General features: G+C 41.6%; 1 protein-coding gene across 8 annotated transcripts; it reads left to right on the top strand.

Annotated features, from left to right (window-relative positions):
- The first annotated feature begins 15,884 nt into the window (after positions 1-15,884).
- Positions 15,885-52,102, top strand: ZNF831 (zinc finger protein 831). Of its 8 annotated transcripts, none has more exons than XM_043526730.1 (7): positions 15,885-16,317; positions 28,144-28,192; positions 30,197-34,551; positions 35,613-35,758; positions 41,158-41,330; positions 44,699-44,868; positions 45,862-52,102. In XM_043526730.1, exons 3-7 carry the CDS (start codon positions 30,229-30,231, stop codon positions 46,711-46,713), a joined length of 5,664 nt encoding a protein of 1,887 aa, XP_043382665.1. In that variant the 5' UTR covers positions 15,885-16,317; positions 28,144-28,192; positions 30,197-30,228; the 3' UTR covers positions 46,714-52,102. The 8 variants fall into 8 exon arrangements, with proteins under 8 accessions (XP_043382665.1, XP_043382667.1, XP_037771732.1 ...); XM_043526732.1 differs by lacking the exon at positions 28,144-28,192 and adding an exon at positions 17,612-17,740; XM_037915804.2 differs by lacking the exon at positions 28,144-28,192.
- The last annotated feature ends 19,987 nt before the right edge of the window (positions 52,103-72,089 follow it).

The raw sequence follows: 72,089 nt of genomic DNA, 5'->3' as shown, positions 1-72,089 counted from the left end.
AGGTGAGACCTTAGCAGGTGTGGATGCTGGAGAGCAAACTTGCTCCACAGCCGCAGCTCCTGTCCTACTGAGCTGGACTCCCCCTTCTAGGTGTTGTGACCTGGCGCACAGGGTTGCACCACCACTTAGATTTGGCCCATCCACCCATCTATGGGTAAACGGGCCAATTCTGAGTGACACTCTGATCCCATGTGCCCGCTCACAACACCACTTGGTTTGGGGGCCTAATCAAATGTATTCTGATAGCCATTTCCAAGATTTCACAGACTTTATTCAAATTCACAATTTCCATGATATAATCACAGCCCTAATTATAACAGAGCTTGTACTCTCTGTGCTTCAGCTGCCTGTAAAATGGAGCTAATGATTTTACCCAGCTTTGTAAGGCACTTTGAGATCTACAGTTGAAAAGTGCTATATAAAGGCAAAATATTATGATGTAGTGCACAACTGGGGATTACTGTGCAGCATGTGGCATTATTAATTGTGTGCTAGATGCTTCTCAATAGAGATAAAAAAAATCCCTGTTACAGGAGAGCTGGCAGACTGATTTCAGATAGGACAAAATGAGGGAGGTAGTAGGATAGTATTGTGGGATGCAGACATAGGAGAGGGGCAATATCAATAAGATCACAGAGTTATTCATCAAAGATTAGTTCACAGCATGATGGAACAATGATTTAAAAAAAAACCTGACGAATGAATAAGTAGAAGACTTAACTGACACATTTCTTGTATGCAGTATTGCAGCTATGTTGGTCCCAGGGTAGTAGAGACAAGGTGGGTGAGGTAATACCTTTTATTGGACCAATTTCTGTTGGTGAGAGAGACAAGCTTTCAAGCTACACAGAGCTCTTCAGGTCTGGGAAATGTACTCAGTGTCACAGCTAAATACAGCATGGAACAGATTGTTTACCATAAGTAGTTAACACATATTTCAAGGGACCATATTTCTTGTAGGCCCCACAAAAGAAGCGTCTTCAAAAAGTGTCATTCCTTGAGGCAAACCTGGGTCATAGTACTGAGGGCACCAAATCAGACTGTTGGGGAAGTAGATCAATTACCTTTAAATCCTAAATCGTCTTTGTGGCAGTATAGAGCTAAACATTAAATTGCAAGGGGAGAAGTTAAGTGTTTCCCTAACAACTGAGAAAAAAAACAATGCATGAAAGTGAAGTGTAAAAGTAAAAGATGTAGCTCAGCTGGCTGGTGAGGGGTGGGAACCATGGATTGGCAGATTTATATAGGGTGGCTTGCACCACGAAGTCCTTGCCCTTAGGGAGAGCACAGTGACTATAAATCCTTGGTTCTTGCATGTGGGACACAACAAGAGGGAAATGCACCTCTCTGTGCAAGGTCCAGGCAAAATCTGTCCCTTTAATAAGTTTCAGTTATACATTTTTGTGTTTAAAAACAAAAAAACCCAACAACAACTAAAAATGAGCTTAAATCAAAACCCTGGATCTGAACATTGTGATTTTTGAATTCTAGATCTGGACTTTTCAACTTGGCCTCACCTATGTTAAAAATGGTTCAGGAAATAGTATTGTCTATGTATTGAACCTTTGTGTTTTTTAACACAACAAGAAAAGAACTTCTCGGTAGTAGAGAAAATGAAACGAGGGAAAGTTTTAAGATCAGCCTGCTAGTGCCAAGTGACAGCAGCTCAAAAGCTTTAACAGAACGTGACAACCCTTTGTTCTATAAATTACTACAAGATGAAGGAATAAAGCAAGTAGTAGTGATTTACATACATGATAAAAGCAATCAGACAGAAGGATTTAGTGACTGTGGGCTGTAGGACAGGTAGTTACCATAACAATGAACTTATGCACAAGAAAACCATCTTAAAATACCATAAGCAGCTGAGTCATGATAGTTACAGTTAGCTGCTCTGCTAATCTTTTATTATGAAGATGCCTCTGACACCATGAATCAGGTTCTGTACTTAGGGCTTGTGTATTCAGGTAAATTATTCCAGAGTAAAGTAGGATGTGAATTTAAAGCGCTATAGCAATTCTGGAAAAACTCCCTGTGTGGACACTTTTATTCTGGAATAAGAGTTTCCACATGGAGAGTTATTATGCACTAGCTATTCCAATCAGTTTCCCCATGTAGACAAACCCTTACGAAGTTTTAAATCGGTGTACTTGAGTTAAATGGAGTTTCACTTGATTTATCTGAGGCACATTACTCATGTAGATTATTTAATATTATTTACACAATGCCATAGGTGTGAATGTGTGTTTGACTAAAAAAGACATAAAGATAAGGAGAATCCACCACATCTTTGAGTATCTGTATATGCGGATCCCATTCTTGGAGTCCATGGACCCCATGTGCAAGACTGGAATCTTTTGACCAGCATAGTTGTTTGGAGCTGCATATTGTGTCTTTACAGGCCTGCATGGGACCCCATGGTCTTAGTATCCAGGCCAATTTCAGGTTTCTCCATTAAGAACTGGGGACAAATCTTACTCCAGACAGAATTCTGCGCCCATTTGGGAGCGGAGAATTCATATGGCCTGCATATTTCTGTGCCCCCCATGCAGAAAAACGCAAAATAAATCTGGGGGGACACACGCCTTTCTTCCCCGGCAGCCTTGGCAGCACATCTGTTCCAGCGTACCTGGAGCAGGTTCAGAGATGCAAGTGACTGCCATGGGAGGGGGGGAGACACTGATCACCGTCAGGGGGCAGGGCTGTCCAACAAGGGAGAGAAACTCTGTCCCGCTCTCTTGATACTGCGGCTCAAGGGGCGTGGAGGAGGGTAGATCTTTTTGTTATGCAGGAGGAAGGCTCTGTCCCCAAGGCAGAAGTATAGCAGCCTACCTGCCTAGCAAAATGTAACTTCTTGAGAACTGAAAAAACACTTAATAAAATATTAGTATCATGTTACTGAAAATTGTATGTTTTTAAGTTAAAGAAAATAGCTTATTTAAAAAAACCCACATTATGTGTTGCTGTTGATGGTTAATTGATCACATTCTCTGAGGCAGAATTTTAGCAACCTGTCTGCATAGTAACATTCGCAAAAAGAAAAGGAGTACTTGTGGCACCTTAGAGACTAACCAATTTATTTGAGCATGAGCTTTCATGAGCTACGAAAGCTCATGCTCAAATAAATTGGTTAGTCTCTAAGGTGCCACAAGTACTCCTTTTCTTTTTGCGAATACAGACTAACACGGCTGTTACTCTGAAACCTGTCATAGTAACATTGTTAATTATTCTATTGTTACTTAACTGTTCCCATTCTCAGTCAGTTCCCCCAGAAGCATAAAAACCTGTAAACGTTTTAAGGCCCCTACATTGCCAGAGTGATGTAAAGCCTTATAAATGACAGTAAGGGAATCAGCTCGGAAGATCTATGTACTTTCTCACTTTTTTCTTGTGCCAAAGTGGCACAATGGGGTTAGATTTTTACTTACCCATTAAAAAAAAGGACTTTTGAGGGCAAATAAAACATTTACCAAGCAGTCAATAAAATGTCCGGACAATCAGAACCAAGCATTTCCCAAAGTACCCAGCTAAGTCCAGGACAATGACTAGCAAAACTGTATGACTTTCATGTGTGAAAGTCTGAGAAATTTAAAATGACATTCTAGTTTTTTTTTTCCCTGTTTGGTGTTCTGCAATGTAATTTAAATGAAAATCCAGGATTATAACTGGAATGCAGGGTACCAGTTACCAAGTAGTTGTAACTTAACTTTCATGTGTTTAGGAAATGCTGAATAGTTATTGTGCCTTTTTTTTCTGTATTGTAGTTTAAATAACTTATCAAAGCAATTGAAACTGGTAAGATTGTATTGCATTATTTTGACAACTAAAATTTGCAGAATTTTTAATTTTTTGGCACATAATCTCTCCAGGAGTAAAATCTCCAGCAGCTGAGCACTACAGGGTTTCAGGACATTACTCCAGAGGAGCATGAATAACTAACTAATGGGTGAAAGTGATTTCACAGAGCATCAGGGGGACACCATAGTAGCTGTAGTATTTTCATCTTCTTTGAATGAAGCAATGGTGATATCAGTCCCTGTTATGATTGATGACTTTAACGCAGTTCAGGACCTCATCAAAAGGATGACATAGACCCTTGAGATTCCTTTAGAACTCATTCAAGAGATGACATACAAATTATTTGATATTCTCTATCTGGTCTTTCAAGGTCAAGTTGCTATGCCTATAAACAAGGGAATTTTGGACCCAAAGATTTATGGGCTACCCCAGTTTTAACCTCTGCCACATCAAAGTGTGCAAACCACAGGTATCGAGTTCTGTTGAGGGAATGCAAGTATTTTTATATTCATCCTACTCCAGGCACCTTAGTTATGACAGCTGCTAATGAGAGGATGAGAAAATCTGACCCATCTAAATCTACCCTAAAGGATATACTGTCACAAAGACTGTAGCTTTCTGGTAGAAAAATCTACACTTTGGCCGGTTTGCCGTTAGGAGAGCCAACTCCCAATCTCTCCTACCTAAATATGACTACTTTCAATGAGATAGAGTAGCTAAGTTTATGGACAAGATCAACCTCAGCAAGTCAAATCTACTTCCAGCCCAACTAGTAGAATTCATAGGGGCAATTCTCAACTCAAAGACAGTGAAAGACTTCTTGCCTCAAGAAAGGTTTTGTGCCATCCTTTGAATTAGAACCGATTTTCAAGATCACCCATTAACATCAATGAGAACATGCCTCAAGCTGGTTGGAGACATTTCAGGGATGGCTGAGGTCGGTCTGTCAACCAAATAGGCAAAGCGTGAAGTTGCCAGTATTTGTTCCAGGATTCTTACTTGCATTTTTTCATTGGTGGACAAATCAGAAAGATGTCTGTCAGGGAATGCCATTGCTACCCCAGTGCCAGTAAGACGCTGATAACAGATGCTTCCAGGAAGTGTTGGGAGTCCCCAAGTACATTGATACCTCCAGCAAGCCAATCTGCCTAAAGGCCAGCACCTGTGCTTTCCTTTATCTCTGAAGGCTCTGAACAGTGTACTGCAGTTGTTACCACACAGCTCTCTCTAAGCAAGCAAATTTATTCCTAAAATAAAAGGATTATGGAGAAAACATTAAAAAAACCCAATAAATATCTTTATACACTCTCTAAATCGGGTGGGCAAACTACGGCCCGGGGGCTGCATTTGGCCCTCCAGAAGTTTTAATCCAACCCTCAAGCTCCTGCCGGACAGCGGGGTCTGGGGCTTGCCCTGCTCTGGTGCTCCAGCTGGGGAGCGGGGTAGGGGGCTTGCCCCACTTCGTGCAGCTCCCAGAAGCAGTGACATGTCCCCCCTCTGGCTCCTACACGTAGGGGCAGCCAGGGGGCTCTGCATGCTGCCCCTGCCCCAAGCCCTGCCGCCACAGCTCCCATTGGCCGGGAACTGCGGCCAATGGGAGCTGCAGGGGCGGCGCCTGCGGACAGGGCAGCCCACAGAGCCACCTGGCCGCGTCTCCACATAGGAGCCAGAGTGGGGACATGCCGCTGCTTCTGGGAGCTGCTTGAGGTAAGCGCCACCCAGTGCCTGCACCCCGATACCCTGTGCCCCAACCCCCCGCCTGCCCTCCGAACCCCTCGGTCCCAGCCTGGAGCACCCTCCTGCACCCCAAACCAGAGCCCACACCCCTGCTGGAGCCCTCACACTCCCCTGCCCCAGCCCTGATCCCCCTTCTGCCCTCCAAACCCCTTGGTCCCAGCCCAGAGCACCCTCCTGCACCCCAAACCGCTCATCCCCAGCCCCACCCCAGAGCCTGCACTCCCAGCCGGAGCCCTCCCTCCTGCACCCCAACCCCCTCCTGCACCCTGAACTCTTCATTTCTGGTGCCACCCCAGAGCCTGCACCCCAGAGCTGGAGCCGACAGCCCCTCCCGCACCCCAATCCCCAATTTTGTGAGCATTCATGGCCTGCCATACAATTTTCATACCCTGATGTGGCCCTCGGGCCAAAAAGTTTGCCCATCCCTGCTCCAAATATACCAGGAGTCACCAAGGACTCTTATGGGCCCTAGTAGGCCAAAGACTTTCCAACCCTTCCACAAAGGTTGGTGTACCCCTTGGACATTTGCTGGATCGGAAAGAAAGCTCTGCGTCAGTTTAAATACAGCATTTCTATATTAAAAGCCCTTTCCCTGCTGGTCTCTGGAAAACACAGTTTGAACCAGTATATAAAAGTCTTCCCATGGGATGGCACATTTCGGGAGCTGTTTACAACCTATGTGATTCACCTTAATCACCCCTCCACTGGTTTAGGTTCCGGGAGGAGTGGTGGTAACCTTTCCCTCTGGAGTTGCATACAAAGCCCTGCTCTCAGCCCCAGTTCAGCCAACAGCGGGAGCCCCCCGTCAGCCCAGTGTTCCCGCTGTCAGTCCAGGGCCCCCGCTGTCAGCTGTGGGCCCCCCTCTCAGGCGGGCCTATGGCGATTGAGAGCGGGAGCCCCCGCTCTTAGCCTTGGGCAGCTGACAGTGGAAAATCACAGAAAACTAATAATGGATTTCATTACCACAAATAATAAGGTCCATTATTACTTTTCCACAATTTTCCATGGTTTGTCTGCAACTCAGATGCAATTATTTGACAATCATCCTGCAATTAAAGTAGGGACTTTTTTTATAATTTTTCAAAATGTAATTGACTGCATAAAGTTAGTCGAGTAACCATTTTTTTTTTTTAAATCAGTGTTGTCGTCATCCTTCTTGTCCCATTTTCTTTGTTTGTTGCACTTGTTGTGTCATCTCAGACTTGCTTGTAAACTTTTGGGGGAAACAACTATCTTTTACAATGTCTTTGTATAACAACGTCTTACAAAATGGGGCCCTCAATTCTGGGCACTATCAAAAGACAATCTTGAGAAATGGGAGTGAGTGCTTTTTTGGAATATGTTTTTGATTATCTATAATTCCCGGTTGATAACAGTTCTTAAAAGCAGGTTAAAGTGCTATGTTCTGGTTGTTGTGTTTAATTGCCTTAATCTCTGATTTTATATATTGCTATATTGTAAAGTGCTCTGAACATTTTTGTTACACTATCCATCATTTTGTATTTCCTTCCAAGTGATAATAAGGATACATAGTTTGTAAGTGATAGCACAGTTTGTTTTTTAGCTTCTTTATTTACAACACTCATATATGGACGTTTTGTATTCACTCTGATTATTTGTCTAATGGTCAGTGATCTAAGAAGTGAAAGAAAGGAAATTCTTCTAACATTGGTCTCCGTGACCCTTGCTTTGCTTTCTTACTCCAAGTGACATATTGACCTTGAGCATCAGAATCAAAGAATGTTCTTAGTCTTCAGAGATTGACTTACTTTTTTTTTTTTGGTAAACTGATAATCCTTCCTCAACACTATTTATTTGGATTATTTTCTCTTTGAGCAGTATCTGTCAAACTAAAAGTAGCCTTGGTGATTCCCAGACACAGTGGTATAAAATGGACTCTGCTTTTGAGTTACCCAGATCCAGAGCTCACTTTTTCATTACATGAGTGAGAAAGGCAAAATAAATTTGCTTTGGATATTCCATTTCTGAGGTCCCAGCCACAAATTTTATTTTAGAACTAAGCTTTTTTAAAAAAGAGTTAACACAATCTTTATGTTAGAACCTGATGCTGCATTTTTTGCTAATCCAAAACTTAATTGGGCCTTTTTTTACACAATTTTACCTATATTTAGAGGGGTAATGTTCAGTGAAAATCAGATACTTGGTATCGAATTCTCTCTTTTGCACACTCCTTTCCCCCCATGATACTTCAGAACAGAAAAATCAAAACTTATTAGGGTACGTACCCTGGAGTATTAACCTTTGTAGTGGATACAGCTCAGATTACTCAGTTTTGTAAAAGCATACATGCTCAAGAGAGGGAAATAGGATACAGAAATATAATTAGTAATACCAGTCCTATGTCCCCTTGGATTTTCATACCTTGCTAAATGGGTGATGATTCAGATAGGCCCAAATTTTCAGTGTCTCAAAATCAATTGTATCTGAGCCCTAATATTTCCCACTTTACAAGCTACTGTTAATCACCTCCTTTTTATCTTGTACCAATATCACCTCCTAACTTTAGAACTACCGTCTTCTCTTTTGACAAACAACCTCCTTCTCATTTATATCCCTTCTTTTAAAATATACTTCTGTCACAAAGGCCTTCAGTTCTGATCTCTCCATGAGATCTGCATTGCTTCTAGTCTAACCCGTCATCCAGTATTTTTGTGTCTGTACTGAATTGTCTATATCTGAATTAGACTGTAGGACATGAACCGCAATTTCTGATATAGCAAAAAGAAAAGGAGGACTTGTGGTACCTTAGAGACTAACAAATTTATTTGAGCATAAGCTTTCGTGAGCTACAGCTTTTCTTTTTGTGGATACAGACTAACACGGCTGCTACTCTGAAACCTGAATTTCTGATATGTTTGTAAACCCCAGACATGTGGAAGATACTCAATACATGACAAACGATGCTCCAGTGAGTCTCCAAATACATACCACTAAGTTTCTGTAGCAGCAGTTTTCTAGCACAAGAGTACTTCAGAGTTAGTATGTGTCCCCAGTGCCTCCCCCCTTCACAGTTTCAGTGTAGGGGTGGTTTGTGCAGAAAGGGGAGTTCTTCATTATAACCCACATCCTCTCTGCTCTACCACTGAAGCCAGCCTCAGCTCTCTGCTTCTTCCACTTATCTGCAGTTTTCCTCCATGTTGCCCTTTAGCCATGAAATATTGATTTAGTCCATAAAGGTGTCCTTCTCCAGACCCTCTTGTACTGTGAGGTCTAAAGGAAAATGCAGCTAACAGTAGTTAAATTGGGAATTACAGATATGCATTTAATTATATATTTAATGATTCAGAACCATTAAGTTATGCATATAGGGCCTCATCTAAGGCCTACTGAAGTCAATTTAAAAACACCCATTGACTGTAATGGGAGTTGGATCAAGTCCACAGCTAGCCGATAGAAACACGTCCTTCTTACTCTTCCCCTCCTCCTCCTTTCTTGTTTCACTCCTATTGTTTGTTACATACTTTTTTGTGTCTTGTTTTAAATTAGATTATAGACTCTTAACATTAGGGACTTTGTCTTCCTATATGTTCTCACAGTGCTTAACACAAGGTGGCTTCAATTCTGATTGGGATGTTCAAACTCTACCTAAATACAAATAAGTCAGTAAATAATAGTAATTAATAATAATAAATTATTCAATGAAGAAAAATTACATTTTAATATTAAGGTTCTGACAAACCTAGAAAAGCAAGAACACGAGTGGTTAAGAATTAAACATCTAGTATGTAGGCAGTACAGACCTCAGCTAGGGATTTTAACAAGAGATTTGAATTTTGATCCTTAGAGCCTGCGGATGAAAACTTGGCCCCACTGAAGCAAAGAGAAGGTGTTCCAGTTACTTCAAAGTAGTAAGGATTTTAGCCTAAATTTTCAGGTTGGCCTCAACTGGGCCTTTACTTTTTAACCTGCAGTTATTGCAGGTGTGATTAGGATCACTTTGACATCCAAGCATCTCATTACACTGCAATGTGAACCCAGGTCTGTGGGACCCAGGCTTGTGGACTCAGTGTTTCTAAGGCTGCACTTCAGCATTCATACTGCATTGTAAACCTGTGTTTACAATTGCTGGATCTGGGTCTCACAGCTGTACTAACACATCCATATAGCACTATGCAGATCTTCTGACTTGGGCCTGTGGCTTGAGCTCCTTCCACACTGCAAAATGATAGGGTTTGGACCCAAGTCACAGCAGGACTGGGGCTCTGACCCATCCCCCTTAGCAGGGTCCTAGGACCTGCATCCTAGGAGCTTGCTGAGCTGAGTCAGACTGATTTTTGTGTGGACAGAGCAGGAGTCTGGGCTTAAATCTGAGGCAGAGTCTGGGCTTAGAGTGCAGTGTAGACATACCCTAAGTGACCTTAATTGTGCCTGCAAATAATTTCTGGTGCAAAACTGTGTCTGCAGTTATTTGTGCAGGCACAAAAATGGAGGTTATTGTTGAAAAATGTGGCTCTGAGTGTGAATTTACTTTAGTTTTGGTACATATAAGTGTAAACTTTTATATTATCTAAATATATATAATTTTCTTTTAAAATGATGAATGTACTGAATTGTTTAAAAATTTACATATTTTTCATAAAACAGGAGGGCTTTTCCATTAAGCCCAAAGATTTATGGCTAGCCTCGTACATATTAGTTATTATTATTTACTCTTACAGGTCCCAAGATGAGGGCCTCTTTCAGAATAGCTTGAAAAAATCATGACTTTAGTATCCTTTTAGCAATGACAAATGAAAAATTAGTTTAGTAGAAATAATGAACTTTGAAACCCTTGTAGTTCCAATAAAATAATGTTAAAATAATAAGTAACTATAGCAGAAAAAATTTGTGAAAAGTGGTTTTGGCACAGTGAATATTCTAACAGAGAAGGGAATTGGAAATCAGGACTCCTGGTTTCTGGTCCCAGCATTGCCCCTGCCTCGTGATTTTGGTTAAATCACATACTCTTTCTTCCAGTTAACTCAGTTTACACAGCTGTAAATTGGTATAATAGAACAAAGATGTGAGACATCCTTAATTTTTCTCTGTAAAGTGCTTTGAGAATCTTACAGGAATGCATTAGAAGTGCAAAGAATTATGGTATTAATGGAAAAAATGAAAACAATCAGGATTAAAGTGTAATAGAATAGCATTTGGTTTTGTAGTGTGCTCTTCCTATTCTCCCTCATCAGGTTACTTTGTTACCTAGTAGGATCCTAGAATAGTTTGAGTGAAATTAAATGTCAATGGTTAGAATAAGTTACCAAGTGGGGGAAAAAAAGAAGAAAACAACTTATTGCTATTCATATCTCTATGAGTTTTTGAATTCTAATCAGGAATAACTGAATCTAATCTCCAAATTTTTTACCTTTAAATTGTAGTACTACTCAACATTTTTTTTGTCATAAGCAATTAAAGTGCTAATTTACTAATTTTTTATATGTGGACAAAATATTAACAGCTTGGAAGTTTGTGCAAATGGAGGAGTTGTATTTAGTTCTTATTAAAGTTTAATATTAGTCTTTATTTGTTGCTATTATGTATTAGTAATATGAGGGTACAGATAGCTGTCAGTTTACTGGGGTATGTTCATTTCTCCTGCTTTGAATATCTATGACCTATTCAAATACCTCCGTCTTCTTAATCCTTCCTTTAAAGGTTTTCAGTCAACTTACAAATGAGGCAGGGGCCATTTAGAAAAAATAATACATAATCATGTAATATAAGACTGTATCATACTGTATATGCACAAGGAGGCTGAATTAAGGTTGCATGGGCATTTCCTAAGTTTTGAGTACCTGATTTTGCAACCATAATATTTTTTTAAATATGGTTTAACATCCATTTTAGTAGCATAATTTACCTAGCATTTTGAAACAGCAAACTGAAAAACAGAAATTACATCATATGGACTTATACTCAGTCCTATACAGTTCATTAGCAGGGTTGGATTCTTTAGATCAGGGATCGGAAACCTTTGGCACACAGCCCCTCAGGGAAATCCGCTGGTGGGCTGGGACAGTTTGTTTAGCTGCAGCGTCTGCAGGTTTGGCCGATCGCAGCTCCCACTGGCCACAGTTTGCCGTTCCAGGCCAACTGGGGCTGCGGGAAGCAGCAGCCAGCACGTCCCTCAGCACATGCTTTTTCCCACAGCCTCCATTGGCCTGGAATGGCGAACCGTGGCCAGTGGGAGCTGTGATCAGCCGAAGCTGCGGACGCTGCATGTAAACAAACCGTCCCGGCCCCACCAGTGGATTTCCCTGACAGGTCACGTGCCAAAGTTTGCCAATCCCTGTTTTAGATCCACAACACAGATCTCTGCCACTTGAGCTAACAGAGTAACTGACAGAAGTAATAGGTTAGAGAGTCAAGGTGGATGAGGTAATGTCTTTTATTGGACCAACTTCTGTCACCATGTCAAGGTTCCTCCCCCACTCTGAACTCTAGGGTACAGATGTGGGGACCTGCATGAAAAACCTCCTAAGCTTATCTTTACCAGCTTAGGTCAAAACTTCCCCAAGGTACAAAATATTCCACCCTTTGTCCTTGGATTGGCCGCTACCACCACCAAACAAATACTGGTTACTGGGGAAGAGCTGTTTGGACACGTCTTTCCCCCCAAAATTGCAGGATCCCAGAGCTAACATCTACATAGCAATTAAACTGTCACCTAGCCTGAGCCCCATGAACCTGAGACAGCTGGCACTGGCCAGCAGTGGGTTTTTAATTATAGTGTAGAGATAACCTTACAGGTTCTGTAGGAGAATGTGCTGTTGTGGGCACGAACACTTCTGCCGCTGTTCTCCAAGCCTGACCTCTTTTGCCTGTGTCCCCTCCAGCCTGTCCTTGTGCTAGTTCTGTCTCTCCACACCACCCAGGTCCCCATCCTAGTCCCCTCCCCGACTCCTTGTCCCAGTCCCCTCACCCAGCCAGTACTTTTCTCCCCCCAAGTCCCAGTTTTGCTCCCATCTCAGTACTGTACCTGATGCAAGATTCCCTACTTGGGTTCCGCACACCAGTGTTCTTTCTTAACCAGTCTCTATTTCCCCTCAGAGCCATGTCCTAGCTCCTTCTCCCCAATCCCTCTGGCTCCGGCTCCCTTTCCCAATTTTTCCCCCCTCCAGGAGCTGCAGCACAGATTTTAACCTCAGAAATCCAAGTGGTTTTGTCATGTGAAATGTCATTAGAAGATGAGGATTTTTAGGACATGTCTTGAGGGCTGCAAGATCTCAAGGACCATGACACAAAAACTGCTTAATTGGTCAGGAGTTTCTGTGTTGAGCAGTCTGAGGCAGTCCCTTTATCTACACAAAGATTACATTAATGTTGAAAGGAACAGATAATTTAAGAGATAAGAGTCTGACTCGTTGGTTCTGCAACACACATGGAGTTAGAGCGCTAGGAAATCTACAATCTTAAGTGAATTGACTTAAGCAGTTTCAGTTCAGAGTCCATATTATACTGTATTATCACACACAAACTTGTCAGAGTCTACATGAATGTAACACTCTGCTGGGAACTCTGTATCTTTCACCTCTACACAGGGAACTTTTTTATTGTCAGTACTGACACCACTGACATCTTTGTCTGGAACTGGCAGATTCATAACTATAAAGATTCATCAGCTATTCTGTCTGGAAAAGTTTCATTAGAGTTGGCTATAACCTGCTATCATCTGTCATTAAAAGAGTCTGAGTATCCATTGCTGCCAGACCCTACACCATCACAAGCACACTCAAGCTGGTTCTTTTATCAGCACTAGATATTTTAAGGTATGTTCTACCAGGAAGATATGGAAATGAAAGTATTTTTAATACATCATAATGTAATTCATTTTTAATAAATGTATCTCATTCTGGCTTTCTATTTTAGAGGGGTAGGTTAGTAATCTGAGCACCATAGGCCTAAACTTGCAATTTTTACTCATGCATTTACTTCTGTTGACTCAATAAGATTACTTGCAGGGGCAAGGAATAATCTTGCAGTATCAGATTATGAGGATATGTGTATTATTACGTTAAACCTGTAGCAAAAAGCCAGGCATGAAGAGTCTGAGAAGCATCCTAGACAGAATCTCAACTACGAAGCAGAGAGACAGAGTAGCTTTAGGGATAATGATTTTGCCTTACTCCAACAAAGTCCCATGTTCTGTGTTAGAAGAAAACAACTCTTTCGGTGAGGCTTCACAATGGTCACATGAGTGAGGTTCTTGGTTTTCTTAGTGCCTGCTCTCAAGAGCTTACACCTTATCTTCCTGTGCGTGGACATTGCTTAGCATGTGATGGGTGCTACTAAAATACAAATAATAAATAACAATAAGGTGTGAAAACACTGACTCCTTGGAACTATAGATTCCAACTCCAGTAGCAGTGAGTGAACTCCTTTGGAGGCAAATAAACTGAACTCCATAAGGTTTATTTTTTGCCTGGGTCTTTTGATGAGACTTAAATCACCAGCATTTTGTCTGTTATGTGAACTTGAATGTTCCCACAGTTCTTAAGAGTAGGGGTCTTTGGTATCATTGGCCAAAATGTCCCCTCTCCACTACTGTTATGCAGTGTCAGGTAGCTGCATTTCTGTGGGGCTATATGAATATAATTTGTAAAGCACTTGGGGATCCTGTGATGGGGTGCCCCACTCATGGCTAGTGTAGCGCTTCTTCCTGGCTGGTCTGGGGATTAACTCCGTGAGGTCAACACCCCCTCTCGCCGTTGCCCATTGTTACTCTCTCTCTCTCTCTCTCTCTAGTCTGGAGCTCCTCTCTCACTCCAGGAACTGCAGTGTTCTCTTCATGACTCACCCTTCTCGCCAGGTCACTCAGTTTCTCCCCATTTTGGGGTATATTCAATTCTTTCCTTCAGCAGTCCTAGGCAGTCTTCCCATTCACTGACTCAAGTAGGAGGTTGGCAGGGGAACTTGGGCCTGCTCTCTACTCTGTATTCAAGTCCAGGGACACACAACCCAGTAGTTCTGGGCTTTACTCTCCCAGCTCTCACTGCTCCTTCCCTGGACTGCTGGTTCCCCCTTCCCTGGGAGTACCAGTTCCAAACCCTCCTCCCTCTTCCCAGAGAGTGTCTGCTCTTTCCCAGTAGCAACCCGTCTGTTGCCAACTTCTTGGTTTTATAGGCCCCGCCTATTCCTGCACAGCTGAACCTTATAGCAATCAATTCTCTCCTCCTTGGCTTTTTTTCTGGTGCAGCCTGTGGAGTTAATAGGCCTACCTGGCCACCTTAACCCCTTCCCGTCTTGTGTGGGGTGGACACCCCAACACAGATTCTTTGGGATAAAAGCTACAGCACAGTATAGAGGGTGACAGGGTGATATAGTGGATAGGGCACTGGACTGGGAGTGAATAGATGTGGATTCTTAATTCAGTTCTGCCACTAATCTGCCATGTGATCGTGTACAAGTCACTTCGCCTCTATTTCCCCCCCCCCCCCCCCCCCCGACCTTTGTCTATCCACTTAGATTGCAAGTTCTTTGGGGGGAAAGAGACTGTATGTGCGTTTGTACAGAGCCTAGCACAATAGGCTCCATTCATGGTGGCAGTCTCTAGGTGCTGCTGTAATACAAGCAATAAATAATAACAGTACGAAATCATGTTAACAGCACATGAAAATTGGGCTCACTGCATTGCATTTTTGTGTGCCAAATGCTTACATATTTTTCTAAAAATCTGGGTGTCATACTCACACATGTGATAGTGATGTGAAGTGATAAATTGCACTTTTGACTATCGGAATTAATCACTCTTTCTTGGAATATAGAGTAGTTCCAGTGGCTAGTGCACTCCCTCTCCTTGCAGAAGAATAGCTGATGAATCTTTATAGTTATGAATCTGCCAGTTCCACCCCTTCCATAGGGCACCTCTAAATCCCCCCTTCATGTTGAAGCGCAGGAAGCCTCAGATAAAGCAGAGCTCTATGTGTGAAGGCAGTTTGGATTTCCTGCACAGTGCTTAAATTCTGCCACCTATTTTCTACTTGTCTGACTGAATCAGGGGCCTCTGTGTCCCCAGAAGAGGGGGCAAAATTTGGCCCTTCAGAGTCCTGTTCAATCAAATCTCAAAGGGTTGCTTTTATATTGAATAAAGCTCTGTATAATTTAAAACTCTGTATGATTAAGTCACTGAAGTGTTTTACAAGGCATATGTAAATGATGCTACAGAAAATAAAAATTATTCTGATAAGGAGTTTTAAAAAGACTAACTTCTTGTAATCCCTTGAAGAGTGGAAATAAAGATGATAGTGAAACATTTATTGCAAAACACAACCAAGAATCTTCCTAAATATTTCAGCTACATTCTTTATTTTATAGGCCCAGAAGGAGAACTGGATGGAATGAAAGGGCATTAGATCTATTAAGTCTTTAAGGTTAAAAAAGAAGGCTCCTTTAAAAACCAAGAGAGAATATAAGAAAGAAAAAAATAATTTTTCATTTGTACCCGATGGTTGTTTTTTTTTTTTTTTAAATCTGTTTGCAAATGTTCACTGTAATGGTTTGAAACCCAGTCGTGTCATTTCTTTACGCCCACACAGAGCTGCAGTAGTGCAGACACTGTAACAGGCAAACCATATTACCAGCAACAGCCATTAAAACTCTTCCCACGCCAAGCATGGGCTGAAATCACCCCCACCTCCACACACCCCACTGCAAAACCTTCAATGATCAGTTTAAAAAAAAAAAGAAAATTGAAAAAGGAAACAGGATGCTTCTTTTGTTTCAACGCTATTCCAGAGAGACCTGTACCACTCCACCTGCCTATGGACTGACCGCCTAAAGGTTAGCAAGTGCTTTGTTGTTACTTTATGTGGATAGAAATTCTATGCAGAATGAGATAAATCATTAAGTTGTGCTTGTTTTAATGCAGTAATTATTTAAATTCGAGATGAGGGAAGCTTTTCTCCAAAACATAGAGCATTTTAGTACCAGTCCCACGTCTGTCTGAGACAGCTTTATAATCAGTATTTTTACATCTGTTAGTCCAGCCTCCAAAACTTTAAAAGCTGGATTAAGGTTATTATTTTACTCTTAGTGCAACCTGTTGATTGCAGACTCTTGGCTGAAGGTTGTTAACTCTTTCCTAGCATAGAAAATGCACAGTGAATTTGATGATGCGACAAAATAAAAATACAAACTCCCTTAATTTTTTTTGTTGTGCAACTAGAAACGTCCTATTTTTCTGGTCACTATAGAGCTGCCAACAATGTGCAGGAATAACAGATGTATTAAATGTGTTTCCCTTTTGAGAGAAATAAGCTAAGTTTAAAATAGAAGTACAGACGTAGAATAATCCAGAGAGTACTGTGTGATTCAGCTGAGATGAGAAGTGGTATAGGAATGAGAGTGGAAAATATTTTGATGTACAAATTATACTGATTGAGAAAACTATAAGTCAAAAATAATGTTTTATGTACATATTAAAATATATTTGTAGCTTACAGAGTGTTTATACTGAGGTCAAACCTTTTGGAGGTTTCAAACTTAAAAATATCCAAGAGGAGAAAAAATGAAGAGCACAAATTGATGTACTTCTATTAACCATCAAGATAAATCCTAAATTCTTTGCTGTCATAGGTGGTGTATATTTTTCAGTTGTTATAGAAACTTCAGTCAGCTGCTACATTTTATCTGGAATATTTTGATCTTACAGGTTTAATTTTCTCTCTTTCGTATACTCTGAAAGGATTATAATATTCTGGTGCAATATCCACAAAAAGAAACCACTTATGTAAAACTAAGAAATGGTAGGAGCATATTGTGGAATTAGTAAGGGTAAATTTCTCCCAAATATTCATACACAGTACCTGAAGAGAGACTCTTGCGGTCCCATGACTTCAAAATTAGATAAAGCACGTTTTGTAGCTGCTTTGTATATTACACAACAACTGAGGTAAGGTGTGTGATTTTCAGGGACTGTTGATATCACAATGAGCAGGCAGATGTCTCAGGGTCAGACTATGGTTAAAACTGATTCTCCTGGGAAAGATTATCAATATTCCCAAAGATGAGGAGGTTCTAAACCTGGATCCTGATCCTGCAACAGGCTGAGCACCCTCAACTCTATTAACTTTAGCAGAAGTGCGCAGTCAGCACCCTGGTGCAGGTACTCAGAACTTCACAGGATCAGATCTCTTGAAGAACAACTGAAGAGCTGAAGTCAAATACGAGGCATTGGGGGATGATTTCAGCTTCAGGCAATGAGGTAAGAATGAGAATAAATGCCAGACACAGAAACTGTTTACAGTGAAAAAAGGTATCTTGGGGGAGACTAGCAGTCACTTCTGGGCCAGTAAGAAAATTCATCAACACCACTGTTACTAATTAGAATTGAAGTGTAGAAGTATATGGAACTTCTGCACTCTAAAAACAATACAGAACCCCCTCCCAAAAAACACCCTTCTATTCTACCAAACAAAATGATATTTGTTGCACCATTAGTAATTAATGTATTACTAATGGTACAATTACTTTTTCATACTGTGTATGAAAATGTAATTGAATACAAGTGTGATCTATTCTCCAGGAAGTCCTTCCAATAAACATTGTCTGGCTATACCGAAAGAAGGATATGAGGCACTCGATATGGATTTAATTAGGCCACAACTTTATTATATAGATGTGTGGGACTATCCGGCAGACAAAGTGAACAGTGCAAGCAAATCCATGTTTATTCAGATAACTATTCAGGGCTTCCTCCAGCTGCCCTTCATTTTCCACCCAGGTCCCCTAGCCAACCTGCCCCAAGAACTTAAGGTGCTGGTTGTTGTAAATATAGGTATCATGTTTCACATATGGGACTGACTATGCTAAATACCTGTCTGAAGTATCTGAACATGGCTAGTGGGAACTAGATGATGCCAGAGACTGAAACATTTCTGACTGAACTGGCTAAATGTGCAGTTAATAAAAGCTACCTTCCTCATAGGTGCTTACTAAATATGACAGTGCCAACTTTCAACTTATAAATCTATTGATGATTCGGTTTTATGTTTGTACAGTCTCTAGCACAATGGAGTGCCACTGCTGAATGGTTTCCTGCAGAGATGGGTTGGCCCTAACATTTCATAAGAGTACAGCTTGTCAGTGCCACTCAAGCAGTTGACATGGCATTTCCTTGTGAGAGACGCTGTCATTTATCTCTTATGTGGCCAGAAGTATCTGTGCTGGCAAGGACGAAAGTATAAATGTGCTTGTTGAACTGTGTCAGCATTTTGTTTTGTAAATAAATGTGCATTCTTTTAAAACTCAGAAGAGGAAATGTATGAGTTCTCAGAAGACAGATGTACTTTGTCAGTACTAATGTAGAATTTAGCTTTTAAATCAACTCTCTTTGTTCCAAAGACCAGCGCTTTTTTTCCATTTGAAACATCTTGCAACCAGTTTAACTTTTCAAGAGGATTATACAAGGAGTAAAAACCAAAAACAAATAATCCCTTCCTGCCACTAAGTATAGCTGACCTGCAGTTATATGTTAGCCTGGTAAAAGGGTCTTTCATTCAGAACACCGAGGGATGGATTAAGGCCATAAGCAGCATAAAATGGCCTTTAAACAGCCAGAGATTGCAATTGTTTTTTGCAACAGTCAGAAGGCCACATCCTCAGCTGGTGTAAAATTGGTGTAGCTCTACTGAAGACAGGGCATGAGAATCCTTGGCCAGGAGTATCCCAAATGATTTGTTTTCTGATTTTAGATTAAGGTACATCTTGGGGATGAGCTTTTACATGTTCTTATTGCTCTGGAAGAAGCCAAGATAGTTGGGCGCCATACTTTCAAAACACTATAAATGCAAGGTTTTTTCTGGTGTCTTCCAAGAAACCAGGTAAATTAGTCTTGGTCACAACAAACTGTATATTTCACTAATTAAATTTGAGGTAGCAGAACAAGCCACATGGTGGCTAAGAAATTAGATGAACTTTTTGTTTCAGTTTGTATATAGGTGGTGCCATTCAGTTGAAAAAAATAAATATGAAAAAAGTAAATCACAGGGAATAATGGACTGAAGCATGATATGTAACCCTCAGTCCAAGATTTTTCTTTTGTCTGATGTATAGTTTTTCAAGTTTGAAATTAAAAGTGTATACAGACCACTGGTTTATATTTACAAACACTAAAATATGGGCCACAGTGAAGTACCAGGAATTGCCCTGGTGTATTAGAGAACAGGATTTGGCCCCATCACTTCTAGTGTACATGTAAAAATGTCCATGGATAATAAATGATGAACAAAAATCATAGAAAGCTAATTATGCATCTGAAAATAACTAAAAGTACAGTTTTTCCTATTCAACTCATTTTGTCTAAACAATTATATGAATAATTTAAAAACCCCTCTTTCTTACTTATTTTTTATATTAACAAGATCTAATGCTTTGTTATGTGCAGGCTTCTTGTATTTGAGAACAGTGACTCAGTGGAATAATTTGGATAGGCATACTGAAAATGACAAATATGAAGTCGGTGTAGTCAGAGGCATTTTCAGGATGGATTTTCTGCTTCTGCAGGTTAGAATGAATATTCAGAATTCCATAGTCTTACTCACATGAAGTGAGTTTGGTAGCACCAGATATTCCTTGGTGGATAACACATTATTTTTATTATTATTTCTATTATGCTATGTTCATCATTATGAATTATTATAAAAATCATGCTGCCAAACCGTGGACCAGTTAGTGGGAGCTTTGCCACTGACTTCAGTGGGACCAGGATTTGGTCTGAAATGCACATAACTGATCTTGGCTAAAGATTTCTATACAGGCAGTGGAGGGTTGGTGACATCTAAAAATAGATTGGCTTTTAAAACAAACCAACCAGTCTCTTGCATTTCAAACAGAAAACTAGTGCACTATGCTACGGTGTTCTGGAGGGTGGAATGGGTCAACATGTACATAGGTGTAATGTGCATTGTACCCTTGCTAGCACACTCAGCCATACAGATGGGATAGAATCATAACATTGCAGGAACGGAAGGGACCTCAAGAGGTCATCTAGTCCAGTCTTCTGCACTCATGGCAGGCCTAAAGTATTATCTAGACCATCACTGACAGATGTTTGTCTAACCTGCTCTTAAAAATCTCCAATACTGATGATTCCACAACCTCCATGTGCAATTTATTCCAGAGCTTAACCACCCTGATAGTTAGGAAGTTTTTCCTAATGTCCAACCTAATGCCGTTGCTGCAATTGAAGCCCATTGCTTCTTGTCCTATCCTCAGAGGTTAAGGAGAACAATTTTTCGCCCTGCTCGTACTAAATTCTGCACTATGAGCCTGATCCACAGCACAGGGAAGACAGTGGGAGCCTGTCCCTTGATTTTGATCAGATCTTTGCTGAAGCTTCAGAGTGCTCTGCATGCCTGGGCATGAAGCCTGTATATTTTAATCTTACCCTCAAACACACATTAACAAACATAAGAAGTACCATACAAAATGTGTAGCTAATGATACGTGCTAAACAACTGGTCATTCCATTGCTTTTACTTGTACCCCATCCCCAATCTGGACAATGTTAATTTAAATTGTAAGCTCCTCAGGGATGGCACCTTGCATTTATGTTTAAAGGATCTAGCATAATGCTAGCACTATATAAAACTACAAACTATAGACTATCATAAATAATGATGGTTTTAGAGATATTTCCAGTTCCAGCAGTATTTTCCATTTTAAAGAAAGGGAATATTGCTGGAGTTGGTAATATTTCTAAAACTGGAATATTCATTAAATGTACTCAGTGAGAGTAATAATAATAATCACAGTCCCAAGCAGAAGCTTAAATCATCTTAGAGACAGTTTTTGCCTTTTAAGAGAAACCATTTGTAATTGCTTGTGAGATGCCCATAACTGTGCATGTGGCTCATTTAAGTTAAGGGCAGAACCCCTGTTTTAAAATTAATATCTTCTTTTACATCAGTTTGTTGGCCTTAGCACATGATAGTCCTTCAGAAGTTCTCACTTACACGTATGGAATTGGGATAGATTCAGTAAGGAGAGTATCCTCAGTGGAACTGGAACTCATTGCTGCATTGTAGTTATTCTTACACATATGCATAAAGCAAATGTGTGAACCCAAAACAAGAATCATTGCTGGCACAAAGCATGTTTTTTTGTAGTTTCACTGATCTTATTTTAACTGCATGCATTAATTTAATGTTTAACTATTGCTAAGAATATTCCTGTATACCACAGGAGTGGACGGCTCCCATACTTTATACTGGGTATTAGTAAGAGCTTTTTTCTTCATAAATAAAAGCAGGAAAAAAATAAAGGAAAGAATTAGAGATTGGCTAACCCCAGAACCACTTATCTGGCTACCACCCCAGAATCTAGGGGTTTGGTAAATGGGACCAGGATGAAAGTCACTCTCAGTTGTGTGTGTGTGAGTGTGTGAGAGAGAGAGGGAATGAGTGAGTGAGAGAAAAACAAACAAACCCAGACCAATAAAGTTTTGCAAAACTAAAACCCACTTCCACCTGAAGAGATGATCCAAACTCTGAACCATTGATCTCAAAGACTCCAGTGGATACGCAGGGAATATGGACCAATCAATCAAAAGAAACATAACTTCTGTGTTTACCAAATGAGTCAGCACATGATGATATGATGATAGCCAAAGTAAAATTTGCATTATGAAGACATGACATCTCCAAGGTATTAGTGATGAGCATGTACCATTTGCAAGCCAAGAAAGGGCTAATTTGCACAAGCTTGGGAAATGAAGTTCATGTGTTCCAGTTTGGCATGTACAATCCAATGATGTGGCACAGAGAATCACTCAAAGCAATAAAATTCTTGTTTCATCTAAGGGCTGCATCCATAAAAAAACAGTAAACATCACACTACAGAGCCTCCTAATATATGAGTCTACTGGCCACACTGATGCTTCTTCCCTGGCTTACGTCAAAGTCTTCCTCTGGGGATAATGTGGATCAAGCCTCAGTGGCACAAGGTGTGTGAACCCCCTACTAGGATTTTTCACAGCAAGTCATCTAGTGCAGTGAAGCCACACTGGTTCTGTTACATTCACGGCTATCCACATCTATGGAGAGCAGGAGGGAAGACTGCTGAAAGTAAAACAGCTTTTAGAAGGGGTCAGGGCCTCTTTGCCCATGTCACTTAAGGGCTGGAAAGCTGTCATGTAGCAATGAACTTGAGTGGTAATGTGTCTGACCTGATGAAGTGAACTCCCACACTCAAGATCTGGACAATTAAGACTGTCTCTTCACTTGTGTTTGCAACTGGGCCTCACCGTATTTTCTGTGTAACTCTAAGCTGATTTTAGATGCCAAAGTCTCTTTTTCTCAGCCTACGCTAACTGCATTTTTCCAACATAGCTAAAGTATCTGTGTCCTATACCATTCCAGTTATCACTTGTTCCCTAACTGTGCTGCACTATCAGAAGCCCTTGGATCATACTCAGATTGGATAGATATTAGGATTCTTGTCTAACAAACATCTGTGTCTTTCACTGTTAATTTCCACTACAATTTTAAGAACTACCTGCTACAGTTGTACAAAAAGTATTTTAAGAAAATTAGTTTTAGTCACATATAATTGTAGGAGTTTTCTTTGTATCACATTAATATCTTTCACTTAACAATGTTACCAGTAATGCAATTTATAAAACACCTACATTTCGAGGCTGCTGATTCTGTTTATGGGCTGTTAGATGACTAATGATAATGATAGAAAAAGGTTGAAACGCTGTTTCATGTTCCTGTTTCATCTCTTCCTGTTTTTTGAAGGTTGTTACTATGACACTTACTAGTGTATACAGAAAAAAAAATTACTTCCTACTTCTTATCTGTTTCAAGTCTGTCCGCATTTCTCTCTCTCTCTGATTGCATCAAATATTGACAGCAATGAGGCTTCTTTTGGTGAAATACTTAGTTATATGCAAGGTACGGTAAGCTAAAAAAATTCTCTCTTATTTCTATACAAAAGAGGATATCTTAATCTTTTCTATACTCTGCATTATTATATTTGGAGTAGGAATGACTGGAAGCCTTTTAAAAGGCATCCTATCAGCCAGTATAGTACATTATGCATGTGTAGAATGTTCAACAGCTACGTCGGTGTGATAAAACACATCAGGCTTTTTGTGCCTATGGATAATACCCATAGGCCAAGTCAGGGGACTGAATATTGTGTTTATTTAAAAATTACTCTTCACAAAAGGTATGTGAGATACTGTGTAAAGAAATGTAAAGAAGAAATACCGGAAATAGATTGCATGCTGGACAGTTAGCAATATTTTTAAATATGTGATCGCAACTTTACAGCACAGTTTGTATGCGGTATTAGATACCCAGTGGGTAGAAAGAGTGTTTTGGTTGTATAATTCAGGATTACAATGAGGCTGTATTGTAGTGCTCAGAAACCCAAGGATATATAATATATATGACATAATAAAGAAGCAATTTATATAGGAAAATGTAGCTCTGTTATTCTCCCATGTTTTTATGTGTTTAATATTAATGTAACTGATATGTTCACACAGTGAGTTAAATGCCAATCTCTGCTACACTTAGGTTGCCAACTTTCTACTCGCACAAAACCGAACACCCTTCCCCTGTTCTACCCCTCCTCCGAGGCCCTGCCCCCTGCTCACTCCATCCCCACTCCCTCTGTCACTCACTCTCCCCACCCTCACTCATTTTCACTGGGCTGGCTTTAGGGGTTGGGGTGCAGGAGGGGGTGAGGGCTCCAGCTCGGGGAGTGGGCTCTGGGGTGGAGCCAGGGATGAGGGGTTTGGGGTGTAGGAGGGTGCTCTGGGCTGGGACCAAGGTGTTTGGAGGGCAAGAGGGGGATCACGGCTGGGGCAGGGGGTGGGGCGCGGCGTGGTGATGAGAGCTTTGGCTGGGGGTACAGGCTCTGAGATGGGCTGGGGATGAGGGGTTTGGGGTGCAGAAGGGTGCTCTGGGCTGGGTCCGAGGGGTTTGGAGGGGTATCAGGGCTGGGGCAGGGGGTTAGGGCATGGGAGGGGGTGCAGGCTCTGGGCGGCACTTACCTCAGGTGGCTGCCAGAAGCAGTGGCATGTCCCCCCTCCAGCTCCTATGCAAAGGCGCAGCTAGTTGGCTCTGTGCACTGCCACATCCACAGGCATTGCCCGCACAGGCCACGGCTCCCAGCCAATGGGAGCTACAGAGCTGGCGCATGGGGCAGGGGCAATATGTGGAGCCCCCTGGCTGCCCCTACACCTAAGAGCCAGAGCGGGGACATGCCGCTGCTTCCAGGAGCCACACGGAGCCATGGCAGGCAGGGAGCCTGCCTTAGCCCTGCTACGCCGCCAACCGGACTTCTAACAGCCCAGTCAGCGGTGCTGACCAGAGCTGTTGGGATCCCTTGTCAACTGGGCGTTCCAGTCGAAAGCCGGACACCTGGCAACCCTGGCTACACTGGTGTCAATCTGGAGCTACTCAATTGACTTTATAGGATTTATTTACATTGGAGTAACTAGAATCATGATTTGGACCAGTGACTGAATTAATGTATTTTAATGGAATTACAGTGACCAGTTTTGTTAATGGCAATATAAAAGTAATACTTTTTAAACTTGAAGAATTGGCTGGAAAAATTCAGGATAAGCCAAATCCTGCTTCACTTTTGCCAGTCGCACAACTCCCATTAGCTTCAATGGGACCAGGTTTTGACCCTGTGGAGCCAGTCCCACAAGGTACCAAGTACCCCCTTGGAGGTGCTGAGCACTCTCCATTTCCCCAAATGTCAATAAGAGTTGAGGGCACTCAGTACTTTTCAGGATTGGATGCTTTTTGTAAAAATTGATTTGCTATATTAGATAAAGACTATCTAGAATTAACCTTGAGTTACAATGAGATTGTGATAAACTGTTGCTGCAGCAGCACAGCCTATGTGCAAAAGAATATTGTGGTTTTTTTCTGTAGAAGTATCTTTATACTATAAAGACATGAAAAGTGAGATCTTATGCACCACACTAAAATGTAAGCAACACAGGACATCACCTAGGAAGAAAGATAACATCAATTGGTACGGAAAACAGAGAACTGCCAGAATTGAATAGAAATAATGTCACTTAATAACTATACATGCATCAGTTAAGCTGCATGTGTGTTACCATTTAATTCAAAAGTTTAGCATTACTTAAAACTTTCCCAAAAATTATATTGTGACCATATAGCTGATGATTAATGCTCGTCTTAGGCCTGGTCTACACTGCGGGGGAATCGATCTAAGATATGCAACTTCAGCTACGAGAATAGCGTAGCTGAGGTCGACGTATCTTAGATCGATTTAGAATCACTTACTTCGCGTCCTCGCGGCGCGGGATCGACGGCCGCTGCTCCCCCGTCGACTCCGCTTCCGCCTCTCGCTGTGGTGGAGTTCCGAAGTCGACTGCAGAGCGATCCCCGATAGATTGATCACTACCCGCTACACTCTGGCAGGTAGTGTAGACATGGCCTTAAAAAAAGAAACAGGAGATGTCTGACTTTTCCTTTTTATTACATTGCAAAGTATTGGGGCTGTTCTCAGGAAAATATCCTCCACAAACTTTTCATGGTAACTGTGTACAGTACAAATTAGTCACACAGACATTTTTCTGAAAATGTAAACCTCTTATTGTCTATCTTTCTGAGGTAGCTATTCATTCATTTAATTTACCTATCTGTGGTATTTCTGGGGTATCATGTCATCTACCTACCAGTGAAATTATTATTATAGGCATATTGCTGCATAAAAACTGAATTACTAGACATGTGTATCCACTGTCCCATTATTTTGCACACTAACAAATAAGTTGCTATTCTGTAGTGCAGTTGGGTATTTCAGAGTAATGATCTTTTTAATAAATGTTTTGATAAATCCGAAGTAATCATGAAAACAGCCAGTCTGATTGGTCATTCTTATAGAAAGGCACAGTCTTACTTGGAAATAATTATGTCTTTGCTTTGTTACCTCATATTGCAGTGGGGCTGGGTACAGTTTATGTTCTACTTCCCATTTCTGTAAAACACCATACCACAGAATGATTGCTCCTTATAGAAACCTCTAACACGGAAAAGTGAAATTCATGCCTGGCAGCTGGGTTTAAACATACAAAAGCATTGGCCATGGGAAGGAGGTGAAAGGGCAGGGTATGTCAATGTATTCTGCGTTGACTCATGTCAAATGTTGGGTTTTCACAGATTCTAAGGCCAGAAGGGACCATTGTGATCATCTAGTCTGACTTCCTGTGTAACACAAGAACTTCCTTAAGTAGAGGTACACCGTACAGCAAGACAAGTTCATATGTACCATGCCCATTATCAGATGTGTGTCTACTTTGGGTCAGAATGTGGCCCAGTCTTACATGACTGTGCAAGTGTGAAAAGGGAAGCAAGACTCCCTCCCTGCCAATGCAACCTCCCAGATGGGCGAAGGAGAGAGAAGGTGCTTTGGGGCTTCTACTCCACTCCTTGTTTCTGCCTACTCCTCCCCAATTTGCCAACCAGTGGACCTGAGCTGGTGCAGGGGTGAGGGAAGTAATTTGTATCTGCTAAGGAACTGAGGCAGATTGATTGGTCCCCCTTTGCTCAAGTGGAGAAGTACAGTTTGTTCCATGGGCTACGACTGGCTTGATGTAGCTGTACCTTTATAGATGGCTGACCTTTATAGAGGGTTATGCTGCTGTTGTGGTTCAATATCATAGCATAGAGGGGTCTCTAGAGGCTCTTTTAGTTTTATTCATGCTACTTCAGAACTCCTATTTTTACTTTGTAGTCTTGACCCTTATTCCTAGTCTACAGCCTAGAATTTCATCATGGATTTCATTATGATTGAGCAAGTAGCCCTAGCATGTTTGTGAACTGTGACTAGTTCCACCTGATCGCACATACAGGGTTATTCCCACAACTTCTCCATTTGTTCATGTGATATATTAGCTCAATTGAGTCCTGTGCTAACTTTCTCAGTCAACATAGTGGCTGAACCACTATTGGATCTTTGGTTTATCAGCTATTCCAACTGCAATTGAGTGAATAATTCAGATCAACTAATTTAGTTCAGAAGCACTGCCATTTTTCCTGATCATGAATTGTCTGAAAATAGATTGAAAAGTCCTCTAATGTAATTATTTAACATTATTCACAAATTTCTTCAGAGAGTATATCTTACAAAGACTTTGTTGTGAATACCTGCAATGCATGCTGTATGGGTTAGCTATACAAGTCACACGGCATAGTTTCAAAATTCAGATTGTTATAGTCGATTACAATATTTTCTGTTTATTCTGTGACAGTTCGCTACATAGATCATCCAATTAGGTAGCAGAAACTGTAACAGTGAATTATGTGAGAAGCCAACACAGTGCACATTTCAAATGTCACTGTTGACTGTTATTAAAAAAATGTGCTTTTTGCGACTATTTGCTCTAGTAAACCTAAGTATTTGAATATTCAGAAAAACTAAACATGAAAGGGTTGTGAACATAGATGAATCACAATTTGAATGAATTTTCACAAGAAGTTTTCTAATGTTTAGTCAGGCTGTATTTATGATAGATTATGCTGATATTATCCTGCTATTTCTGCTCTTCCTAATGGTAATTTTAAAGTAACTTATTTTTATGGCTTTCCAACTTGTTTTTACTTTTAGGAAGGGGAGGAGGGGAGAGAGAACAAACCACCAAGGCTAGCCAAATCAGGTGTGTGAAAATAAAAATTGCTCTGAACCTGATAACGAAATCTTGAACCAAAACAAGTATATTGGGACACATTTTCTTAAAGGGTAGCATCCTTTTTGAGTGTGCAAGCTGTACCTACATAATTTTTGCCCAGCTATATTCTCTCTCTCTCTCTCTCTCTCTCTCAACACAAGGCAACATGCCATCATGGTGTCTCTAATTCATTCAACACATACAAAGACAACTTTGTAAGCTATCTCCGCTTTTTGCCTCCAACAGTGTGACCTCTAACATCTGTTATATCTTTTACATATATAAATTTGGATAGTAAAAAAAGGAACCTTTTAAATCTACAGTTTCATTTTGTTTTCACCTTTTGATTCCTTGTTTAATTCTGACAGTGTCTTCAGCCTCACTTAAACAAGGTCATTGTATGGGGCCATGCATAACACTCATTGTTTGTAGCAGTGACTCTTTAATAACTGTCTGTGCAAATTTTCTTGTAATTGTGGCCTGTCTGCATCAGCTGTAGTTAAAAGTATCAAATGCAGATTAAACTGCAGTGCATCCATTACTTTGTATTGTCTCACACTGTAGAGTAGATCTGGACACCAGATCTTTTTTAGGAATGTTTATGTTAGAAACAGAGACTTGTTATAATTAGAGAGGGACCTGACTGTAACCAAAGTTGGATATGAACTTTCCGAAATGGTAGGGGTACTAGATATGGGATTATGTGGCTCACACTCAATTCTTGTTAAAATGCTACATTAAACTCTAATTATGTTTTTTTTTCCAAACATCAGTGGCTTCCAGATTAGTTTCAAAAGACAGAACTAACACAATATATGGTGTCAACAAATTAGAACTTATTTATTTAAAACTATATTGAGAGTGATAGATATATAATGAATTTGTCAGTTGTATAGCATCTTCCATCTGAAAATCTCAAAGCCCTAATTCTCAACATCTATGTGAAGTTTGTGAGTAATTAATTGTTAAATCCATTTTACAGATGTGTAAATTTAGGCACTAAGGTTCTGATAGAATACCCAATAAAGTAAATGGAAAACATATCACTGACTTCAGTGGGTACTATCAGAACTGGTGTGATTAGGGTCACAACACAAATGAACGGAGGAGTGGGGAATACAATACAGAAGTTCTGATTCCCAATCTGCAGTTGTAACTAACAGGCTACACTGCCTCTTGTCAAAGCTTCATTAGGCATGTGTTTTATTTTAAACAGGATATATTTGTATCCTTTAGTTACTGCATTAATTACAATCATTTATATTTTATATCTGATTAAATGTCCAAGCTTTGTTATTTTTTTTCTGAAGACTGATCTTCAAAAGTGCAGTTGTGTGTGCAACTGTGCATTTGTACCATGTTGGCAGTTGCACATGTGTAAATCAAGCGGGCACAAGAGTGTCCTGATGAAGACTTGGCCTACAAAGTTTAACATTGTATTTTATTAAGCATACTGTTCAGTGAGAATAAGTTAATCATGAATCTTTGGGAGCACTGAAAACTGCTCATCTAGAAAGTAATTTGGACAAAGATATAACATCAGACTAATGCAAAGTAATTCTATATTACTGTACTATACACTGTATCCTATCCTATACCATTTCCAATATGAAAGTGCTTTGATGTCAGTTTGAAGACTAAGATTTTTAATATCTGAGTACCACTTCAGGATAGATTTTAAAAGGAGTCTTTAGCAGTAGGTCTCCTTTGCACTACACTAAACTTTTGTGTAGTGTTCCTGTGTTTTATTAGCTTCCATCCAACAAATCAGAGGTGACACTATTTTAGTGGTGAATAAACTGATTCCTGTACATGTAAAGTTTGTATAAAAAGTTTTGATATTCTTCAGTATGGAAGACCTTATAGAAATATAATTAAATTTTGCATCTACTACTATAGTAGATGCCGAATTTATATGGCATAATAAACAGCTGAAGAAAATCACGGTTTTTCATTTCAAACATAACTATATGTTGTATTTGTTTCCCATAGATAACTAAACTGGATAACATATAACCTTTGAAATGGAGGCACAGAGGCAACCCCATTCCACAGTTGCACTAGCTGATCAACCAGTTAAAGTCTCATCTCTTCAGGCTGCACAGGGTTCATCAAGTATCAGACAGAGTCCTGTGATTTTTCAGCAGGAACAAGCCCTGCCTCAGACTATATACCTGAAAGCCCTTACCATACCACTATATCATCCTATCCAGTCAGGATGCTATCAATCAAACAACCAGTTAGCAGCTGGTGGAAGCAGCATAAATTTAGACAGCAGTAATATGCCTTTAATCCTAAACCCACTTCTGCATTCAGAGAGGACAGATCAGCTTCAGTCAGTTGCTCAGAAACAAGCAGGGCAAACTTTGACATTAAACATAGTTAGTTCACCGGTTTTACCATCAAGTTCCTGTCCAAATGCACCTGTTGGAAGCCCAGGGAAATTCAAAAATGCCGGGAAGTACATCTGTAAACACTGTGGACGAGATTGCCTGAAGCCAAGTGTCCTTGAGAAACATATTCGCTCACACACAGGTGAGAGGCCCTTTCCCTGCACCACCTGTGGTATTGCATTTAAAACTCAAAGCAATTTGTATAAACACAGAAGAACCCAAACACATGTCAACAATACCAAGCTGCCCTCAGGGTCTGACAACAGTGGCATATTAGAGGAGAATGAGAAGGCAACAGACAGCATCATATCACATCAGGGTGCAAAACGAGACAACAATGTCTGTGAAAAGCAGGGGCCAGGGATTAAACAAATAATTTCAGAAACCAGTACCACAGTGGACACTAAAAAATTTCCATCCATTATTTCACTGCCAACACTGAACGCTTTATCGCTTACATCAGAAAGTCAGAAGATAACAATTGATGATTCCTACTGGCCAGAGGCAAGTCAGGGTGCTTCTGAAAGAGAACTAATGCAAGATCCCCAAAACCTATCTTCTCTAGTAGTTTTGCCAGACAGCGTACACCAGAGAAAGATGATACAGGAGCAAAGATTCTCAACAGCAAATAAACATATTCAGTTGCAAAGGCAGCAAGCAACTTATTCAGATAAGCAATGGGACTGCAAACCATCTGACTATAAGCTGAAGAAGTGTGAGAGCACTGATTCTGGATATCTGTCACGCTCTGATAGTACAGAACAACAGATGCTGACCTCCAGCCCCCTGCATAGTCTTTGTGAACAAAGCACAGAGCTGGAAAATGAAACTGCCTTCAGTGGCTTAAGGTGCATGGCAGGAAGTAGTGCAAAACTGGATTCAGCTGAGAAAGCAACAGCCTTGATGCTAGAGAAAAAGAAGCTGGAAGAGCATATCTCAAAACTGATCTCTCATAACAAAGCTGTGGTGGATGATACCCAATTAGACAACGTTAGACCCAGAAAAACAGTGCTTTCCAAGCAGGGCAGTATTGATCTGCCAATGCCTTACACATACAAAGACTCCTTCCATTTTGACATCAGATCTCTTGATGTAAACAGGAAAAAGAATCTTTCCCTTTGTTCAGCAAAATCTACCTTTACACCCATAGAAAAATCCAAGCCATTGTTTTTTCATTCAGTCCCCACGCAATTCTCGACAACAATAGACTGTGTGCCTGTCACAAGAAGCAACTCTTTGCCATTTGTAGAGAGCACAAGAATGGCACACGACAGAGTGGGTAGCTCAAATCTACCATCTCTCACTAGGCAGCCCCTGAATACGGGCTCTTCTAGTTTGTTGCATAGCAACAACCTTGCTACAAGTTCAGTGGATTTTCCTAACAGCCATCCCCGTGCACTTGTCAGACAAACAGCAGTGGATGATTTGCCACTAAGTAATGCAGTCTATGATTATTCTCCCTTTGAGGAGATGAAAGAAACTAAAAAGCCTGGAGCTGGGGGAGAAGGAGTGAACGCTAAATGTAAGAAGTCAACTCAAAGGAAATTAAAAATGTTCTCTCAGGAAAAATGGCAGATGTATGGTGACGAAACATTCAAGAAAATCTACCAAAAAATGAAAAGCAGTCAAACTGCCAAGAAACTGAATCAAAGGGGGAAAAATGCAACAGACAATATAGGCTTCACCCCTGATCCAAAGGAAGCAGCCAATGGTGATGGAGTTATTCAGCCAAAATATGGGAGGAGCTCTTTAAGCGGGAATCTTTCCTCCCCTGTGACCATTTCTAACACAGAATTAAACACTGTGAAATCAAAAACCTGTCCCATTGGTAATCGTGTACTGCATGGTGTTTCCTCAGAAGAGGATGCAGGCAGATTTACAGAACTAATGGAAATGGCACATTCAGTAAATGCTGGTGAACAGAGTGTAATATGCAAAACTTCCCCAAAACATGGCTGCAGCAACAAACATAGTTCAGATAAATATACAGGTGGCAATAACATGTTACTGGCTGTAAGCAGTCATGAAACGAGGCTTCAACTTAAGCAGAGAGCTAGTCAATTAAACTCTAACATGCTGAACACTGATAGTCTGCAAATGCATAATAGTCAATTGGAAGAGTCACATCCTGGGAGCGAATCCAATACCCTCATATTAGATAGTGAAAATATTTTTAAAAGTGATGGAGAAAACCACAGTAGTAAAGAATCTTCTCAACATGCACAGATGGCCTTAAGGGCACACAACTGCAGCAGTGGTGAATCTACACAGGAATTCCAAAAGCTACCATCAGAGAGAAAAAAACTGAAAGTCGATGAGCTGAAGAGCAGAGATAATGCAGCTCTAAAATCCAGTCCCAGCTCCAGTAGCGAAAATAACACAGTAGGTGAAACAGTGAAATTGATAGACTGTTATAGTGTACATGCCGTCTCCCTAGCATTAGTTAAACAGTCAGCTAAAGACGGAGAGCAGAATTCAAGCACAGACATGAATGAATCAATCAGCAGTGCTGAAGGCATGGAATATGAGAAAACAATGAAACTCCACATAGAACCCATATATGATAGTGATAATACTGCTAACCTTCTTCCACAATCAGCAAAGGTCTCAACAGCTTCACTTTCTGAATTTCTGGTGCCTGAGTTAAAGAGAGATAATTGTAGTTCTTTTGCCTTAAGTAAGGTGACAGATACAGGAGCCAAAACATGTCCTGTGACAGCAGGAGCAAGAGTGTCACTGCATAGTGGTGATGATGCTGGCATATCTTCCACTACTCAAAATCTGGAGTTTGGTCAGGTAACTCCATCTCTAAAGAAAAATGCATTTTCTCCAAAGTACATCCTTAAATTACCGCAAGAAGAGAGTACTACAGACCTGTCACTTTTAGTGGAACCAGGGCAGGAAAGCATGCCTGGTATTTCTCTACCTGTTCCGATAACCAAAACTTCCTGCACTATCAACAGTAGGACAGTCAGTGTTGATTCTGGTGATGTGTTTTTGTCCCCTTTAGAATTTGAACTGAGACACCAGGCCCGAGCAGTAGGGCTCAGATGGGGTGTACATACAAACTGGAAGGCTCTGGTACCTTGTTCACCAGTCAACTCAAGAACAACTAACATCCCAACCAAGATAGATGACAGCTTTCAGAACCAAAGCTGCAGGCAGAAGGAAATAATCAAAGACACCTGGAAAGAGACTAAGCATAAAGATAACTTAAGTGATCGAATGCAAGCAGACGAGAAGTGGATAAGTACAACTGTTTGCTCTGCACAAACCACAGAGAAGAAAGTATGCTTTACTTCTATGTATACAGGTGGCTTTTTCATATCTGCCGACATCAAAGGAGAGAATCAGGTCTTACGCCACCTTCGCTCAGGAAATAACTCTTTAATAATGACATCTTCATCAGGCAAAGGGGCAACCTCTAGCGGGGACACTGAACAGACAATCATGGGATGGGACACAGATGGTAGCTCTTCAGGCATCCTTAAGGACACTTCACCAGGGTTGCAGGATTTACAGTATTCTGTGTGTTCAGTGGACAATTCAAATTATTTTTGCCATTCCTTTGGCACGTTTTATTGCCACACCCTCAGTACTCAATGTAAGGAACTCCCTGCACTGTCCCAAATCAGTTTGACTTGTCTCTCGGGAAACTCAAGGATCTCAAGCACAAAGGGCTCCTTCCCATCACTAAATGCTGAGCCTCAATTAACTTGGTGTTGTTTAACCAGAAGCCTTCCTCTACCTGCCGAGCAAAAGGAGAAGGCCGACTCTGCTTACTCTTCCTTGCACATCTGTAAGAAAAATTCTGGTAGTGAAGGCACATTGTCAAAATGTGACTTTTCTTTTATCAAAATGAAAAATATTAGCAAGACTGTGTCCTATGGCTTGACCACTGGGAATTTAAAAACAGTGGTTTCATCCTTTTCACAGGGAGAGCAGCTACAGAAGGTAATGTTGTGAATCCTATTTCCTATTTCAGAACAGGGGCACAGTTCTCCAAGATTACTCTTTAATTAGAAAGAATAGGAGAGTGAAGGTTAGGGGGCATATTATTCCAGCGTACATATAAATCCTATTCTGTCCCAGATTATTGAGAGCCTTGAATTAATCTACTTTAACAAAAAAGTGCCTAATTTTTTCTCCCAAAATATGCATGTGTGGGCACACACAGGTGACTATAGATATAAAATACCGAGGTACATATGCAAACTGCACATAGCTGCTCATTTCGTGAACAGAACTTGCATATTTTATGGAAATAAGCATGTCCTATTGCATGGAAATTTGGCCAGAAAATTTGCTTATCCAGAAAAGCATGCTTTAACTTTATTGTAACTTGAATTTTATAGTCTTTGGATTCCTCTATTCCAGCATGTGCTTTTTTCTGTTTTCATTTTAAATTATTATTTGTATTATAGTAGCCCTTAGGAGCCAGAGTTGAGGGTCAAGGGACCCATTGTGCTAGGTGCTTTACAAACAAGTAAAAAGGACAGCCCCTGTACCAGAATCTGTTTTGCTTTACACTTGAAGTAATAGTGAAAATCTTTCATGAGGATGGACTCACATCTTAACAGAGACACTTGTGTTCATACTTTATAAAATGTTTTTAAGATTTTGAAGGATATTTTTAGTTTAAGAGTAACTAATCAGTTCAAGAGATTTACAGCTCCTGGAACAATGTCTAAGGTGAACGTCAACCTCACACCCAGCAGGGCAGTACTGGAGCACATACATTATTTTTGCATCGGCCCAGAAAAATATTAAACTTGTTTTATTTTTAATTTTATGGTTAATATTCAGGTAGTGATGAATTTAAACACACAACATATAAATACTTTTTTAAATACAGAAGGAATTTGTTACCAAAGATCATTATTACACTGTTAAATGTAGGATTTACACTATTTGACAACATTCTGTTAATCTAATCAGTTAATTTCTGTAACTCACTCAGAAATGTTCATGTGCTTTGAAATGCACAAGTATAATCTTCTCACTATTCTCAACAGTCCAGTTCAAAGGCTGGAGGAAGTGGAGCTTCAGAAAATATTGCAGAGCGAGAGAAGAAAGAAATACTTTGCAGAAGGGAAACATTCACAACAAATAAATCCAAGAGGAGTCATAAACAGAAAAAAATGAAAATCAACCCAAAATGGTAAAGAATGTTGTTTTCAACCTCATCCAATATAGATAGCATTTTACTAAGATAGGTATAAGATTCAGAAACTAAAAACGGGTGCCCCCAAAATGCTGATTAACCAAAACAGAGAAGCATGATGCTTTGGGAAAATGCATGATCATTAAAAAAATTATGTTATTTTATAAAGAAAGTGCAAAGCTTTCTAGGCACATCACAAATGTGTCAAAGGCAGAGGGAAACCTTGTCAATTAATGCTCACAGTTGTCTGAAGTTTATAATTTCAAGAGGGAACAAAAGAATCAATTTTTTTTTCCTGGAGGGACCCAAATTTTGAACCTTTAGTTCTCTAATTGCAGATGAAGTACAATGCAGAACTACGAAGAACTGTATTATTATTTAGGTCTTACTTGCTGTTTTTGTGGTATCCCAGTTTTTTTTGCTCTTGATAGATGTCACCCATAAAGCCATTGCATGGCCAAAAGCCATGCCTGGCCTGTGATCGATAATCTGGGTCAAACTGCATTGAGCCAAAGCATTCCTGGTTACCGTAGAGACAAGAGAATTTCTCTTCTGGATCAAGAAAAGATCTTTTTACACAGCAGTTAGAACAGGATTTGCTGCTATGCTAAGGAAGACCGGGTTGGTGACTGGGAGACAAATTTAACCCTAGAGTAAGTGGGTACAGCTCCAAAAACTTCAGTGTCTGCTTGCACTAAATTTAAATTTGCCCTGGCAGAATAACACTATCCTGGATAAACTGGGTGAACACTATAAAGACAGAGGGCCGTAATCAGAAGTGATGATAGTGACACCTCAGTAAACCGACAAGCCAGCATCAATGAATCTGAATTGATGTAACATGTGTAACCCACACACCTCCTGTGTGTGGTGTTCTGTCTCATCTAGTGGCACGGAGACCACTGAGCCCTGGTCTACACTAGGACTTTAGGTCGAATTTAGCAGCATTAAGTCGATGTAAACCTGCACCTATCTACACGATGAAGCCCTTTATTTCGAATTAAAGGGCTCTTAAAATCGATTTCCTTACTCCACCCCTGACAAGTGGATTAGGGCTTAAATCGGCCTTGCCGGGTCAAATTTGGGGTACTGTGGACACAATTCGACGGTATTGGCCTCCGGGAGCTATCTCAGAGTGCTCCATTGTGACTGCTCTGGACAGCACTCTCAACTCAGATGCACGATTGTCTGCCATTGCTCTGACGCAGGGAGGGGCGACTGACGACATGGCTTACAGGGTTGGCTTACAGGGAGTTAAAATCAACAAAGGGGTGGCTTTACATCAAGGAGTATTTCAGGCAGGACTTCACGGAGGGTTCCAATAAGAAATGATGCAACAAAGTTATTGTTCTTATTGGAACAAGCAGGTTGGTCTGGCCTCTGATTGATACATGGCTAGATTTACCTCGCTGCACCTTCTCTGTGAGTGATTGCAGTGTGACATAGAGGAATGAGTCCCCTAGACGGGGGGAGAGGGGGGGTTTGCAAATGAGTACAAAACAAATCTGGTCTATTTCTTGTTTTGATACACTCCATCTATCTTTTACATCTTTGACTGGCAGCAGACGGTGCAGAAGGACTGCATGCCATCCACATCTCATGGCTGCTCGGCAGTAGATGGTACAATAGGACTGCTAGCCATCCTCATCTCTTGCCTGCCCAGCAGAAGATGGTACAAGAGGACTGCTAGCAATCCGTATCGCCTGCCTGCTCACCATAAGATGGTTCAATAGGACTGACTGCAGGACTAAAGAGAATGACCTGATCAAGTCACTCCAAATTTAGTCGCTGCGCCCATGTCTGCCCAGGCGCTCTGATCGACCTCACAGAGGTGACCAGGAGCACCTCGGACATGACGATGACGGCTACCAGTCCTACTGTACCGTCTGCTGCCATAAGGCAAGGGGTTGCTGCTGCTGTGTAGCAATGCAGTACCACGTCTGCCAGCACCCAGGAGACATAGGGTGACAGTTACCTGAGCGGGCTCCATGCTTGCCGTGATATGGCATCTGCACAGGTAACTCAAGAAAAAAGGCGCAAAACGATTCTCTGCCCTTTCTTTCACGGAGGGAGGGAGGGAACGGGGGGCCTGACGATATGTACCCAGAACCACCCGCGACAATGTTTTAGCCCCATCAGGCATTGGGATCTCAACCCAGAATTCCAATGGGCAGCGGAGACTGCGGGAACTGTGGGATAGCTACCCACAGTGCAACACTCCGGAAGTCGACGCTTGCCTCGGTACTGTGGAAGCACTCTGCCGAGTTAATGCACTTAATGCATTTAGAGCATTTTCTGTGGGGACAAACACACTCGAATATATAAAACCGATTTCTAAAAAACCGACTTCTATAAATTTGACCTAATTTCGTAGTGTAGACATACCCTTAGAGAGAGAGATTAATGAGTCTGCTCTACAGCCTTAGCTAATAGCCATGTGGCTTTTAGCTCATGCAGTAGAGGCTCATGCACTAAGCTCCAGAGGAGGTCCCAGCTTCAATCCTGCTCGCTGATGACCAGGGTCTGTCGGTGTTATACATGTATTGAGGGGGTAATGACAGGGTAGTAAATGATAGGGTAGTAACTGGAGGAGCATCCAACAGAAGGATATAAGAAGGTATAAATTGCAGGCATGAGGATTTTCCAGTACTGTTAACTGATGCTTATTTGAGAGGAATGAGTCAAAGCCTCTGAGCCACTGAGGCAAAGGCTGCCAATTTAATTTTTCTCCAATAGGACCACATCTAATCTGGACCTAATGTGAATGCATGTCCCCATCCTGATTTGTGTCAGTGTATGTTTGATGACCGAGCTTTGCTATCAACTAAACTACTGCCATTAATGTGACTGTATCTATGGGCTCTGTCCTGTAATATGCTTTGTGCAGGCAGAGTCCTGCAACTGTGGAAAACCTCACTGAATTAAAATTAGTGGGCCCTATGTAGAAGTAAGGGTCTGTGCACACAAAGCTCAGTCCAGGATCAGGGCTTAAAGTGCTCAATTCTGCTGTCCTGAAACAGGAAAAATCTCTATTGACTTTAACAGAATTACAAGATCAGACCTTCAGGGCTGAATTGCCCTCTTTCTACTTGTCAGTTCTTTTCCTGGCAATCCCTGCCCCCCATACACATTTTCAGAAACTCTCACGTGACTGTTTTCAGTTCCTGTTTATCACACACTTTTCTGTTTTAGAGGAAATGAATTAAGAATGCTGCAAAGCTTTCCTGTAGCACTGTACGTTGTCACACATGTTTTTTTCTAGTTCATGCCTCTTGAACAATCGTAACATGGTAAGAAAAGGGATAGGATAAAAAAACCACCACTAACGCTCTTAAGTGACAAGAAGTAGGGCTCTATATTGATAAATTAAAAAGAAAAAAAGAATGAATTTAGGCCAGAATTGAAATTAAAAGTTATGTTGTATTTTCGATAGATAAAACAAAGGTGTAATGAATTTATGCCAAGGGTGCAGCTGTGGGTCTCTTCTGCCTCTATAGTTCCACAAACTATGGACTAGCTTCCGGGGTTCTCAAACTGGGGGTCAGGACCCCTCGGGGGTCGCAAGGTTATTACATGGGGGGGTCGCAAGCTGTCAGCCTCCACCCCAAACCCCAGCATTTGCCTCCAGCATTTATAATGGTGTTAAATATACAAAAACGTGTTTTTTAATTTATATGGGGGGTTGCACTCAGAGGCTTGCTATATGAAAGGGGTCACCAGTACGAAAGTTTGAGAACCAATGAGCTAGATCATGGTGGTTGGAAAGAATTTGCTGGGTTTTGTGTGTTCTCTCTCTCTCTCATTTCTCTTTCCCATGACTTAATCCTTTAGCTATTTTGGTCTATATAGAATATATTTAATGCACAAATAAGCTGTTAAAAACAATTTAGAAAACATGAGCTCAATCCTTTAGTCTCTACTCAGTCAATGGGCGTTTTGCCTGTCTCAGGTTTCCAGGACTGGACCCTAAGTCAGTAGTCTAACCCAAATCTGCCTTCAGATACCCATATGGGACTCCCAATTAAGTCATACATGGGCCAAATTCTCTCGTCTGAGGCCCAGTGATTCTGAAAAAAAGATTTCACTTGTTAAGCAAAAAAGCAGGCTGAGCACAGAGAAAGCAGCTCAATGAGCCAAATGCCTTAAAGAGACAAGCAAAAATGGGACCATATAGTGGCTTAAGCTACAGCCAAGGAGAGAATAATAAAAACAGAGAACTAAGAGCTGACCTGTGCCATCTAAATAGTCTAGTCACATTCCTTTAGGGCCAGACTTTTTGTCCTGACCTCTGAATCTGTGCACTTATTTTTCAAAAAATAACTGAGTGCCCTCATTTTACATGGCAGATAGTCATTTGAATGCATGGATCGCACATTTAGGGAGCTAGTTGCCCAAACCAGGCACACAAATGCAAGTTTGTTTGTTTTTACACACAGAAATGTTCATGTAAATCTATGGGCTGGCTAAAAATTTGGCACTTACAGAGCCTTGTTCTTGATGCTGAATCCCACGCAAGCCCAGACTCTGAGACCCTTCCGTTAGCCTGAGCCCAAACATCTACACTGCAATTTTATAGCCCGGCAGCCTGAACCTTATGAGCCTGTCAGCTGAGATAGGCCAGCCATGAGTGTTTTACTACAGTGGAGCCAAACCTGAAGTGATTTAAGACCACATCTACCACTGACTTTCAGTGACGTTCTAAGGTACATTTGAAAGTCCCACTCATTATGACTCACACAGATGTGAGGTGCTGTCATATTTTGGAAGCTAGGCGAGTATTTCTTCATCAGCATTCCCAAGGAGACATCTTCTGATGTGTAAACTTAACTAATAGGCTTTTGTCACTTCAAAGCAAAAACCAGAGAACTCAAACTCCTTGATCTAAGTCCTTGAAATATTTATGTTCTTTAGTAGTGATAAGCAAACAGTAGCACATAAGAAATTGAGCCAGAGGCCACTTGCAGACAAGTACAGGTGTCCTTGTGTGACCCTGGTCCTTGAGGTATGATCTTGTTTTGATATCTTGCCTGGTTGCAAAATCTGTGGATTTCCTGCAGAGTACACAGCCCTTTCCTTTCGATGGACCAAGGTTTGAAGTCTTTACTCAATTTTTACAGGGTCCTACTCAGCCAAAGCTTCCACCAACTCCAGTAAAATTAAGAACTTCAGGATTTTGCCCATTGCTACTAAGGCTCTCTAATACAGGATTTTTTGTGGCATACATAAAAGTAACATTTCCTTTTTCATTATAGTCGTACCTTCTGTAAGCCAGTTTCAGCCCCCGTGGAATTCCAGTGAAGTTGTGATAATACTCTACTAAGGCTACTTTTAAATAGCAACTACTTACAACATATCTGTTTGTGTTTTCACTGAAAATGGTATATTTTACAATGCAGGTCCAAAGGGAACCACATGCACGGATACAGTCAGTTGAAAACTAACAAGCTGAGCAAGCAACACTGGCTTCCAAACAGGACACTAGATTCTCTGAAAAAGCATCAGCTGCTCCACACACATGATAGCCTTAATCAATGCGAGAAATGCCACTCTCCTGCGTCAAAATTGCAAGGTAAGGATAACTCGCCTATTCATGTTTGCAAGCGTGTAATATTCTTTTATTAATTTTTAATATAAACCAATTTATCTGATACATATTATGTTTCATATATGGCTGCAAATATTGTATTTCCTCCCTTCATAAGAACATCAAAGCAAATCAGGGCCCAACTTTTCAAAATCCCCATCTGCCTATACCTTTGTAAGAGAAGCTAGATACAGGGAAAATGTGTTATTTGATAATAAACATGCCTGGTGTCAGCCCTAGGGAAAAAAACCTGTGTCTATAGAACAGTTGTAGACAGTGGGTCTCCTTTCGCTGCCACCCATCTCCTGATGACTGGAACAACTGATGAGATCTCTGAGTCACTAGGTACAGCTATCCTTCATGGAAGTGCCCAAGTAGTCTACAGTTCTTCAGAGGGGTGGACTGCACAAGAGTTAGTGGTATCCTCAAATACACAATAAGTTTATATTTGTACAATAATTTATATCAGTCAGTTTTATATTGTTATTCCTGAAATAAAGGAATTTATGATAGTTCAAATTAATAAATGAACATAACAATAACTTTGTTCTTCTATGGCAGTGTTCATTTGAAGTGCTTGACAAAAATTAATAATTCGGTTTCTTAATACATTGTGAGGTACAGAAAGAACCTGAAATGAAGCCACTTCTGGAGTGAAACACATCAACCTGTTTAGTGATAACATGAATCTTGATTTTACTTTTGATCTGAAAAAGGGGCCTCAGCGTCCTGGTTCAGAACTTCAGTATTGATTCAGAAGAGTGCTTCCTCTTAAATCACCAGCTCTCCTGCCTGCAATATCTGGGCTCAGCAGACTGTAAATAAAGTGCTCTGAATTATCAAGTTATAAATAAAATACAAATGGTATATATATATATAGGAGACAGAGAAACTGTACAACTCAAATATGATTGAAAAAATCACTAATTCTGTTATTAGAATCATAATCATGTCTAATTGTTGACACAGCAGATTTATAGTTTATTTGCTGTGCTGCACTGTTATATTTTGCAGTAAAAATATTTTTGAACATTTCTGCTTTTCTGCTAAAAGATTCTATAATTCTATTGCATAATAAATTAACCTTGTAGTACTTATTCAAATAAATAAAAACATGGATTGAGGGGTTTTAGTACCTTCTGTATTCTGGTTTAAGTGCCATATGTATATAAAGTAAAGAGAGTACTCCAGAAATTTGCTGGCATTCTGTGCTGAATTTTATGGATAAGCCGCACTGCTGATTCTGGGCACAATTCCTCACAAGTCAAATACTATTTATGAACACAGAAAGAATGGAAGCAGAGACAAGGTTTTGATACAAGAAAAGTTGCACATGCAAACTGAACATAAACATAGAGAGAACCCCTTATTGTAAATGAGCCAATCTCTCTCTACTCATGGTTAGATTGTTCCCTCATGTTACACAGCTATGCAAGGGATAAGGCCCACATTTCCCACATGCACATTTGCCTAAGACCAAGCAAGATTATACTTCCAGCACAAGAGGCATGGAGGAATTGTGCCTTGTGGGTCTACTGCCTGGGTGGTATCTTGTTCAGGGCTCTGCCTTAAGGCACAAAATCCATATCTAAGTATAGCTCACAGGGTTGAAAATCTGGGCCATTATTTGTGATAAGTAGGTGTATGTCTCATTTGTAATAGGAAATTAGTGTTGACCATGGTGCTGAAATCAGGGAAGTTTATGAGGTTGATGTACGATCACGTTGGTAGGTAAACAGAGTGATCTGTAGTAAAACATTTTAAAACATTTCAAAATGATAGCTCCCCACAGCCTTCTTCCAACGTCTAGTCAATTTCATTTTCTCCCTGCAGGCCGAAAATGAAATGGACAAGAGCCTTGCAGGTAATCTGCCAGAGGCTGAGCACTGTGACTGCCTCCCCAGCTCTCAGCCTGCCCAGCTGCGAGTGGCTGAGAGCCCTGTGCTCAGCCTCCCTGTCTCCCCCCAGGCTAGGGCTGAGCACCCCAGCTCTCTCTCTCTCTGGCAGCCCACCCGGAAGGCTCTTGTCAAGCTCACTTTCTGAAAACAAAGTTTACAAGAGCCTTCCAGGCAGGCACCAGCAAGCTGAAAAATTCCACTGTTGTTTTCCCCCAAATTGAGTTTGTCTAGAAATCCCTTTCTGTGAAAAATGTTCATTTTGAGTTTCATCATGACCTGGGACAAAACATTTTTTCAAAAATTGGAAACTTCTTGCAGGAAGGAATTCCAACTTCCAGCCAGCTCTACTGAGTTATCCCTTTTGTGATCAGCAATAGCACGTAGCAGCGGAGTGCAGTGCAATAAAAGGCGAATTATCATATGATTCCAATCAACAGAAGAATCATTTGCTGTCTTTTTTGACTACTTGTACCTCACCCTGATCCTCTCCATTTATCTAATTTATCTAATTAGTTAGCTACTTAATGCTAGTAACCTGGGAGATATGAGCTGGTATAGTTGCAATATACAAGAGCTGAGCTGTTTCTTATGATGGATTCTGCCAGTACTACCTGAGGAAGAGCTCTGTGTAAGCTCAAAATCCTGTCTCTTTCACCAACAGAAGTTGGTCCAATAAAAGATATTACCTCACTCACCCAGCTTGTCTGTTTTATAGCCTGTGACCAACAGGGGTACAACAACACTGCAAATACTACTTGCCACTGCAATGTGGCAAAGCAACTTAACTGTAGTAGGTCCTTCTAGTTCTGTCCCTTTTCCATTCTGAAATTTGAAGTTCAGATACTTTCTGGCCATTCCCTTGACTTGCAGTTTTGTATCTCATTAACATTTCTTCCCTAACTTCTTTTCCTACTCCCTTGTTCTTATTCACACATCTCCTTCTACCCTTCTCCCCCACAACCCCACCCCCCGGCCTCTATCATTTAAATTTTTGTATAAAGATACATGAAGGATAGAAAGGTAAGCAAATTCTGAAGAAAAAAGTATTTAAGATCTTTTATTGGAATCAAAACTTCAAAATTTGCTTCACTGGTATTCACGAGACCTTTAAGTTGCTTCCCATGAAGATATGTACATGCAAAATTTTGCTCACAAGAATGTTAATTGAAAAGAAGGGCTGAAGAAGATTCACTCAGGAATATTCATGAAAAGTCACTCAGCTTGAATAGCAGATTACAAATAGCAACTACTCAACACAGCTGCTAACAGTTTGCAAGGAATCCAGAGGTGAAAGTACATTAGGATAAATCATGTTCAGAATTAATTCGATACAACAATTTAAGAGGTCAAAATCTGTCCACAGATATAAAAAAAAGAAAAAAAAGGTTTATGGAAAACTCATTGAGCACTGTATCTAACCTTAAAAATCTCTCTAAATCATCTCTTTCCCAACAGATAATTATCTCCCGCAGCAGGAGGAGCTATCTTGCCCCACCTCAGATAAGCCAGTGTCCAAAGGGAATATTCATAAGAAAGAAGACAGGAATCACAAAAATAACTCAGGAATATTTTCACCAGCTGGGCATCCAAGCAAATTCAGGCAAAAAGGCAAACTGGATGGAAAAGTAGGTGTTTTACCTGTAATTCTTTGTTAAATACACAGATGATGACACTGATTTTAGAAAACTTCAATTTCACCCTATTGTTATTTGAAAGCTTCTGCAGTTTAATTTTTTCCCATTTATTTGCTTCTCAGATTTTGTGTTTTTACAAATGCTGCAAAGATGGTAAGGTAACGTGGCTGCAAAAACATTCAAAATCACTGAATTTAGAATGTTTTTGCAATGAAAATAGCGTAACTTGAAATGGCATTTCTCTCACTGTCACAGCTACTATATGAGTTTTGAATATATTAGTATAAATTACTATTGTAAAATTACATTTTTATGAAAATTAGTTCTCATATTTAGGAATCTAACTCTTCAGATGCTCCTCAACAAACCAACTTTGCTGTAGATGCACACCCACCTTGGTATTTCTATACTGCTCACAAACAACATAATAAACCCTATGTTTTTAGCTCCTTAATGCCTCAGTTATACACACTCCCTTGCAATGTGTACATAGTATTTCAACATAAAGAAAATCAACCAGACACCATGTAACCATGCAGTTAGTCAGCAACCCCCTATTTCAGCCATAAGCTATCACCTAGCTAAAAAGCAAAAAACAAAATACACACAGACACACCAACAACCAACAAAAAAACCTTCAACAACTAACAAACAGTGGAGAAATGCACAAGTAATTTACCTCATTTATTAGAAATTAGCAATCACTGGAGGGATGAATACTTTGTCTTGTAGTTATGACAAAAAGGAAAGCAAATATAATCACAATTGTAGAGATGAAGGACCACATTTATGCCTGTATAACTCAGTTGATCTCAACAGAGTTACACCCAATATAAACAGTCTTATAGTCATGTGGATATAGTCAACATAATTGTTATTTCATTCTCTCTACAAAGGATGAAATTGCTTTGGATTGAAAATTTTAATGTAAATTGAAATTCATTTCCTTCCCGATCCTTTCCCCCCTGCCCACATCTGCTGCAGGATGTTACTAGACCAACTGAGAAACACTCAAGAGGCAATTTCTTTCTTCAGAACTTTAATGCAACTCCAGGATTACCTATGGTAACATACTCGTGTTCATCACCAGCTAAAGCAGCCATGCGAGAAACAAACAATGACCTGAACATCTGCTGTTTAATGGCTCAACCTCTCATGCTTCAGAAATCATTTCCAGTGGAGCCACAGCCAAATGCTCATTCTGACCCTGTGGAGTCCTCTTTTTGGTCTTTTCCTTTTGATTTTGTAGGCACTGGCACATGCTGCCAGCATGTGAGTATGGGTTCAGAGGTTACTGCTCCTTTTTTCTTATGTCCAGAAGCTAACCACAAAAATATACTCAATGTAGAGTCACAAGGTCAAACTTTTACTGCATTATACCCATTGGTCCAGACCTCAGAAAAGGAGGAACATCCAATGGAAGGAAATTCTTACTCAGCTCTGAAGGACAAACTTAATCCTAGTTCCAAAACTGTGTGTTCAGCTTCATTGGGATCAAAGGTAAACACCCTTCCTGAGACATCAATTGCAAGTACTAGCTTACCTAGCACAGCTAATATACAGGGGATAAACTCTTCTGATAGCAGTCCTCATGGATGCGTGGACAAGAATGGAGCCTACTTACAATCAGATGGCCATGGAACACTTAATGAAACTGGCACTAATACTTTTAAAGAGCCCTCATTTCCCTTCAGTCCCACAGAGTCCACAGCTAGCTCTGAAACACCTTCCAAAACGTACAAAAAAAGAGGTTTAGAGATGATAAGGAAACAAACCCGAGTGGAATACGCTGACACAAGCAGTGACGATGAAGACAGGCTAGTTATAGAAATATAGCAAACAGGACACTGCCACAGCAGATGGATGTATGATGGTGCATTATAGAGAGAAATGCCTTGGAAATTGCAGATCATTGATCTGCCTTTTTGAAGCACCTTAACATCAGAATAGCCATTCCTGCACAGTATAGGCAAAGTTCTCTTCTAAGAACAACCGTTCTTCTTTGCAAGGACTCAGGCTTCTTTTACATATTTTAATGCTTTTGTATGGAGCAAGGAAGCAGTTAAATTATATATTTAAATGCACAAGGTGGTTCCCAACTGCACTAAACCTCATCAATCCCACATAACACCCACAATCCCCAGTTCACAGAGACTGTATTATAAAGACACTGCAGTGTATTTGTTTACCAATAATGATAAAACAGCTATCAGCCTCCTTAATGCATAAGTTGAGGTGTAGATTGTAACAAACCATTGGGTATATTTTCATCCCTGTGCTACCCTTTTTAGTAATTATTTCCAGCTTTGCTGGAAGTTATGTATGTACATTGGGAGGAAGATATATCCCCCATGTATCTATGATATTGAGAGATGTCACACAAATACTGACTTTTTCCATGTTGTACAATGGTCAATGCTTCTTTGTGACAAAATGACACAAGCATGCCCTGCTTTGTGTTTTGTGCCTTTTCTGCTGAGATCTACTGAAATATTTTATTCTTTAGCTCTACTTTGAGAAATTGGGGTGTAAATAGGTAATGTCAATGTTTCTTTGTAATGAGATTTTTAACACAGAGATTTTCTCTGATTCCGTTTTTCGGATTGTGCTCTAAAAGCAAGTTACACTGTTTTGTTTTATTTTGTTCTGAAGTTTAGCCCAAATGTAAATCAACTTCTGCTTTGAAACCCCAAATTTACTTTGTTTACATGAAAACATCTCCAGTCAGTAAAATACCAGATACACTTACCATTCACTAGAAAGCTAGTTTAAACTGACAGAGAAAGTTTGAAATCATTGCACTGCTGTACTAGAGTCAGATTTTATACTTACCTTTGCTGTGAGTTTTTGTATGATTTGGACTGATATACAGGATTTTATGGATTAACTTTCATTTGATAGTCATAATTGCATGTACTTTAAGGAAAGAATAATCATGCAATCATGCACAAGTGAGACTGTATGGGTCCTAGTCATAAATAGGTCTAGTGTACTATCTATGTATGTCAGAGAAACATATGCATATTGTAAGAAGTGAATGAGAAGTGCCAGAATGACAACCCTTCTGTGGACACACACAAATGGAACCAAATGCTAAGCTCTATGTCATCCCTTTACACTCATATGCATTATGAAAGTGACCATAGTTCCAATTTGCCCTGCAGAGAGCTTTTTATTTAGCATCAAATTATGTTGGTATATATTTTTACTGTTAGGGAAATTGATATCATGATCAGAGTGCTATACTGATTTCTAATTATAAATGCTAGTGCCGTTGTGTTGAAAAAGGTTAATGGGGTTAGCAGGATTTTTTCTTTGTCAGCAGTAAAGCACACAGAATAAAGAATAACCTACAAAGTCTTTATTTGTTCCTTATAAAAATACTATGATAATCATTTCCAAAATCAGAGAGATTTCAGTAGGGTTCCTACAGGATTTGGGATCATGATTGCATGGAAGAATGGATGTATTGCTTTACTAAAAATGAGCATTAGCTATCTTCCCCTTTTACTTCTGTGAAATCCTGGGACCTTATTCTGATCTCACTTCTTATATGCTGGTTTTATAACACTAGCATTAACTCCATACACTTTAGAAGAGTTAGTTTCTGATTTTCAGGAGTGTAAATGAAATCAGAATTATGCCTTTATAAGCTTATAGGTCAGAGACGAAGTGGATAGTGGAGCCCTATTCTGTAAATAAACTTTATGCAAAACTGCTCTTAATTTCAATGGGATTTCCATGTATGGAACAGGGACATGAGAAGGCCAAATAGTGTATTAAGCTGGGAAGGTTTATACTAAAGACTAGCAAATATGGGTATGAAATTCCTGTTTTGGGAAGTTAAGTAGCATGAAAGGTATGAACACTGGGGGACTTGCTGGCCATGTAAGTTGCATATTGTAATTGCATATTTTTGTTGAATATGCAATATATAGTACCTGAAATACTATTTGTTTGTTGAATGTTGATAAGAATGATACAACTGACTTATTTGTATATTTTTTAAAAAAAAATTCTGTTCCTTTATATTCTTAACTTATTTTGTTTTAATAAAAATTAAACTTGAAGGTCACAATGACACTAAGAATGTGGTAGTTATTAGGGTTTGGTTTTTAAAAATGCAAGTGCACCATAGGGTGAATGTGGGAGGTAATCCAGGGGTGCTCACCAGATACAGTACAATCCTGCCATTCTGCAGTGATGCCTTTCCCTGAATTATACAATAGGAATACAACTGATCAGCTGCAAATTTCTTTTGCTAGTAAATATAAAACAGGAAAATTTTCTATTCACCTATCAAGAAAAATATTATGATTGCATTAATTTTTAGATTAAACATAAAATGTGTTGTCCAGAGGAGAACATTTCCAGTCTCTAGAGTTAAACCAGTTACACCAGCAGTGAATTTGGGAACAGAATCCCATATTAAAAATAGTCATAAATATCACTGAAGTGATATAAAATAAAACTGAATTTACCTCTTAAAACAGATTCTTTAAATGACTGACAGGTTATAATGTATGCTCAGGACTCAGATCATATAAGATTTCTTCTGTGCATATAAACCAAGTAAGAGGAATGGAGACTTTCTACTCAATCTTAATACCCACTCAAGGTTTTAAAAGAACACCTTTAGGAAAGAAGCTATTATAGTGTGGGAAAGTTATGGCAAAACATGTATAAGGATAGGAATTGACAACAGTATCCTTGCACTGCAGTAACAGCTCCAACAGATCAAATAATTTATCACAGAGAGGCACTTTTCCTTAAGAATGAATTTTTTGTCCACGGTCTGTGCACTACCAGCCTCTTGCTGCTACTTCTTATTGTAGCCGTGAAAGCTGAATCAGACAAATACAGGATTGGAGGAAAGCTGTTTGAATATCAGAACTACCATATATTCCCATTGAACACCACCAGTCTGCTGGTGAAAACTATAGTGATAGCTGTTTAGTTTACACAGATGGGTGAAACTGAATGTTTTGCATAGAAGAGAAGGTCCACAAGGTAGTGATCATGTACTTCAGGAATTAATCAGGAACGTAATGGAAACTGATTAGATATAGGGAGCTATATTTTTGTCTGATTTACACTGGTGTAACTGCATTGTTGTCAGTGAACTTGCAGTGCTGTCACTCAAAGGAGAATTTGACACTAGACATTGCTCTTGAAGAGAATATAAAGAAAGCCAATTAGTGCTAATTCGAGGTTACACCTGTGGAGGCAATGATTAATAAACAATTATAGTAAGGATTAGCAAGAGTTGACAGTATGGTTGGCACTATACTCAAAACAAATATCAAGGCTTGAAGGGTTTCAATTCAGGAAAACACCTGAGGAACATGTGTTGAACTTTAAGCATGTGCTGAACTTCCATCTACTTCAATGGGATTTAAGCATGTGCTTAACTTTAACCACTTGCTTAAGTGCTGTCTGGAACAGAGATGCTTTCTTGATTCAAGGCCCAAAAGAGAGACAAGTACAATAGCTTAGATTGGGACAATATCCTTACAAAGAATAGTCAGACAGAATCCTACAAAGTTATGGCAAGCTCCTGAATATATAGGGAGAAAAATAAGATACACATATTTACATGACATACAGAGTAAACCAGATGGCTGGTTTGCATATCAATGACACAAATAGAAAAGTTGGCCAGAGCCAGCCAGCCACTTGCAGTTTTTTTCTGAAGAGAATGAAACAGGTTGTTTTTTTAAAGAAAAGAATAGAGATATTACAGGGGAAAAAATTGTATTTCAGGGAGTGATACTTCAAGGATAGGCAAGCACTAGTTAAAATGTTCATTTTTCTTTAAATAGGCACTGATGGAACTTGGTAATTTTACAGGTGTCAGATGTCCAGATCACAGTTTATATTGACTGTCAGAAGAAAATCTGCCTATTTTGCAAAAAAAATTAGTTTAAGAATTTCCGTCATGAATTATGGCACTTCATGTTGAACTCTTGATCATTTTGGCTTGTCTAAAATGGATGTTTGAATGCTACCAATGTCTGGAAAATCTGTGTAGTCTGAGCAGTGCTACCACCAGTGGAGAAAATCCCTGGAATGTCTTCAGAATCTTCCTCTAAATGGTATGTTCTCTGTGCTATTCTTGGACCGTGTTCCTTAACTTTGGAGGCAGTAGCCTGACATGCTGTGGCATTATTGTAGCTCAGGATTCTGTGCTAATAACTTAATTAGATGAAATGATCAGAAAATGTATACATGTTGGCAGTGCTTTAGTTTCAGTTCCAGTTCAATTTCCTTCTTCATTTTCAACACCACCTTGTAATCTAAACTAATGCTGGGCATGAGCGCTTCTTTTCTCTAGACTTTTATGATAACAGTTTCTTGCCATTCCATCTGATAACCTACTAAAGCAAAACTTTAACTGCTCATAGGTTTTATTTCTTAAGAGACTTTGCAGAAACAACAAATGTGTGGGCTTTCAAATGGGTAATGGAAAAATCCAGTGCCTACCTATTTCATCTGATCCAGCTGCAGGGAAACCCCCTATCTGCATCTTAATGAAGCTGGAAGAGAAGATATCCTACCATCAGATCAGACTAGAGCCTCCAACACAGCTGTGTTCCAGCTGCTGACAGTGCTAGAGATTCCTTGGTATGAAATCAGTTATCTGGGTATAGGGAGTTTGTTAGATTAAAAAAGGGTTCGTGTAATATTTGTTGTTAAATGATCAGTTTTAAAGCGTAATTTTAGATTATTTGCTTGGAAACATTCCAATGAGAGTGGATAACAAATGCTTTCAGAGGAACAGTTGTGCTACTGGAGTTTTATATTACAGCATCCAATTGCATTGCTGTACCACAGCTGGCTTTAAGACGAAACAGAAACAAGATGATTTTAAGCGAGCGAGATAAGGAAATGTACTTTTAAACTGATGATTAGCCATAGCTATTTTTTCTTTCTTTTGTAAATTTTCTGATTTCAATAATCCTTGATATTTAATGATGTTTTGTGTCAAACGTGATCTCACATCAAAACTGATACACGAATACCGATTACTGAAACAATGGTCCATTAGACACAATCATTGTTCTAACTTTTCTAACAGTGTGTTCACTTACTGTAAGACATCACCTATACAGCCTCCACTCGGAGTTCCCTTAGTTAGTAAACTGGACACCTTCCTACACTGTGTTTGTCAGAAAGTAATTTCATATACCAGTCCCATTTATTATTAATAAAAAAATAAATTTACCATTCGCCACTGATCTGATTATTAGTCCCGTCATTATGAACAAGTAACTTCAACTCACATAAGAAATGACTGTACAAATTGTTTTTCATTGCAGACTAGTATTGCAAATAATGCATTCTAGCATTCAGAGGTCCAGACATCTCATTTACGCCAGTAAAAAGTGCAGTAACTTTACTGAAGACAGTGGAGTTACACTGGGATAAAAGTCTTCTACCCGAGATCAGAATCAGGCCCTTTGAATGTACTGCAACATTAGAAGATGTACCAAGGCCGGAGACCCAAAGCCTCATTCTCAGAAGTTTCCACCCATCTTTTTCGCTGCTGCTGCCTCACCATCTGGCTCACAGGAAGATTTGCATTGAGACAGTACATTGTTACTAACGTGGTTTTACCATGCCGAAAGTGTTTCAGTTTTTTGCAGCTGTTTGTGGCATTTTTTAACTTGTACCAGTGAAATCCCCCAAGTGGAATATGTAGATAGCTTCTGATGTATATCATCAGTAGCCACCAGTACGTTTTGTGGTTTCCTCTTTGCCTTTTATACTTAAACACACGCACATTCTTTAGCTTACATTCCCTGTTTAAATATCCACTCATCCTGGACAACAACACTATCAGTAAAGAAATGGGTTTGCAGGGCAGAGGGAAGGGACTGTAACCTTCAGAGTATTGGCACTGGAATGTACAGTGTTTCACCTGTGTGTGGGGTAGGAATCCATTCCACTGACCACAAGCTGTTATTCTCTCCTGGAAAGTGACCTGTGAGAAAAGACTTGGGGGATTCAGTACAGTTTTTAGTGGTCAGTTGTTCACATTCCAGAGGCACAGCTGCAGTTTGTGGTGATGTTTTCGGTAGTGTTCGGGCTTGCGTACACAGTGCTTCAGTCTGCAACAGAGTGGTGTAAAATTTAGTCCACATTAACATGTAGTGCACTAACTGGTCCATTTGAACCCTGCTGACATGCATTAAAAGTTCCCTAGTGCACATTAACGGTTTGAAATGGGATTACATTAACACATATTAGAGAACTTTTAGTGCATGTCATGCAGTTAGTGTATGGCATGTGAGTGTGGACTACAATTTACATTCCTACAGTGGGGGATAAAGCACCATGGAAACAAGTTCTCAGAGAACCGAAAAATTGCAGCACACTCCTCTCTGCCACCTTTTGCCAACATAAAATTCATTTTTAAGATGAATTTTGCTGAGCTCTGTCTCAATTCAGGTCAAATCACAAATACAGTATTTTGGGTTTGATGAGGATGCTGGAGTTCCGTCTGGGTTAACACATGGGGTTGTACTGGACAGTTCTTGCCGGAGTCTTAATGCAGCTACCACATCTGTCATATAATTATCATACAAAATTTAATGAATCTGCAAATGTAACTATACACTAAAATCCACATGAGGGCACTATGCACAGTGCAAATCTGTGATGCTTTATCTTGTCAAGTCAGTGCCTGCTCTGATGTATAGGTCCTATTTTGTAAACAAATCTGATTACAAATCTGTCCCTGCAAGTGACAGCAAATATCACATTCTCTCCTTTTTTTCCTCAACCTTACAACAGAACACTACTACAACAAACAGTAACCACTGACAAAATCCATATTCTGCACCTACATTTACTGAGGTGGATGTTTCTTATCTTCCTCTTCAGACAGGAAGGAGATCTGTTTTCTTTTATATCAAATCCTGTGTATTACTTTCTTTAACTGTAGTTATTTCTGTCTAGATGTGGCTCCATGGGGCAAACCCCACTCGTGACTAGAGCCCGTGAGCTGCAGCATTTGGGGAGAGGGTGCACTGATGCGTCACATCCTGGGAGGGAGGATTAGTTCTTCATGGTCCCTATGAAGATCCCCTGCCACAATCTGCTTACTTAACCTTTGTGCCAGGGCTTGGCCTCTGAAGAATAAATGAAATCTTTGCTTTGTACTGAAGCTAGTTACCTGGAATCCTGTGATCTGTATTAGTAACCTTAGCACAGGAAAATTATATTGCCCTGGAGAACGTGCAGTGTAGGGCAACAAAGGTCTCAAGAGGCTAAGTTAGGAGGAACTGAGGCTTTAACGTGATGCAACAGAGGTCTTTAAAATTATAGATACAAAATTATATTGTTTACATAGATTAAGACAGTCCAAAACTAGGGACCAATCAAAAAATCAGGAATGTTTATTGCAGTGCTTTGCTCGAGTATCGTTTGGTGTGTCCACTGCTGTTTACCAATTTGAGAGCAAGCAAAAAAACCCCCAAAAAACAAAAACAAAACAGATCGCCAAGTGTATCTGCCTGCACTGTGGTTGCTGCTGGCTCTATCGTCTTGTTGAACATAAACTATTTTCAAAAACGCATAATCAAGACCTGCTAAACCTCATACATTCACTGCTTCTAGACAAGGTATCTGAAAAAATGTCTCCACTTTTTCTTGTGTGTGAAATTAGCCCTGAAGCATTTAAAGTGCTCCTTAATTTATGGACTTATAAGTAGGAGCGTGATTTAGCATCAACATCGGGGAAGACTTGAACTGCCAGAACATTTTGTTTGAGTGACTGTCCGCACGGATTCCACTATTGGTGCGTATATGGCCCATACACGCCAGAGCAGATTCTTTTGAAATAGCAGCATGCACTGGGGCCACACCTGTGCCTTGGGAGCCCTCGTAATGAGGGTGTCAGAGGTGGGGTGGCCTCAACTGCATTTCAGTTCCTTTTTACCACCTGTGGCTGAGACACAGAACCTGGCAGTTCACCACTTAGATCTGTAGACCTGTTGTTATTCTAGTCATTATAGTTCTTAGATCATTAAGAAAAAAGGATGGATTGAAAAACTAAGACTTCTCTATTGTCATTTTAATAAGATTAATGGTTCTTGCCTCCACAACCCCATGTACAAGGCCCAAGATAGTCTCCTTCCTCCTCCTATACACAGCCTAAAATGGCCAAAAGCAAGTCTCCAGAATTTAAGATCTGCTCATTGTGTGATACCACAATGCCCATCAATGACGGCCACCTGAGATGCCTTCTCTGTCTAGGAGATGGCCACGTGCAGGACATTTTCCAAGCACACTTTGAGAGACAGAAGGGTGACTGAAGCTTCATCTTCCGGAGAGGTCTGTACAAGCTTCAACTGACCCTGTGAAACAACTGGAGAAATCACCACCTTCAGGTCACTTACACTCGTCCAGTGCCCTGGTGAGCCACGACACCATCCCAACCTCAAGGGACTACCAGAAACCTTGCTGTTCTGCTCTGCTCAGCAGAAGGTCCCAAGAAACCCTTCCCTTAGGTGCCTTCTCAGAGCCACAAAGCTGGCCTTGCTGAACTCCATGGTGAAACCAACACAGATCGCTTCTCACCGTAAGCATTACACTAATTCCAGTACTGCTTAGGGGACTGACGCATGTACGCCAGCCACAGACGACTTCAGAATGATGACTGCAGTGCTGAGGAAACCCAAACCAGGCTCATTGGGAGTGACCTCAGTGATGCCAGTCGCTCATTTGGCACTGACCAACTCTTCAGTACCAAAAGCTTTACTCACACCACCGCACTTCTTAGTGGCTGCAGACTTCGTGGTGGGGCCAGTATCAGAGTCTCTAATCGTGGACAGACTGAGGGAGGCAATAAATATAATGGGTCCCTCTTTCAACTTGGTGGTGGTGGGCATAGACTTGAAAGGGGATGCCCTGTCTATGGAAGATGACTTCACCTTTTTGGCCTCCTTTGGGGAACACAGCAGATCATCTTCCCTGGAATGAGATTTATGTCTACCATGAATAACTCCCTGGACACAGACAATAGAAGATGGAATCCCTGAGACGCACCCATGAGTCCACAGGTTCCAGAAGGGAACCGTCAAGCTAGTGTGCCCTCCTTTCCCGCAGTATTCCTACTCGTCTTGGTCCCATGTCACCTTGAGGTATCAGTCCCTATGTCAAGAAACCAGCTTCTTCTGCTGTCTCCAGACCAAGGCAGCCTTCTCCAAAACAGGTACTACAGCCGGCTCTAGTATCAACCCTAATGTGTCAACAACATATGGAGGAAGAATAAGAACCCAGCAGAGATAATCTCTCCTCTGACTACTGGCCATCTCGTCCTCATCACCAAAGGAGACAACTAACTTTTCTTCCACTGCCTTCTCGGATGAATTAAGGCATTTTAAAATCTCTTGAGGAGACCTTGGGTACGCCTCTCAAGATAATTCAAGAAAAAAAACAAACAACTGGATATCCTCCAGCTCTCATCATCTGGTAGGACAGCCTTTCCTATTGACAAAGGGCTTTTGGAACCCACAAAGGTCATATGGCACACCCCATATCCATCTCTAGGACCTTCACATATGTAGACAGGAGATATCAGGTGCTGGCTAAGGGTTACATGAACTTCTTCTAGCATTCCACCCATGGATCCCAGGCAACAGGAAAAATCCACTTCCAGGTAAAAAGACCCAAAGGCTAGATCTTTTTGGCATACAGGGTCAACAAGGACAAATCAACATTGACACCAAACACACAGCATCAAATTGTTGGGAGCATACCTGTCTCAGAGGGGCCGCATTATGATAGGCATCACATGACAGTTTCAAGGGCAGCCTATCACGCAGGTGAGAACCTGTTTGAAGGTTCTGGGTCAAGTGCTGGCACATATATACACATCACACAGCTTGCCAAACTTTACCTTTCACTGCTGCAAAGGTGGTTGAGATCAGTTTATCTGAGACAACATGGACAAGAGGGTCTCCCTTGTAATCAAATGCAACAAGTTCTGTTCTCCATGTTTCTTCCATCAAAAACTAGTTATGCATGCCTCCACCCCATGGTAAGTAACCCACGTGGGTCACCTAAAAATTTGAGATAAGTGGTCAGCCCCCAAGGCCTCCCTTCATTTCCATGTCCTTGAACTTAGAGCATTTTTGCTGGCATCCAAGGCATCCCTACCCCTCTTTTGAGGCATTACCAGGCAGGAACTTCAGACAACACCACGGCAATACATTACATTGACAGGCAAGGAGGAGCACAATTGTTCTCTTTGTGCCAGGAGGCCATGTGTGAGGAACTGGAACACGTCACTCTGACAACTCTCCATCTCTCTGGCCTTCAGCCCACTATAGTGCATGAGCTCAGCAGGGTCAGAGCTCCCAGAGTCACGAGTGGTCCCTCAAGTCCTCCTCATCATCTTCCTCTGATGGGGATATCCAACAATAGATCTGTTCATGATGCGCCACAACAACAAGTGTCAGAGATTCTGCTCCCAAGGAGGCAAGAACAGATGCCTCATGCATGCATTTCTCATCCCTCAGAGTCCAGGTCCGAGGTAGGCCTTCCCATCAACACTTGTACTCCCTGGGGTATTGACAAAGCTAAGGCAAGACGCAGGGACTATCATCCTAATAGCCCCAGCTTAGGCCAGGCAGTTCTGGTACTCTGATCTACTGAGATTGTCCATTCAAAAGTTCATCCTTCTGTCTCAAGCAATGGTCAGGTCCTTCATCCAGCCCCAGAGTCCCTATACCTGACAGCTTGGATATTGGCTGGCTGACAGCTACCGCAAAAGACTGCTCTGCGGTGGTCCTGAACATCCTGTGTCACAACAGAAAGCCCTCAATGAGATGAACTTGCCAAGCCAACTAGAAAGAAATCTCTATTTGGTCCAAATGACAACACTGTGCTTCGCGGCAAGGGGCAATCCCCAATATTTTGGGCTCTTACTCAGTCAGGACGGTCTCAGCTCAATTAAGGTTAATGTGGCTGCAATCTCATTGAGCCATACCCTGGTGCAGGGCCACGTGGTATCCTTTCATTCTATCAGGAGGAAATTTCTCCAAGGTCCTACCCATGCCTTTCTATCAATCATAGAACCCCATCTTCCATGGAATCTCAACCAAGTGCCAATTGATGAGACAGGATCTCCCTTTGAGCCCATGGCTATTTGGTCCCTCCACCATCTGTCCATGAAGATGGCCTTCCTGGTGACTATTACCTCATTCAAGAGAACAGGGGAGATTCAGGCACTCCTGACAGCCCCTCCCCACCACAGCATCTTTCACAAGACAGGCCTCACCCAAAATACCTGTTCATGATTGCTTCATGTGAAATTCTGACAATCTATTCATCTACAGGTCTTTTTCCCGAAATGTTATTCTTTCCTGGCTGAGGCAAAACTCCACACGAGGGATATCATGAGAGCATTGTCTTTCTGCTGGGACAGGAGCAGATCAATCTCAGCATCACCAAGACTGTTTGTTCATTTGCTGTATGAATGAGAGGGCAACGAATATCCTTTCAGAGACTGCCTAAGTATATTTTGGACTGCATATTTACCCGCTATGTGCTACCTCAGAAAGCCTCCTGGGCGCATCAGATCTCACTCAACTAGAGCCCAAGCAGCTTCCACCACCTCTTTGAATATGTCCCATTGACTGAGATTTGTAGGGTAGTGACCTGAAGGTCAGTCCACACTTTTTCTATTCATTACACCTTGGTGCAAGCCTCTAGATCAGCTGCAGGCTTTGGTAGGGAGGTCCTTTGACTGATATGTAAACAGAACTCCTCTAACCCACCTCCATGAACAGAATACTGCTTGCTAGTCACCACGAGTGAAATCGATGTGGACAACCACTCAAAGAAGAATGAACAGTTGCTTACCCTGCTGTAGTTGTGGTTCTTAGAGATGCATTGTGCATTCAGATTCCACAACGTCCCTGCTTACTGGGAGTCCTGACAACTGGGATTCTTTATTGGCAAAAGAACTGAGAAGTCATCGAGACTGCTCCATCCCTTATATCCTTGGTACAGTGGCGGCAAGGACTCCCAGGGTGCAATGGAAATGGCTATTTCAACAGAATCTGATCCTGGGCATGTGCAGCATGTGTGCACCACGGGTGGAATCTGTGTGGACAACACAGTTCCAAGAATCACAGTCATTGAAAGGTAAGTAACCATTTGATATTAATTTTCACTTGTGATCTTTCACAACCTTTTCTTCTCACCAAGGAGATAAATAATTGAATTCTCTCTCTCTCCCGCACACGCAGCCACCACTCAGAATACAGGATTTGCAGTTTCTTCCAACTAGACATGCCAAACCCACATTCTTTCTATCCCACTTTCAGTTGAACCTTGGAATCCTAAATGTCATTGTTTACACCCATTCTGCCATCTTTAAATCTATATTACACCAGGGCTATTGTTTACATAGCCCTCTGCATGGATGGGGTGCTTTACAGAATGCAAACACAGAGCCCCTGCTCTATAGCACTTTCAACATAAAGGTGGCAGCGGGGGGGGAGAGGGGATAAGGGAGGGAGAAATGGAGCAGCATTCACATCACACTCCCAGTCAGTACCAGCCCAAGCCGGGGAAGCTAATGATCCAACCAGCGGACTAAATTTGGTGATGAAAACTGGTCATGTGCCACCCGAGGCACACTGCACATATGCTAAGAAGAAGAACATAAATGCCAGGTCCTGCTTTGACTTATATACCACATGTGTTCCCCATTGACATCAGTGGTCTACCAGTTCTAGGCCCTATGGAATAAAGTTACATTAAAATGCGTAGCCCTAATGACAACAGGCCCTGCATGTGTAATTACAGATAGCACCATCACAGCTGCAACATATGTTCACCTGTACACCTTGGGCTTTGTTCCCCTTCCCTCCCCTCCAAAAAAAGAAAGGGGGGGGGGAATCTGTTCCTATATCTCTTGATGCCTCTTACTCTGTCTATAAAGTAGAGATATTAATATCCATACAGTGCTTTGAGATCCTCAGATGGAAGGCATTACAGATGTGCGAAGTACATTGGCACATCTGCTGTAGCACACAAATGATTTTTATTCCAATTGCAGACATACCCAGTTTATGAAAGAGTTTTGCGTAACTTTGTTGACTGGGGTATTGTATAAACATTTTGGCTGCAAATGGAGCAAAACATTCAAACTGGAAATGTTATTCTGTTCATGAGACATTCTTCAGAAGCTGACCGTATCAGTGAAAGTAAACACAGTTAGCAAAGCACAAAAAAGCTACCTCATCCTGTGCAATATTATGAAGCTTATGGGATTATACAAAAGAGGATTTACCAACTTGGGTTGATCAAAATATATAGGCAAGGAAAAGCAGTCATTATCCTTGGAGGTCTGATGTGAAACATGTACAAATCAGATTTTTTTTTATTTGTACCAGATGTGCATATTTAGATGTGAATTGCTGGAAAATAGTCAAAAAAGAGGAATGATGGAATTATCCATAATTGATAACATGCTTGTGGAAACATGCTACATACTTCAAAAAGAATTCAGGTGCTAACTCTGGGCGTGCCTCTTTGCCCCCAAGATGTTGACAAAGTGAAAGGAATTCAGAGGAGAAAACAAAAAAATCTTTAAGGAAATGGATCATTTATGAGGAATGATTAAAAGAAACCATCTTCTGTTCTCAATTATATTAGTGCAGCTCCATTAAATTCAATGAAGATGTATATAACTGGGCGTAGAGCTTGGCTAAGTACAGTGACTACAATACAAGGGTAATGAGAACTGTTCACAAAACATTTGGAGGGTGTATTCACCCAGGAGGGACAGGGACTGGTAAAGTGATTCAGGGAGGTACAGCATCACTAAAAGGAATGGGATTTAAACTGAACAGAGGAAGATTTATATTGAAATCATGGAACACTTCCTCCCACAGTGAAGTCTATTAGCTACATTATTTGAGTGATTTAAAACTAGGCTGCACTAAACACGAACCCTAACTGGCTTTTGGCAACAAAACAGCGATAGTGTACATACAGCAATGTGCCTTTTTTCGAAAAAAAAAACAAACCCGCCTAGTTTTGGCAACAAAAAACTTCCATCCCTGAGAGATACTTTTGTCTTTCCCCCTCCCTTTATTGTCGACAAACTGCCAGTGTAGACACCACAGGTTTTTTTTCCCCAATTTTATTGGCCTCCAGCAAGTATCCCACAATTCCCATGCTGCCGCTCTGGTCAGCGGTTTGAACTCCACTCCCCTGCAGCCAACCCACCCCTTCCCCTTGCAAGCTCCGGGAATTTTAAATCTCATTTCCTGCTTGCTGGCTTCCCAGGTGAGCATGGCTGGCTATCACACCAAATGCGCTCCCGCTTGGACTGCCGCTGAGTTGTTGGATCTGATCAGTATATGGGGAGAGGAGCCCGTTCAGTCGCAGCTGCAAATGACCCATAGGAATCGGGACACATATGGGCAAATTTCTCAAGGCTTGTGCGAAAAGGGCTATGATCAGGACACGCAGCAGTGCAGAGCGAAGATGAAGGAGCTGAGGCAGGCGTACCATAAGGTACAGGAGGCGAACCATCGCTCTGGTGGTGCACCTAGGACATGCCGCTTCTATAAGGAGCTGAATGCTGTCCTCAGTGGTGACCCCACCTCCATCGCTGGTTGCCCTGTGGAAACTTCGCATGCAGCTGAAAGGGAGTAACCCGGAGGCTGAAATTGTGGATGAAGAAGTGGAGCTAGAAGAGGATGTGGTGCTCCCAGTGGGGTCGCCCAGTGGGGCAGGCAGCCAGGAACTTTTCTCCACTCCAGAAGTGCTCAGTGGGGAGCAGGAAGCAGATGAGACTCTGGGTAAATTGCTTGGCTTGTGTAGGGAACCAAAAAGTGGGAGGCAGATAGTGTTTTCTGTGAGATGGACATTGCCCTGTGTAGCTAATCTACATGGCCAAGCAGGGTGTCAATGGACATCGAGACCTGCAGGGAATTCTCCAGAGAGAGGCTCTGGAAAGTTTTAAAGAGGTACTTGTTAATCCTCTGCCACAGATTCCAAGGGATTGCAGCCTTGTTAGTTCCCCCATTGTAGGAAACTGTCCCATGCCATTTAGCAATCACTGGAGCTGGGACCAAAGCAGCACATAGCTGAGCTGCATATAGACCAGGGTGAAAGCTGCAAGCATGCAGCAGCTGAGCCCTGGTTTCTCTGCTCACCCTCAGCAGCGAGATGTCAGCCAGCAGGTTGGCCGCCTGTGAAAAAGTATGGGATAATTTTAGAATGAGTTCCCTGAAAAGCTGCCCTGAAAGCCATGGCCTTTTTGTCCGTACGCACAACCGCCTTCCCCGCACTCCCGACACTCACCATGATTGGGGTGCTCGCGGAGCTGTGTGCCTGCCTAGAGTCTCAGAGAGAAAGTGATTTCTACTAGCAAAATGTCCTTTTTACTAAAATGTTTCAATCGTTTGCTGGAATGTAACAATCCCTCTTCTGTTCAGTATGGACCTATCGCCACGCACCCCCGCCGACCGGCTGCGGCAGATAAGAAAAAAACCTAGGCACAGCAAAGAGGAGATGTTCCACGAGGTGCTGCAGTCCGATGAGAGACAGACCAGGGCATGCAAAGAGTGCTGGGAAGCCGAAAGGCAGGACAGAAAGGCGAGTGCTGCTTTTTCTAGGCAAGCGGCAGAGCGGATGCTAAAAGTGATGGAGGATCAGACAGGGATGCTGATCCAGCTGCGGACTGAGCAGATCCGTGGTCGAGCGCCACCGCAGCAGGTGCACAATTCTTTGCTAACCCCCCCGCCCACACATTCCTTTTCACTCCACAGCACTCCTACGTTTCCCCATCGCTCCACCCCCACTCACAGCTGGCACAATGATAGCTGGAGCTACACACAGTTGTGAGGTTTTATCCTTTTTAACAATAAATAAAGGCTGAGGTATTTAATGGTACAGCGTTTTTATTCTGTGTTCTACAAAAGCATATAGCAAATCAATCCACTCTCAGGAACGGGCTTCTAAAGCATTGTGTTGCATGGATCTTGGGCCCCAAATTTGTACATGGACACAACAGGGAAGCAACTCCAAAGCAGACGTGTTAGTGCCCCTCATTTTCAAAGTGGTTCCTCAAAGCCTCTCTGATGTTAATAGCAGCCCTCTGGGCTCCTCTGACAGCCCCAGCATCTGGCTGTTCAAACTGTGCAGCCAAGCGTTCTGCCTCAGTGCTCCACACCTGAGCAAACATTTCACCTTTAGATTCACACAGATTATGGAAAGTGCAGCACGTGGCTATGACCATGGGAATATTATCCTCGGTAAGGTCTAGCCTGCTATTTAAACACCTCCAGCGAGCTTTCAAACGGCCAAAGGCACATTCGACTACCATGCAGCACCTGCTCAGCCTGTTGTTAAAATGCTCCTTGCTGCTGTCCAGGTGCCCTGTGTAAGGTTTCATGAGCCAGGGCTGTAAGGGGTAAGCCGGGTCTCCCGGGATTACTATGGGTATTTCCGCATCCCCCACTGTGAACTCGTGGTCTGGAAAGAAAGCCCCCGCCTACAGCTTTCTGTACAGGCCCTTGTTCCTGAAGATGCATGTGCACCTTTCCAGACCAGCCTGCACTGATGTCCGTGAAATGCCCCCGGTGATCCACAAGCGCCAGCAACACCATGGAGAAGTATCCCTTCCTATTGATGTATTCAGAGGCAAGGTGGTCTGGTGCTAAAATTGGAATGTGTGTGCCATCAATCGCCCCGCCACAGTTAGGGAAACCCATCTCTGCAAAGCCACCCACTATGTCATGGACATTTTCCAGAGTCACGGTCCTATGCAGCAGGATGTGATTTATCGCCCTGCACACTTGGAGTAATACAGCCCCAACAGTGGACTTTCCTACTCCAAATCGATCTGCAACTGACCGGTAGCAGTCTGGATTCGCCAGCTTCCACACAGCGATTGCAACACGCTTCTCTACCAAAAGGGCAGCTCTCATTCTGGTGTCCTTACGCCGCAGGTCGGGGGACAACTCAGCACTAAGCTCCATGAAGGTTGCTTTACACATCCTAAAGTTCTGTAGCCACTGGTCGTCTTCCCACACCTGCATGACAATGCGATCCCATCAATCAGTGCTTGGTTCCCTAGCCGAAAAGCGACTGTCTACCATATGCAGCTGCTCTGTGAATGCACAAAGCACTGATAAGTTGCTGCCATCCATATGACACTTGGGTCCCTGTGATTCATCCTCGGCTAACTTTGCAAGTAACTCTGAGTAACTGTGCTGACATGCGCGATGTCCTCATGACAGCTAACAGCACATAGGAGAGAAGTGCAGGATCCACCTCTCTCACTGCAGATGCTGGCGTGCACTACAAAAGAATGACAGCTGGAAAAACGGCACGAAAGGAAGCCAGAGACCTTTGGAGGAAAGGGACACAAAGCAGTGCATGATGGTACATTTTGCACATCCCAGGATGCACCGTACTCGGTTTCCACATTCTCACAACACCTAGCGACGGATGGTGTTGCCAGGCACTGTGGGATACATACCCACTGTCCACTGCTCTCGCTGTCGACAAAGATGCCCCGAATGTGGACACGATCTGTTGACAGAGGGAGCAAATGTAGACATGCTTTGGCAACTTTGTTTTTGTCAATTTTTCCTTGGCGACATTAGTTTCATCGAAAAAACTTGCCAGTGTAGGTAAGTGTCAAGGTTCCTTCCCCACTCCGAACTCTAGGGTACAGATGTGGGGACCTGCATGAAAGACCCCCTAAACTTATTCTTACCAGCTTAGGTTAAAAAGTTCCCCCATGTACAAACTTTGCCTTGTCCTTGAACCCTATGCTGCCACCACCAAGCGTGTTAAACAAAGAACAGGGAAAGAGCCCACTTGGAGACGTCTTCCCCCCAAAATATCCCCCCAAGCCTTACACCCCCTTTCCTGGGGAAGGCTTGATAAAAATTCTCATCAATTTGCATAGGTGAACACAGACCCAAACCCTTGGATCTTAAGAACAATGAAAAAACAATCAGGATCTTAAAAGAAGAATTTTAATGAAAGAAAAAGTAAAAGAATCACCTCTGTAAAATCAGGATGGTAAATACCTTACAGGGTAATCAGATTCAAAACATAGAAAATCCCTCTAGGCAAAACCTTAAGTTACAACAAGACACAAAAACAGGAATATACATTCCATTCAGCACAGCTTATTTACCAGCCATTTAAACAAAAGGAAATCTAACGCATTTCTAGCTAGATTATTTACTAATTTAACAGAAGTTCTGAAGAGCATTCCTGACTTGGTCCCAGCAAAAGCATCACACAGCCAGACAGGCCCTTTGTTCCCCCCCTTCCAGCTTTGAAAATATCTTGTCTCCTCATTGGTCATTTTGGTCAGGTGCCAGCGAGGTTATCTTAGCTTCTTAACCCTTTACAGGTGAAGGGGTTTTGCTTCTGGCCAGGAAGGATTTTATAGTTCTGTATACAGAAAGGTGGTTACCCTTCCCTTTATTTTTATGACACAAGCCCTAAGGCTTTGTCTACACTGCCAATTGAACCACAAAACTTTTGTCGTTCACAGGTGCTTAAAAAAGGCCCTTCCCCGAAAGACAAAAGTTTTGCTGCGGCAAGTGGCAGTGTAAATGGCTCGTTGTTGGCAGGAGCGCTTTCCTGCTGACAACGCGAACCCCACTCAAAGGGGGTGGAAGCATTTTGTTCGCAAAAGTGCCGACAAACAGCGTTTACACTGCCCGACTTTTAGCGACACGGCCGTGTCACTAAAAGCCGCGTAGTGTAGACAAAGCGTGAGGGGGGAGAAGGATACACTCAAATACAACAGTCACAGTTCAGAAGTGTGAAAGATTCCACTAATCTCAGCTCTGTTCTGTTTGGAATGGGAAGCAACAGAGTTAACTGAATATGCCACCAAAAATACTATTTTAGCTGTATCTCAAGACTCACATACTAACTGAATACACTTGAAAGACTCATCTTCTGGATCCTGCCCTTTCTACTTTTGAGGTCATATACAATAATCATGAGCACTTTTTCTCCCTGAGCCTTCCTAAGCTCATGGTGCACCCAGGACTAGTCAGAGAAAGCTACACTAACACTAAAATAGCTGAATCATCAAGACGGGTGTCAATTGCAGATAAAAGAACTATGGATAGCACTAGATTTACTGACAATTGATTTTAGATTAGATTTAGCCTCTAGGTTGCTAATTCAAATCTAGCACAGGATGGTAATGACCAAAACCTAAGACTGGTGTAATAGAATTTGTGAAGCAAGTTTGGTGATCTCAGTTTAGTTCCTAGTGGACAAGTGTCACATCCAAAAAACCATCACATTTATACCAAATGGCTCCTTTGTTTGCAATCTCAGAAGGGAGACCAGGTACTGAACTAATCTCTCTTCTCTAAAAGTGGCATCTCCAGGTCAGAGTTGAGGCATATTGGGAGAGTTGACTGGGGACATGCTTTATGAGTCCAGTTTATAAGGAGAAGAATTTAATCTGCAGGACTGTAAATCTGCTGCCTTTTAAGGGCACTAAATATAATGAAAATAATGGACAGACGCCAACCCAAGGCTGTATATGACCATTGGTACTGCATAGGCAGGATTTCTAAAGGTGCTCAATGTTGGCTTAATTCTGCTTCCATAGGAATTTTACTATCACCACTGATTTCAAATGGCGCAGAGTTAGACCAATGCTTGTGCTTTTGAAAATCTTATTTCACACACATTCAAAATTTCTGTGCTAAATTACAAGCTGCTGTTCATCTGACTCTTATTACCTAATACTAGAGGATCCCTCTGGGTAATATTCCATGTTACTGGCTTTGGAAATCAATATATAGCTTGTGCCAAAAATGCAACAAGACACAGTTCACCATTAGCGCAACAAAGAAATACTTTGAAATCGAGTGAAATTATTATTTTGATTTCTCAAGATCAGGTTTCAGCATAGTGAGATTTTAAACAGTTGAAAAATTTGTACTTAAAATAGCAATTTAGAATGGAAATTTTCCAAGATGGACTATAGAAACAGCAGCTGTGTTGCAATAGTAAGTCAACGTCTGTTAAAAAACAAAAATATCGACTAAAGGACACAGTACAGAGACTCAATCATTTCTTGATGCTTCCCCACATGTATTTCTAACACCCTTGAGGAAGATAGGAAGACTAGTGAGAACGATAAAGTCAACAGGAAATTATTCAGTGGAATTCTTCAAACCCCTTCATTTTATAGCTGTAAATATCTTTTTCTCCTGACAAGCCAATTGTATCTTGGTTCCTTGTTATTTTGGATGGTTTACCCCTAAATTCTTGCCCGTGAGTAGTGCAACAAGAAACCCTGCTGGAACAGAGTACATTTAAACTACCCATGAACAGATTGGTCAGTCATTTCCAACAGTCCATAGCAACGACAGATGGGGTACCGTGAGTCAGCAGCACCCCAGCAAGTCATGCCTCTTTTCAGCCTGCGTCTGGGAGAGATGAGCCAGCTACATATGATGGCCAAACAATTGGCATCTGGAGAGTAAGGTCTGGCCTAGCTTAGAAAATTAAATCGGTTTAACTATGTCGCTTAGAGGTGTGAAAAACCCACATCCCTGAACAGCATAGTTAAGCCAACCTAACCCCCAATATAGACAGCACTGGGTTTTCGGAAGAATTCTTCTGTCGACGTAGCTACTGCCTCTCGGGGAGGTGGATTACATAAACTAATGGGAGAACCCCTCACATCGGTGTAGATAGCATCCACACTGAAGCGTGACATCAGCGCAGCTGTGCTGTTGTGGCATTCCAAGGGTAGCCAAGCCTTGACTTTAAAAGTTATTTTGTTTAGACAGAAGAAAGACTATAAAGGAAAGTGAAGAAAGGAAAATGCCCCATCTCTTTAACACATCTACAGCTAGGGAACAGGCTTGTCCACACGTCAAACGCTGCAACGATGCAGCTCCACCACAGTAGCACTTCAGTGACGACACTACCTACGCCAATGGGAGGGGTTCGCCTGTTAGTTTAGGGGCATGCACAGGAATAAAAGTTTGACCCCTTTTTGGGGGGGGGCATATTCTATGCTCCCACATGGCCCCGGGGCAAGAGGAGCTCACTCTCCGCCCCCGGGGCCCCACTGGGGACCCTGTGCTCCCCCCCCGCCCACCACGGCTGCGGGGTACCCTGTGCCCACCCACCCCCAGACCCTGTGCTCCTCAGTCCACCAATCCCTTCCTTGCCTTCCCCACCCCCAGGGGCCCTGCTCACTGCCACTCTACTATTGGTTAGGAGGATTGTCACTCTATATCATCTCAGCTGCTAATTGATGGAGGCAGAGAAGGGGTGGGTGAGCTCTAGAGAACTCTAGCTCTTGGAGGAGGGGATCTGGCTGCCCAGCACTGCAGCTAAGAGCTCTGCCTGGGCATGCATTGCGAGCAGCCTTCCGATATTAAACTTGGGTGGGGGGACAGATCCCCCCTCCCCCCCGCTCCAGGGCTGGAGGAGCTGTCAGCTCCCGCCTTGGCCCTGGGGCCAGAGGAGCTCACTTTCCCCCCCACAGCCCCAGAGGAGTTCTGTGCCCCTTCCAATTACTGTGGGAGGTGGGGAGGGCTCTGTCCTTGCTTGCCCCACTTTGTGCACACTCCTGAGCTTAGGTAGTCCACCTTCCTGAGAGACAGTAGCTAGGTCAATAGGAGAATTCTGTTTACACTGGGCGTTCTGTCAGTTTAACTGCGTCGTTCAGGGGGATGGATTTTTCACACCCCTGAGCAATGTAGTTACACCAACCTAATTTCCTACTGTAGAACAGGCCAAAGTAAGAGTTATGTCTCCCACTGGTTATGTCTAAGGGCTAGTCTACATGGGGACATCCAGGAAAGCTGATCTGAATTAACTAAAGGTGTGACCATGTCTACACTACAAAAGTACGCCGATTTTACAGAACTCGATTTTTGGGAACAGACTGTATAAAGTCGAGTGCCTGCATCTACACTAAGCACATTAATTCGGCGGTGTGCATCCACAGTACCATGGAAAGTGTCGACATTCTGAGCGGTGCACTGTCGGTAGCTATCCCACAATTCCCGCAGTCCCCGCTGCCCATTGGATTTTGGGCTGAGCTCCCAATGCCTGATGGGGCCAAAAATTTGTCGCGGGTGGTTATGGATAAATGTTGTCAGTCAACCCTCCCTCCCTCTGTGAAAGCAATGGCAATCATTTTGCGCCCTTTTCCCTGGATTGCCCGAGCAGACGCCATAGCACAGCAAGCATGGAGCCCGTTCAGCTCACCGCAGCAGTTATGACCATTGTAAACACCTCATGCATTATCGTGCAGTTTATGCAGAACCAGCACTTGAAAAACCAGGCGAGGAGGCGACGGCAGCACAGTGATGAGGACATGAACACAGATTTCTCTAAAACCGCGGTCCCCGACAATTTGGAGATCATGGTGTTACTGGGGCAGGCTCATGCCGTGGAACGCCGATTCTGGGCCCGGGAAACAAGCACAGAGTGGTGGGACCACATAGTGTTGCAGGTTTGGGATGATTCCCAGTGGCTCCGAAACTTTCGCATGCGTAAGAGCACTTTCATGGAACTTTGTGACTTGCTTTCCCCTGCCCTGAAGCGCAAGAATACCAAGATGAGAGCAGCCCTCACAGTTCACAAGTGAGTGGCAATAGCCCTGTGGAAGCTTGCAATGCCAGACAGCTACTGGTCAGTTGGTAATCAATTTGGAGTGGGCAAATCTACTGTGGGGGTTGCTGTGATGCAAGTAGCCAACGCAATCATTGAGCTGCTGTTATCAAAGGCAGTGACTCTGGTAAATGTGCAGGTCATACTAGATGGCTTTGCTGCAATGGGATTCCTTAACTGTGGTGGGGCTATAGACGGAACGCATATCCCTATCTTGGGACCGGACCACTAGGGCAGCCAGTACATAAACCGCAAGGGGTAATTTCAATGGTGCTGCAAGCACTGGTGGATCACAAGGGTCGTTTCACCAACATCAATGTGGGATGGCCGAGAAAGATTCATGACGCTTGCGTCTTCAGGAACTCTGGTCTGTTTAAAAGGCTGCAGGAAGGGATTTACTTTCCAGACTAGAAAATAACTGTTGGGGATGTTGAAATGCCTATAGTTATCCTTGGGGACCCAGCCTACCCCTTAATACCCTAGCTCATGAAACCATACACAGGCACCCTGGACACTAGTAAGGAGCTGTTCAACTATAGGCTGAGCAAGTGCAGAATGGTGATAGTGTGTGCATTTGGATGTTTAAAGGATCGCTGGTGCAGTTTACTGACTCGCTCACACCTCAGTGAAACCAATATTCCCATTGTTATTGCTGCTTGCTGTGCAACCTTGACAGACATGCAACATCAAGAAGTTCTAAGTAACATTAGGGCCAGCTGGTCCAAGTATCTAAAGGACACTAAGGAAGTGAAAAGAGACTACTTTGTGATACGTGCATAATTAAGTGAGTCAAATGGACATGTGATTAAAAGGCAATTGCATTGTAATTCCAATTGAAATGAGAGGAGAAATCCTAAATCTTATCCATGAAGGACATCAAGGACTAACTGAATGCCATGAATAGGCCCACCAGTCATTGTGGTAGCCGGGCATCAGCAAAGATATAAACAATAAAGTAGCTGTAATTGAACATTGCAGAACTAACAGACCAACACAATCCAAAGAACCTTTAATATTACCTCTACCAAACAAACCTAGGAAGAGACTCGTTGCAGATTTATGCAAATTCAGAGGACCTGGTCACAATGGACTATTTTTCCAGGTATATGGAAATAATGTACTTGAAAAACGTAACATGTTACAGTGTTATAGAGAAACTAAAGTCCCCCACTTTTCCCCATTTTGATATTCTAGAACAACTACTGACAAACAGCGGACCACAATTCACTGCAACAGAATGTAAGTCATTCCAAATGAAATACGATTTTGATCATATTACTAGCAGACTACATTACCCACAAGTGAATGGAGAGGCTCAGAGAGCTGTACAGACAATCAAGAAAATCTCATAGCAGGAAGAACCATTCCTTACTCTTCTGAACTACAGATCAACACCCATAACAACTACTGGATATAGTCCAGCACAACTCCTGATGGGAAGACAACCGAGAGCTGCTGTTCCTGGTTTGGAAAAGAATCTCTCTCCAAAGTGAGCAGACGTGAAAAGAGTAGTCAAATTGGTTAAAAGGGCAGAAATAGTTTATAAACACTTTTACAACAGATGTCACTCAGAGAGCTGCCAGTTCTAGAACCTGGTGACTGTGTTTGTGTCAAACTAGATGGAGAAAAAGGATGGAGAACTCCAGCTATCATAAAGAAAAAGAATTAATAGCCCTGATCATATGTGACCGAGACAGACAGTGGAAAGTTCAACAGAAGCAGTTGACATCTAGTTTGTTTCTCAGAAAGAACCATCAACAGAGTCAACTCTACAGATGGCAGATGTGGAACAAGAAGACCATGACTCAAAGATTCCAAACCAACCACAGCCATCATTGCAACTAATGGACAAACCAGATGACCAAGTTGTTACACGTTCAGTTCGTGTAATTAGAAAACCAGTACAATTCAGAGACCCTTAGACTGATATGTACTGAACTTTAAAGATAGAATGATAGTGTAAATTTTGTAAATGGTAGGAATGGAAAAAAAACAAACAAAAACAAAAAAACCTTAGAACGGGGAGATGTACTGGAACGCTAAAGTGTATCAGAGTGTTCAGTCACTAGGTGGAGCAATGTCACATACTTTATCTGAGCATACAAAACTAATACCTCGCAGCGTATTAAAGACATCTTAAGGGAACACATCTGTAGTACAGTAACTTCACACTTAATGTTGTAGCTATGTTCCTGAAAAATGCTACTTTAAGCGAAACTATGTTAAGCGAATCCAATTTCCCCATAAGAATTAATGTAAATGGGGGGGGCGGGGTTAGGTTCCAGGGAAATTCTTTTCACCAGACAAAAGACTATATATATATATATATATATATATACACACACACACAGCGATGATGGTTGTGAAGCTTCGTTGAGGTGGTGAATTCAGAGGGTGGGATATTTCCCAGGGAATGCCTTTCAGCTAAATGATGAACTAGCACTCAGCTGAGCCCTCAAGGATTAAAACATTGTTGTTCATGTAGCCTCACACTCTACAAGGCAGCACGAATGGAGGGAGGGGAGACAGCACGGCAAATAGAGACA

Source organism: Chelonia mydas, chromosome 13, assembly GCF_015237465.2.
Source record: "Chelonia mydas isolate rCheMyd1 chromosome 13, rCheMyd1.pri.v2, whole genome shotgun sequence".
Classification (NCBI taxonomy): domain Eukaryota; kingdom Metazoa; phylum Chordata; order Testudines; family Cheloniidae; genus Chelonia; species Chelonia mydas.
This window is presented reverse-complemented; position numbering and strand designations above follow the sequence as displayed.

Excerpts from the sequence above, each read along its gene's own strand:
- ZNF831 (XM_037915804.2), top strand. The coding sequence starts at position 30,229 with ATGGAGGCACAGAGGCAACCCCATTCCACAGTTGCACTAGCTGATCAA. Across the intron at positions 34,552-35,612 it reads AGGGAGAGCAGCTACAGAAG|TCCAGTTCAAAGGCTGGAGG; the intron begins GTAATGTTGTGA and ends TATTCTCAACAG. Across the intron at positions 44,869-45,861 it reads AAGGCAAACTGGATGGAAAA|GATGTTACTAGACCAACTGA; the intron begins GTAGGTGTTTTA and ends CATCTGCTGCAG.